This window comes from Ostrinia furnacalis, unplaced genomic scaffold (assembly GCF_004193835.3).
Source record: "Ostrinia furnacalis isolate ACB-3 unplaced genomic scaffold, ASM419383v2 OfSCF1242, whole genome shotgun sequence".
NCBI classification, from domain to species: Eukaryota; Metazoa; Arthropoda; class Insecta; order Lepidoptera; family Crambidae; genus Ostrinia; species Ostrinia furnacalis.
The window spans coordinates 1,450-72,136 of record NW_021131481.1 but is presented as its reverse complement, the minus strand read 5'-3'; the positions used below and the strand labels follow the sequence as shown (position 1 = coordinate 72,136).

The 70,687-nt window shown below is 38.9% G+C and overlaps 6 protein-coding genes across 13 annotated transcripts; 3 read left to right on the top strand and 3 right to left on the bottom strand.

Moving 5' to 3' along the window:
* The first annotated feature begins 1,861 nt into the window (after window positions 1–1,861).
* LOC114352015 (uncharacterized) lies at window positions 1,862–4,231 on the top strand. The gene is made up of 3 exons (XM_028303448.1): window positions 1,862–2,000; window positions 2,442–2,639; window positions 4,203–4,231. Exons 1-3 carry the CDS (start codon window positions 1,877–1,879, stop codon window positions 4,229–4,231), a joined length of 351 nt encoding a protein of 116 aa, XP_028159249.1. The 5' UTR covers window positions 1,862–1,876.
* A 12,501-nt stretch (window positions 4,232–16,732) lies between these two features.
* LOC114352041 (pyruvate kinase) lies at window positions 16,733–18,566 on the bottom strand. The gene has a single exon (XM_028303485.1). The coding sequence runs from the start codon at window positions 18,461–18,463 to the stop codon at window positions 16,769–16,771; it is 1,695 nt and encodes a 564-aa protein (XP_028159286.1). The 5' UTR covers window positions 18,464–18,566; the 3' UTR covers window positions 16,733–16,768.
* A 2,527-nt stretch (window positions 18,567–21,093) lies between these two features.
* Window positions 21,094–42,950, top strand: tefu (Serine/threonine-protein kinase tefu). The gene is made up of 35 exons (XM_028303452.1): window positions 21,094–21,370; window positions 21,789–21,885; window positions 22,226–22,390; window positions 22,469–22,698; window positions 22,846–22,944; window positions 23,367–23,597; window positions 23,679–23,812; window positions 26,063–26,296; window positions 26,529–27,646; window positions 27,723–28,141; window positions 28,220–28,678; window positions 28,833–29,162; window positions 29,264–29,826; window positions 29,951–30,122; window positions 30,252–30,492; window positions 30,576–30,814; window positions 30,903–31,171; window positions 31,526–31,727; window positions 32,257–32,545; window positions 32,786–33,256; window positions 35,274–35,487; window positions 35,606–35,771; window positions 35,862–35,971; window positions 36,045–36,152; window positions 36,237–36,466; window positions 36,867–37,076; window positions 37,472–37,630; window positions 38,641–38,747; window positions 39,053–39,169; window positions 39,563–39,679; window positions 40,553–40,740; window positions 41,233–41,339; window positions 41,422–41,536; window positions 42,066–42,208; window positions 42,618–42,950. Exons 1-35 carry the CDS (start codon window positions 21,170–21,172, stop codon window positions 42,800–42,802), a joined length of 8,439 nt encoding a protein of 2,812 aa, XP_028159253.1. The 5' UTR covers window positions 21,094–21,169; the 3' UTR covers window positions 42,803–42,950.
* Window positions 42,951–43,239: 289 nt separating this feature from the next.
* LOC114352009 (B9 domain-containing protein 2) lies at window positions 43,240–46,583 on the top strand. Of its 4 annotated transcripts, XM_028303425.1 has the most exons (6): window positions 43,788–44,015; window positions 44,092–44,673; window positions 44,757–44,978; window positions 45,051–45,186; window positions 45,266–45,447; window positions 45,522–46,583. In XM_028303425.1, exons 2-6 carry the CDS (start codon window positions 44,188–44,190, stop codon window positions 46,566–46,568), a joined length of 2,073 nt encoding a protein of 690 aa, XP_028159226.1. In that variant the 5' UTR covers window positions 43,788–44,015; window positions 44,092–44,187; the 3' UTR covers window positions 46,569–46,583. The 4 variants fall into 4 exon arrangements, with proteins under 4 accessions (XP_028159230.1, XP_028159226.1, XP_028159229.1 ...); XM_028303429.1 differs by lacking the exons at window positions 44,757–44,978; window positions 45,051–45,186; window positions 45,266–45,447; window positions 45,522–46,583 and adding exons at window positions 43,240–43,451; window positions 43,528–43,653 and having other exon boundaries at window positions 43,790–44,015; window positions 44,092–44,392; XM_028303428.1 differs by lacking the exons at window positions 45,051–45,186; window positions 45,522–46,583 and having other exon boundaries at window positions 45,266–45,348.
* Window positions 46,574–64,725, bottom strand: Cul3 (cullin 3). 5 transcript variants are annotated; one of them, XM_028303422.1, is made up of 16 exons: window positions 64,605–64,725; window positions 64,050–64,214; window positions 62,401–62,598; window positions 62,140–62,325; window positions 61,191–61,394; window positions 60,403–60,480; window positions 60,129–60,230; window positions 59,224–59,418; window positions 54,073–54,249; window positions 53,816–53,986; window positions 52,953–53,060; window positions 52,259–52,383; window positions 50,752–50,974; window positions 49,454–49,623; window positions 48,283–48,421; window positions 46,823–47,145 (listed from the first exon to the last, which is right to left on the bottom strand). In XM_028303422.1, the coding sequence occupies exons 2-16, from the start codon at window positions 64,104–64,106 to the stop codon at window positions 46,993–46,995; spliced, it is 2,286 nt and encodes a 761-aa protein (XP_028159223.1). In that variant the 5' UTR covers window positions 64,107–64,214; window positions 64,605–64,725; the 3' UTR covers window positions 46,823–46,992. The 5 variants fall into 5 exon arrangements, with proteins under 5 accessions (XP_028159225.1, XP_028159223.1, XP_028159224.1 ...); XM_028303423.1 differs by having other exon boundaries at window positions 60,129–60,233; window positions 60,406–60,480; XM_028303424.1 differs by lacking the exons at window positions 60,129–60,230; window positions 64,605–64,725 and adding an exon at window positions 46,574–46,681 and having other exon boundaries at window positions 46,993–47,145; window positions 60,301–60,480; window positions 64,050–64,206.
* Window positions 64,726–67,255: 2,530 nt separating this feature from the next.
* On the bottom strand, window positions 67,256–68,956 carry LOC114352032 (Death executioner Bcl-2). The gene is made up of 3 exons (XM_028303469.1): window positions 68,640–68,956; window positions 68,020–68,178; window positions 67,256–67,730 (listed from the first exon to the last, which is right to left on the bottom strand). The coding sequence occupies exons 1-3, from the start codon at window positions 68,889–68,891 to the stop codon at window positions 67,581–67,583; spliced, it is 561 nt and encodes a 186-aa protein (XP_028159270.1). The 5' UTR covers window positions 68,892–68,956; the 3' UTR covers window positions 67,256–67,580.
* Window positions 68,957–70,687: the final 1,731 nt, after the last annotated feature.

Sequence of the window (70,687 nt, the reverse complement as noted above, 5' to 3'; positions counted from 1 at the left end):
CCACTTTTTTTGTTACTAACAAATTCGTTAATATACAAGTTCGCGTGGAAACAATTCATGTAAGTGATTCCATAGTTTTGCTCGCGAGTGTAGTAGTTTTCAAATACTCATAGAAAAAAAATTACAATGAATTATTTTAAATTTCAAAGTAAATATTTTAGATAAGATATTCTTCTATTGTATTAAGCTATTTTTGTGTTGAATAAAGGAAGAATAATGGTGAAAAAATCACTTTGATTTTTGGGTATTTCACGTTTTTTTAATTTGTGATTTCTTATTGTAAAATGCTTAAATCTAAAAATTTTCTCAGATAACTATTTGCCCAAGGATCTACATATGCNTAGGATATAAATGTTTGTTAAATCGTTTTCACAGTATTTTTATAAAAATTTCAGCTTGTAAACTGACGCTAAAGTGGAAATTTACAAAACCTGGGTGGACTTATCTTGATATAATTCTTGAATACTAAACTAATCGCAATATTTTCTCAATTAACTATTTAGACGACGAAATTGCCTAACTATTTATGCCTATAATATATTTGTAGTATTACTGGTTAATGATTGTAACGAGTTGAAAAAGTACTGTTTTTGCGCCAAACGGCGTAAACGCTCTTAAAGGCCTAAGAGCCCTAGAAGGAACAACTAGATATATGGGAAATAGGCAAGGGAGAAGAAAAGCACTAACGTGATAAATCCAAATTAACTAACGTGATTAATATCTGAATCGGTAACTTGTAGAAAGAACATTCCGTTTGTTCAAGATATTGGAGAGTCAAATCATTACGTCTTAAAGTTCTTAACTTCTTAAGAGCGTTGTCACATTTTTCATGCAGAAATCGAGAATTTGGCAGATTTCGAAATGATTTTAGTCATATAATTTATTGTTATAGCTTCTTTTGACTTATATCATCGTAATTATCATACGTTTTTACGGAATGTCTATTGACAAAATCTCGTTCAAATTGGATTTTTGCCTACGANTAGTTTTTATGATGCGGGATGGAAAAATTAAAATGTATTCTGATTTTGTGACGTTTCCGCACATAAATATGGATAGGTTAAATAAATATAATGAAATGTATGAAAACGAGCGTGCCATTTTTTAAACGTTATCTATAATATCTGTGTCCATCAAAGAGCTCGTAACTAAACATCGTAAGCGCCATCCAAATTATTATACAGGGTGTTTGGCGCATCGTGTGCCAAAATGATTTGGCGGATAGAATGGGCCATTTCCTATATTTTCAGCCCCCATAACACGTTCCATGTCAGGCGGCTACTTTTATATTAAGTTTTTTAGTAATTTCACCAAAATACCCAAATCGTATCATTTAATTTCGATTTTAAAAAAAACTACTAAGCGTAGCCTCAAAGTAAATATTTTTTTTGACGTGCATTGATATAGGGTTGCATCGAATCTAAATNCAGATACAAATATTTGCTTGTGTTGATCGCTTCAACTCTCACTCACTCGAGCGCAACCGTTCGATCACCGTCCGTCCTCTAATGGTCTATTGTGGTGATCTCACTCTAAGAACAAGCATTTAGAAGTTTAGGCTGAGTACTCTATTTGCCTCTGGAACTCAGTCATGCAGCAAAAGAGACTAAATGACCAGATCATGACGATGATGATGAATATGTAATGCACAGATTACTCTTAAAAAAAGTTATGCCCATTACGACCACGCAAATTAGCAGAAAGGCGCTGAATGCCAACCGGTCAATATCGAAATCACTTGGGGAGGGCTATGTTCAGCAGTAGACGTCCTGTGGCTGAAATGATGATGAAGATGGTGCACATCCTTCTTGTTTAAATCACGATACGTAAAATTAGGCTACGAATACGCCAACGATATGTTGTAGTGTGACCCGCCATGTCCGCAGATGAGCCGCGCAAGACCGACACCAACTACTCCAAGAGTCGTGTCAAGGTGTCGCCCTACCGCCGCAGTTTGAGGGCAGACCACACGGCGACCTCCATGCTGGCCAACTACACAGGTCAGTGGTCTACACAGGGCAGCGCTCGCTACACAGGGAAGTGCTCACTACACAGGACAGCGCTCACTGCAAAAGGGAGTGCTTACTACAGAGGGCAGTTTTCACTATACAGGTCAGCGTTCACTGCACAGGGCAGCGCTCACTACACAGGGCAGCGCTCACTACACAGGGCAGCGGCCAACTACACAGGTCAGTGCTCGCTACACAGGGCAGTTTTCACTACACAGGGCAGCGCTCATTACACAGGGACTGTTAAAGTCTTCCTGCGTTGGTACTCAACACTTTACCATCGAAATATCGTCTGAAAATAAATGTTTTTTTAATTTAAACCAAAATTTTTTCTCTGTAAGGAAATTTATTATACAGATTTTAGAAAAGGATTTATGACAGGTTTAACTGCCCCATCAAAATTTCTATTTCAACGTTTGTATCTCTCTTCAGGAAACAACACAACAATGGAGATGGACATCACGGAATCTTCCTTCGTGTCCCACGAGGAAGGTTCCTTAGACGACAGCTCGTATCTGTCAGGGTTACGAAGCATCCGCGGCCGCCGCTCCTACAAGCCGCTTAAAGAGATGACGCTCCGCCACGTGACAGCCAACCGCAGCGCCAACAAGTCCGCGGCCAATGTGTCTGGTGAGTATCACTACAGACTAGTGGTAGTCATTACTCAAGAGATGGCGCTGGCATCTGCATTACTATGGCACACGCCACCGCGCCTACGAAACCTGCATCGCGTTCGCGGTATCAAAGTTTTTCGCCCTGAATAGTATATTATAGAAAACTGAGATGTATAGCCTGACCAGGAACATAAAAACCCTCGCCATGTTGCGGAAAACTAATGGTACTAATTTCTTTTAATGGCAACAGTAACTGAAAACTTCATTGACATGTCACCTTGCATGTCAGTCTATTGTTGTCAAAGTGTAAATTACTTTACTAATTAATTTAAATGTTTGCAATTGATTTAGTTAATTGCTAAAATATTTTTATAGTCGTGAAAGAAAAGTGGTTCACGATGTGTTAATGTATTTGTCGAAGAGAAATACTATGGGTTCGGACAATATTTTCATTAAATAATGTTTCCGACAAAGGTTGTCAAATTGACTGACATGTTTATCGTATAGTACAGTCCACTATGAAAANTAATTACGATGATATAAGTCAAAAGAAGCTATAACAATAAATTATATGACTAAAATCATTTCGAAATCTGCCAAATTCTCGATTTCTGCATGAAAAATGTGACAACGCTCTTAAGAGTCACATCATTTGTTAGCACTCAAGATTGACGAAAAGGATGGCGAAGAAATAATTCGCATGAAAGTACAAAAAAAAATCTTATCGTATTTTATGTCAATTTTTAGAACTTCATCGAAGTTATTAATGCTAAGAAGTTACATAGATATGATAAGTAATTCAATATCGCAGATAGATAATATCTGCACCAGTAGAAGAAATCCAGTGGGAACTATTTCAACATAATAACAAGATAGCGGGCAGATAGCGCCCGCCTTTCCGGCTATCATAATAAACAAAACCATAATATTGACAAAGGTACATGATAACACGACAAACTATGTAAATGAAATCTCACTATAACATCCATAACAATCTAATACAATACAAACTTGATGAAGGTAGGTTTAACTCCTTTTTGCATAATAAAACTACTTTCAAGGTATAGTATACCTTGAAAGTAGTATCACTCATCAACTGTTACCGTTGCAGCGTTGTTATTAAATTTTTAGCTTAAAGCTGAATCTTGGGTTCGATTCCCCGGCTTTTGTAAAAAAGTATGTAGCATAAAATATTGAACTTCTAGTGAACAGTACAGAACAGAACAGGTAAACAATTTGGAATTAAAAATAAGGGAAGAATTTAAAGCTGAATCTTGGATTTGATACCCTAGCTTAGTCATATAAACTGGTGAAAAGAAATAATTTGCTGTCCCCCGTTTATTTACAATAGATATACCTACATATTACGAAATATGACTCTGATGCCTAACACAAGCTTTTTGGCGAGGAGATTTAGATTAGGTAACACACTAATGGTTTACCACATAATTACTTATCTAGAAACATGTGATGCGAAATGCAAATTCTTTGCACGTGAGTTTGGCTCGCCCCAGACCAGTTTTTTTTTCTACTTCAATTCGTAAGTTCCACTTTTCATCTGCTTCTATTTTATTTTTAGATCATAGACTTAATACCGACTACTATTAAGACTGGGCGATGTATGGTCCTAAGATTTACTTACATTTATAATATACCAGATAAGGTGATCCGGTGGTGGACTTTACAATCAGTAACTTATATTTATACGCGATAATGAAAATTACTTTTAATGATACGTAGAGAGTATTTAAAAATATTTATGGTAAGTTGTTTGTTACCATTTAACTTTTAATTATTTGTGGTAGAGTTTAATCTTTCTTTGACTAAGCGATCTAACGCTCTGATAATTTTAAATGAAACTCAAATCGTGTTTACAAGGAATGATGAGTTGCTACCTCAAGGGAGCGTAAGTAATCTGATCAAATGAAACAACTAATGAGAACATAAATGGCGTAATATATTGGTAGGGGACCGAGTGGCCCGCACCAGATATGTGTATCATCATCTCAATCAAATTAATAACGAATGAGTATATCATATAATACGAGTTTGTAACTTATTGCTTGCAAAATAAGTTAAAACGAATCAATGCTATATTTTAAAGTATTACGATTTCATTTGGGACTAATGAGTCTACATAAACTGTTTATTTTTAAGATTGATGGTATTTTGACGCTTAACAAAAAACCTAATTAAATTATTCAAGAAAAACAATCAGATTTCAGTTTTGAGAACTCTAGATTGTAACTGCATACTCGAAGAAAACATTCTATTATCATTCCAGTCTAAAAAACAAAATAATCGTTCAAGCGTAGATCTCCATTGGGACCGATCCATAGCGACATGCAACCAAGTATTTATGTAACTGTCTGTCTACCTTTATGTGTAGATAATACTTCGTCAAATACTTTTTGTACTTGGCTAGGTACAAAGTACATTTGACAGTGATATGTTTACGATCACAATTAAGTTTCTCTTAGTGTGTTTTTGAACCAATAATACTTAAATAGATAAAGCTACATTGAATGCTATTGGTTATAGCTTGATTGATAAATAAATTGATTTTCAACAAAGTTGAAATAAGTATTTAACATAATTATTATCACCTTTGGCCATAGCACATAATTTTTATTTATAAAAATGTTCAATGCATTTTTATTTATAGCGCATATTTTATTATTTTCCTCATCAGTAGTACCTACCTAATTCCCGACACAGTTGACCGTTGAAAAAACTTTTTTCACATGAGTCTAGACTTAAAATCGTGAATGCGAACCGCTATTATTAATTTACCTCAGGAAATTTTAACACGCTAGGTAATTTATGCGGAAGACCATCTTAATTGAGCATCAACTATCTGTCGAGTTTTGTTGTCAGCCGACCACTTTGTTTAATTATATCAATTTTATATTTTTGAACAAGCGACACGCGATGGGTTCGCCCGAATATTATCCGTAGGCAACCCTTTCTCGGGAATCGAATAGTGGAACTTGTTAATGTTAAGAGTTAAAAATTAATATGCAATAGACGTATTTTTAAAACATTAGAATTCCCATTCGCATACGAATTTGTGGAAATACTAACTTTTGTGTGATTTCGCGTGCGGACTGGGATTCGAACACCACAGAATAATAATAAGTGTGTACTACGATTCGAACGAAGGCTTTAAAATTTAAGTTTTTTGGTCTAGAGATAAACGGGGCCGGTTATTTTAAAATGCATAATATTTGAATGGATAATAAAAAAAAAATATGACAATCAATCAAAGCACAGAAATAGTAGAGCAGTGTGATGAGGTTTTTCTCATCTATCACGTGTGTCTTAGGCAAAATGTGACAAGTTTAACAAGTGTAGTTTAAGTGCTAAGCAAGTTGCCCGCAAAGAATCCCCGCAAATGCGTTGCGTCACGTGGGCGGGCGGATCGATTGGGCGGGCAGCGGCGGGAGCGCTTGCGCGAACTCGATCCTCTCCTCCCTCGTATCGACCGCTAACTTTTAACTCCACGCTTTTGGGGCAGGTTAGGCCTATGTTCTAGGGTCAAGGTCACGTTTCCTCCCGCTAAAATATTCGTTATCCTGCCCGCAGTCACAGCTTATTAGATAAGGGCGCCTGTGTTAAGTAACGCCTGAATATAACGCGTTATACATAGTTAAGACATATTTTGTTAAAAAATAATCACTAAAATAACAATTTTATAGTAGGTATCATCATAATAAATGTTAATCAAAATCATTTTTAAATGTCAAATAAATAACTGATCCATGATGATATTGAACTATATTTTTGGAGCAGATAAATAAAATTGATAATACACTGTACATTTCCTATATTTTAATCATCAAGCGCTAAATCAAAAGCTAAATGAATTTGGATAAAATTAAGCCGATGAATTTGCCACCCACCTGTTATATAAATAAGTTTATTTAGATGTGTCAAACATGCTAATCTTCCATATATTTAGAATAGGATGATTCACAGTGTAGGTGGTGCCGCGATATAAATATGTCCCACAGTGTCGCACAAGGGTTTATTGTCGCCCTTGTCTATTTACACCCCCATCATATAAGAGTACCTAGTTAATTTTTAATTGATGGTGGAACACTATCAATTAATGTAAATTAAGGCGNTTAACAAGATTTGTTATAAATTACTCGAGAATACAAAACATGATAAACTGAGATGACACTTGGCTCAGAGAACTGACATAACATTATTTCAGTCGTCGTAACCCAAATTTACACTCCGTGAAAATACTATTTTCTCTGGAAATGCGCATAACTTTCTGTTACAAATGCATACCACGCGAGCGAAGTCGCGGAAAAGGCAAGTTATTAAGAAAATACGTACGACCTGAGAACCAGTTTGTGCGGGTTGCATTGTCATGTGGGCACATGGTTTAAAACTCCTCCTAGAGTTTACGCAACTTACGTACAAAGTTACCAATGCCAAGATCAGGAAAAACTCACGCAGCGCTGGCAAAGTTACGTTACCGTTCGCAATGTGTTAGCTTACAACACTTAACAGTATTGTTAGTAACAACCAGACGAGTTCAGTATAATGACCGGTCATTGCATATTTCTCAAGTCTAGGCTATAAAGGCAAGGCTAATACAAAGCCATTGCTTTCTCCATTTCATACATTACGTTAATACTATCGTGCGTATCCACGTTGTTGGAATACTTATTATGTAGGATATCTTTTTGTAACCGACTCTATTTTTTACTATCTAGGCGGTTCAAATATAACTAATGAGCTCGCGTATGAATTATTTAATAGCAAAAGTTTACAAGCAATAAATAGTGAATACGACAAACTTCTAAATTAAAACCATAGTAACTAAAACCTTAAAGAAAAATTAAGATTGCATCAGCTGCTGAAACTGCAGTATAAAGTATTAAATCATCGAGGTAATACAAGTCTCAAACACTAATAAAATAGTTTTCATATTCCATTTTAGGGCTGATCAATTGGCCAAATGTTTGTTTTGTTTTTGGTCCTACTTAATCTTATATTGACGTTCATGTGCGTAGTAACGTAACGTTTATTAAATTTTGAAGATGTATAGTCTTTTTTATATCTAATGCAGGATCTTTTTATCAAAAGTTTCAGAATAAAACTTTCGTATTACACCGAATGTAAGATTTGTTGCGGTTTACTCTAAGATTAAATTGTTAAATATTCAAAGAGAAATAAAACTTCTAGCGAGATTAAATTAAGAGTATAGAATTGTTCATTGTTTACATAGTCGAATTTCCCTGTGCTTCTAAAAAAGTGCGTGATGCGCGGGCAACGTGCGCGCCGGAGCCCGGCGGTGCTGCCGGCGGCGGTGGCGGGAGGCGGCGGCGGGCGGCGGGCGGCGGCGGCGGGCGGCTCCTCCGCGCGGATTGATCGCACCCGGACTCAGCCGGCACGCGGAGCTCCGACGTCGTCATGGAGACCGTCTGCCGCTGCTGCCGACCCGGCGTCGCCATGATTACCGCGCAGATTCAATAACTCGGCGATATTCAATCAAAGCCTTTTCACATACACATTATTATTATGTAATATGCTACTTGCTTTTTCATTTGTACGGCTTACTTCGAAACTAACCAATTTATCGACTCTTTCAAGTCGTAAATTAAAGTTATATTTATCGGCTAGTTTTATGAAGCCTTATTTTTTGTTATAATTCAATAGAATTCTCATCTAACTGAATTTATTACATTTCTTCTACCTGTCTAATACGCAATAATATTTTTTTTATCCACAACGAGGAAGCTCTTGGCCTGTATCTCACCTGATGGTAATTATAATCCTGCAGTCCACAACAGTCCTAAATAGTTTCGCATTTCTTTTAAAAGTGTTTCACCTTTCGTCCTACATGCAATGCAACGAGATTCAAGACGTAAAAATTGCTATTAGAATAGCAGGAAGAAGTTTAAAGGACATTTCAATTTAAGAATGATAGGTGACTATCCAAATCGTGGGAATAATTGATTCTCACACGGCTGCCGACACTTGAACTAACGCGCCTATTTTAGGCATGCTAGTGATGCATAACAAATGTAGACGAATAAAGTCTATGGAGTTATTAAAACGAAAACGTTTTTCTTACGTTATTTATAATAAAACGAATACATAATACAATTACCTATAGTGTTTTTCCAGCAAACATTGTGAAAATCATGGTGGCAATTCTATTGAATAATCAAAGTAAAATAAGATTTTATACTTACCGCCTAAGACACGAAAATTTTATAATGTTTATTATACTTTGGCAACTGTGTATTTATCTTTTTATTCACTATGGGCACGAACTAAAAGATACTTTTAGATAAACCAACAACCGAATCGCCACCATTGTTTCCGAGTTTGACAGTAGCCACTTCAAATGCAATAATTAAACAAATAAAGACCACCACTGATTGCCGATTTATCAAAGATGTTTTTAAACTTTGAATAATGGTGATAAATATGAAAGAATATGAGTACGGATAGAACATGCTAATCGAAAGGGATATTAAAATAGAAAATCCAACTAAGTTGTATGTATTCATCTAAAATAATTACATACCTTGCATTTTCAAAGGCCAAAACTGGCATAAATGATTCATTGAAGATAATGGCGCCTGTCAGCGCCGGACTCTGGGGATCCGTGGCTTTTCAGTAATCGGAACTGGGGTCAACCTGTAAAAATATTAAATGTTAGTGAACGTATGACTCTTCGTTTATAATCGTAAAACGTGTAACATAAGGAAATGAAAGTCAAGAAGAAAAATAAGCAGTTCTTCATTCGTCCACCACATACTCGTAACATAATATGTCATCGAATTTCGGTTTGGAAGTTTACAGGTTAGTAAGAAAACTGAACAGCTCAAATAGTACCATACAGTTTCCAAAACTTAGTGAGAGCATGAGGTGAAACATCATCATTTATCTTTGTATGCCTCACTTTTTTAATATTACTAGCTTTTCTAGCCTGTGCTACGCGAACAAAGCTAGTTTTAATTTAACTGAAGCCTGTTATTTATAAGACGAGATGGAAGGTAAAGAACTTTGGATGATAATGCCACTGAATTTTGGGTTCTGCTGAATATGTCCACACAGAAGATAATACCAAAGCGAAAGCTTACTCAAATGTTGTAAGGGGCGTAGCAAAGATTTAAAATGTTATATTCCATACACTACCCTGAATTTTCCTTCGTGTAACCGAGGCTTATTATTGGTCAGTTGAACGTAAAGTGAAGCAGAATTAGAAGGCAGCAGGAAAAGTACATGCAGTTTCAATAATCCAGTCAAGTGTTCCACAGGGGTCGGTTTTTAGTCCAATTTTGTAAAACATGATACGACTTTGTCTGGCGCTTCCTCCGCACAGGTAAGGTAAGAACATCATTTGCTATGCAGAAAGAAATGCAGATGATACCTACTCATATAACTACCCAGGGGAGGAACTATAAGTTACAACGAGGCGACTTGTTTGTGCCCGTCCTAGCCGCTGCAGGTGGCACAATGATCGCCAATAGAATGCTGCATCTGGCATCTGGGTGGCCCTCTTCGTTCATCTTCGTCCAGGCCACTGTCAACCACTGTACGACGGACCAGAAAGTTGTGATGGGAATTGGGGATGAAAAAAGTAATTGAGCATAGCATCAATTTCTTACACATTAAATTATGATTGGGTAATCACAGTATATCCGTCATGTTATCCGTCAGGTGATCCGTCTGCTCGTTTGCCTCCTGTCACATTAAAAAAAAAATTAGGTACTTAGAGGTGTGGAGCTCAGACCGAGTCTTTCCTCATGTATCTCTCTCTAGTCTCTATCTATGTATCATCAGCACATATTAACTTCTGTAAATTATTTTCATGCTACACTATTTATTTATCTTGATTATGTTGTGCTTGTGCCATATAAAATAATTATACATTCATTTCAATATTTCAAAGGAGAACCAATCAAACCACTTATATGGTAATGATCAAGTTAGCTATAACAACTATAACAAGCCTTTTTATTGCCAGTTGATAGGTTTAGTGATAAGTGAAATTATAGGTGGACATTTAATTTTAAATTACAGCAAAAGGAAATGACCACTGAGATTTATTATCATCATTTAGCTTCAAGTGAGCCATAATAATAAGCCTATGTCATTACCATGCAGAATTTAAAACCTATACAATAATAATAGTCCTTAATCAAGTGTTATGTTTACTACTAGACTACTTAAAAGTTCCATGGCATTCCTTCGTTTAAAAAAACTCACCAAAAGGTGATCAAAGATACTAATTATTTTTATATGTAAAAACTAGCTTTCTGCCCGCGGCTTCGCCCGCGTGGAATTTTGTCTGTCACAGAAAAACTTTATCGCGCGCGTTCCTGTTTCAAAAACCGGGATATAAACTATCCTATTTCCTTTCCCGGGACTCAAACTATCTCTATGCCAAATTTCATCAAAATCGGTTCAGTGGTTTAGGCGTGAAAGCAAGACAGACAGACAGAGTTACTTTCGCATTTATAATACTAGCTTTCCGCCCGCGGCTTCCTCCTCCTCCTATGTCCTTTCCCGGGACTTAAACTATGTCCCTGCCAAATTTCATCAAAATCGGTTCAGTGGTTTAGGCGTGAAAGAGAGAGAGACAGACAGACAGACAGACAGACAGACAGACAGACAGACAGACAGACAGACAGACAGACAGACCGACAGACAGACAGAGTTACTTTCGCATTTATAATATTACTATAGATTAGTGGAATGTAAAAGGGGGTTTTTATAATAAGACTAAAAGCTAAATTATGTCAGTAATAAAAATATCAGTGTAAAAATATAATTATAAATACATATAAGTACCTAATAGCAGGCCTGTACATCTCCGCGAGTTTACATCGAAAATAAAACACGCACGATGGCCCACCTATAGGATACTATTCGACAAGGCCTCACATACGAGCGAACATTGACTCACGCACGCGTATTCTTGTGTATGATGGAAGAAAATAAAGAAAATGGTATACTAAATACTGTGCGATATTTAACTGCCTAAATAATAATAAAAAAGGCCAGTAGAATTAAACACAAAAATGAATTAAATCGGAAATAATTCCTACTAAAGATTTTAGTGCTTTGATGGCTTCATTAGTTGACCATAAAGACTCTCCTAGGTTTTCGAATTCGACGGAGTTGTGCTTAAGTGGTGGGGGCCCCCGAAAGGGGCGCTTTTTGGTTTTCCGGTTTTACCGCGTAAAGGACTTACTCTATCGAAAAGTGGTCTTCCTGACGGTTGAAGGGCATTTATTAATCCTGCATTAAATAAGACCAAATTCATATGTTTTGAACAAACCGTTCTCGTGCAAATGTTCGGCAAAGTAGAAAATATGTGTATAATTAATGACCCTCTCCACGTCCAATGGCTCGTTACCCGCAGGCTTCTAAGTCTTGAAAAGGAGCGCCTCAACCAGTGTAACCCTATCAAGGCTTACGAGCTGGATGCGCCTATCCTTGTTTGTCCCAGCCGTTCCTTAACTGCGGTTGCTGCACCTCTTCCTGGCACTCACCTGAACGACTCTGTGTAACCTACTGTAGCTGCCCATCTTCCTTGTATCCTCCTGCACGACTACGTTACCTAGCCGTATGCCTGGTCTAAGGTTCGATACCAAAAATCAACAACAACAAGTTCATATTAAAACGCTGAAAAGTTTTTTGTTTGTTTGTTTGAACGCGCTAATCTCAAGAATTACTAGTTTGATTGAAATATTTTTTTTTGTGTTGAATAGCTCATAAATTGAGGAAGGCTATAGGATATATACAACCACTCTACGACTAATAGAGCCGAAGCAGTAAAGAAAAATGTTGCAAGCACGAAAAATAGTATTTAAACTATTTTCACGCGTACGAAGCTGATTTTATGGCGTCGAACCTTGGACCAGGCATATGGCTAAGCAATGCAATCGTACAGGAGGGTACAAGGAAGAGGGGCAGCCACATTAGGTAACACAGTCTTTCAGGAGAGTGCCAGGAAGAGGTGCAGCAACCGCAGTTAAGGAACGGCTGGGACGAACAAGGATGAGCGAATCCAACTCGTGAGCCTTGACAGGGATACGCCGGTTAAGGCGACCCTTTACAAGGCTTGGGAGCCTACGGGTGACGAGCTATTGGACGTGGAGAGGGTCAATAATTATACACATATTTTCTACTTTGCCGAACATTTGCACGAGAACGGTTTGTCCAAAACATATAAATTTGGTTTTATTTAATGCAGGATTAAATGCCCTTCAATCGTCAGGAAGACCACTTTTCGATAGGGTAAGTCCTTTACGCGGTATAACCGGAAAACTGAAAAAGTGCCCCTTTCGGGGGCCCCCACCACTTAAGCACAACTCCGTCGAAGTCGAAAACCTAGGAGAGTCTTAATGGGCAACCAATGAAGCCATTAAAGCAATAAAATCTTTTGTAGGAATTATTTCCGATTTAATTCATTTTTGTGTTTAATTCTACTGGCCTATTTTATTATTTAGTTATTTAATTTTTAGCGTTAAGAGTCGCATCTCAAACTAATTTGAAAATTATAAATAACTTGAAAAAATCGAACTGCCTAAGGCGGCCGTAACAGCGTATTACACTTGAAAATTTCGACGGGTTCATCCAGTGTCTAAGTAGCTCAGTTGGAAGAGCAGTCGCCCGGCAAGCGGAAGGTCGTGGGTTCAATTCCCGCCTTAGGCAGTTCGATTTTTTCAAGTTATTTATAATTTTCAAATTATTTTATTATTATTTAGGCAGTTAAATATCGCACAGTATTTAGTACACCATTTTCTTTATTTTCTTCCATCATACACAAGAATACGCGTGCGTGAGTCAATGTTCGCTCGTATGTGAGGCCTTGTCGAAGAGTATCCTGTAGGTGGGCCATCGTGCGTGTTTTGTTTTCGATGTAAACTCGCGGAGATGAACAGGCCTGCTATTAGGTACTTATATTTATAATTATATTTTTACACTGATATTTTTATTACTAAATAAACTTCTGTACATAGTACTTATTATTATTCTGTGCTAATAGCCAAACAGAAAATACAGCTAGATAGAGAATTTACTATAATGTTTATGTTTTTTATTTACGAGCTTTCCTTTTTTAGGGTTCCGTAGTCCTGACAAGGAACCCTTATTGTTTCGATATGTCTGTCTGACCCCCCTCTCTAAAAACTTAACTGTTGGCTTGAAAAATCTGAAAAAAATCTTATTAATATTCATTTAACTCATATATTATAAAATTTCTCAACTAATAAAAATTCCTTTGCAGAAAATATTAAAAGTGACTTTAGATGAAGCAATTGCTTGCTTCTAAAATATATTTCGTTAACGACGGATACTACGGAACCCTACACTGCGCGTGGCACGACACGCACTTGGCCAATTTTTTTCTGGTTTTGTTATTTTATTATACCACTGAATTGAATATTATAATTATTGCGAATAACAGCTACTTAGGACAGCTAAACTACAAGTGACAAAATTATCGCAGACATATGGGACCTATGGACAGTAAAAAATGTGTGTTACATTCTGAATGCTACATTTTCTATTCTGGTATTTTGGCAACTTATAGTTAATGTTATTATATACATTGAACAGTTAAAATGTATTTTTTTGAAATTGTCATACAATACAAAAAGATTTAAGCCAATAATTATTTGAAATGCTGAAAAAGTACTACAACAATAATTATTGATTGTCAATCAATCTATTATAATGAATGAAAAGTGAATGTATTTGTTTTTATTTTAAATTCATCAAAGATCAACAACAAAATCTGTTAGATTATTAATTGTTTAGATCTGTGTGGAAATAAGGCACTCAATTTTACTATCATAGGTACATTTAACAAAGTTGAAAATTATTTTATCAATATTGAAATGTATTCCATCTGGGGTGTTTGAGGTCAATAAATAATAACCCAAAGAATGGCATTATCATTTGTTTGGAAAAATCAACTGTCGCAGATGTAACTTGACTTGAACCCATCACCTTTTTTACTTTCTGGGCGATAGCTGATTGTTAAGTGATATGTACGAGGTGAGCCAGCGTTTGAGGCAGTTAATTTATTTAAGGCAAAGAAAAATAAGTATTGTAAATAGAAATCATAATTAAATTACTCACACAATAAAGCATTAAAAGATGATGATGTTATTCTATCTTATTTCAATTGGCAATTATGTGGCCATTTTTAAAATGTCAAAAATTTTCATCTAGATAAAATACAGTAGGTATTTACACTACTTAAATAGCCAAGACCCTAAGTGCAATGCATGCTCATGGTGCTAACAGCTAACTCTGATAACCCATACACAATCCCTTGAAACTATAGCAGCGCTTTCAATTCCGCATTGTTTGCCAGATTTCATAAAAAAATTGTATCATGATCTTGTAAATCTCTTCACAACAACCTTAATAATTATTTACCTACTCCAGTTTATGGTGTAGGTACGCAGAACATTATTTGAACATCAGCTACCTACATTATTTGCAAAGTAGATAGCAAGACACTGTCAATTAATTTATCAATAAATAAAACAATCTTAATTTATGACATTTTACTTTGCAAGTTTAATACAAAAACAAAATAGTTTTTATGATAACCAAGATAGTGAATAGTTATCAAAGGATAGACCATAGGACCTTAGTACTTTTACTACTTTGAGGATTTAAAAATAATAAGAAATATACGCATTTTTATCAAATAGGAAGGAAGCTCTTAGCATTTTATTGTGTGTCATTGCACTGAGCTATGAGTGGAATGGAGTTAAGTAATATTCAAACAAATACACAATATTCTAAAACTTCAAATGTGATAATACATAAAATATTCACAACAAAACGTATTCAATTATAAAACTTTGAACTTTTACTAGTCTGCAGTCTATGTATTGTAATAATCAGTTTGTTGATACCACAAAAAATAACCTCCAAACCGATGATATTGTAATCAAGGCTATTAGAGAAGAAACCTAGCGGTGCTCAATGTCCTAAACAAAAGAAACTGTACGAACACATCAACCAGGAATATTGTAGGACTCAATTTTGATTGTACAAGTTTTGATTTTACCTTTTACAATGACGTCATTACATTGACAGTCAATAAACCATGGTAAACAATAAATCACGATAGGCTCTTTTTATAACATAACACAGTTACGATATTGCTAACTTTTTATGTGTAATAGCTAAACATAAATATCATGAACTTACTCACAGTTCTATCTGGTGTGCAGTTAAAAACATCCAAGTGGTTCAGGCAGGTCTAACCGCGATCTCAATGGTTGACAGCAAAACTAAATAACATGGCGGCATCTTGTCCCAGCCGGTATAACATTGTTTATATTCCTTTTAGAACAATAACACTGCTGCATACTGATCACAACATCGAACTTTTTCTCCTCGTTAAACACTTGACAATATAAATCCAAATTCAGTAAGTTCAAATCACACATCAAAAGCAAAATGACGTAACATTCTGAACCTTCACGGTCGCACTGTAGGTACAAAAAGGTAGGCACAAGAAAATAAAATGTTGTTTATAAAAAAGCATTAAATGCTGTCCATAAGTCCGTTTGTTAATGGGTAAATTTATTTACTTAGTACACTTATTAACTTTATCAAACCACTTGGAAAAATCAACAAAACAAAATGAAACGCGCTATATTTTTCTCATGAACAAACGTGACACGCAGTCAAGCAAGCTAGCTCGATGTTCTGTTTTTTTACAGTAAATTAATGCTGCCTGGTGCAAAAACAGCTAACTGAGGCAAAAGGGCGTCATATAAAAAAATAATCACATAATAAAATAAAAAGATCAAGAAATTTATTTCGTATTTTTCGAAATGTTTTTTATAATAATTTAATTTAAAAAAAATAATGATCTTTATTCTGTGGCTGCCTCACAACCTTGATAGTCATTCAGAGTGGTTAGTGTATAACTATTGGATTGGATAAAAGCTATTAACTATTTTAAATAGAAGCGTAGTTTATTAAATTCTTATTTTTAAAACAAAATCACTTGGATTATTTAATAAAATATATTTTAACAATAAACCAGCCATCTACAGGTAGATTTCTGCATAACAATTTGAATGAAACATAAATAATAGCAAAAATAAAAAAATCGAAAATGTGCGTTTGTTATTCAACTAGCACAGTTTCTCTTGCACTAGCGTACAAAAGCCTAACCGAATCACAGTAACCGACCCCACGTCGTGAACCGCTCACAATGACGTAGGCATCACCAGCGCGAAGAATACGTTTTGCTTTACAATAATCAAGAGCAGCATGGATCCGTGATTCTACTTCCGATATCCAACTTCCTCTTGCAACTTCAAAATAATGCACTGCACGTACTCCCCGCCAAAAACGCAGTTGTCTTCCAGTATGACACGCTCTAGTCACAGCCACTATGGGACAAGGGGGCCTTGCATGGGATAGTATTTTAGCCGTACGACCTGAATTTGTTAAGCATAATATAACAGAAGCTCGAGATCGCATAGCAAGTTCTACTGCACTTACACACACGGCTTTTGTGGGTTCATCCAACGGACTTTGCATTAACTCCATATTCCCATAAATTCGTGGTTGCCATACAATTCTTTCTGCCTGTCTACATATAACAGCTGAAGCAGCCAGGCAATGTTCTGCCATACGTATTGCATCATATGAAGGAGCAAATTTTTTCAAGGGTGAGTCATAGTGTAATTCCAGGGATAGAACATCTGCACCATCTATTACCAAATTAGCTATATCAGTTACACATAATGTAGGTATTTGTTCATTGATTACTGCTTTACATATGCAAGGTTTTCCAGCTTCGTTGCATTTGGCTAATAATATTTTTTGTGCTATGAATATTTTTTCTACCGGCAGATCTGTGCTAAGAACACCACGATCTAAGTATATGCCATCTGCTTCTTTTAATATATCATCAATGTTATCCAATCCTAAAACAGTATCTATGCAAGCAAATACGAGAATATGTTTCCCCTTTTCAGATAGTATATCGCGTACTTGACGTACATCATACGAATTTTGAGAATTGGGAATTAAAACAGCATCAACATCAGATGCAACTGCCCAAGCTATTTGCTCATCCATATGTTCAAAAGGTTGTTGAGATGAATCACTACATGAAAGTGACTGAATGCTGTCACCTTGCCCGTGTGAATTATCTACTTCTCGAGGTACATGCGAGATTCGAACAGTCATTTTAGATCCAATCGTACCACCTGCAGCTACAGAACATTCCACAGAATCATCACCAACTTCAGAAACTACTAATTTAATTTTGCCAGGAGTTAGGCTATCTATGTATACTATGTCCCCAGGTTGCAATTCAGTTAAATGATCATACCCTATGTAAAGACAATCAGCAGTTCCACTTTCACGCCAGCTTGTATCGGTAGTTAGTCTAATAGTCTCATATTGTATTATTTCAACAGTTGCTCTAGGACCGGATTTTAAGTCACCTGTAACAATATCTGGGCCCCGGACATCGACAATAAGGGCTAGTGGGTAAACATATTCAAGTTCAGCACTGTAATTATAGACCGCTTGTCGTATGCTTTGAATCAATTGTGCACAAGCATCAGGTTCCATATCTCGCATATTTAGCCGAGCAACGGTCATGCCACATGCTATTAATCTTTGAATGGTGGTTGGTTCACGATTATTAATGCCAATATCACACATGAGACCTGTTTGCAGTTCTTCGCAAGGATTTTGATGAATGTTTAAATTACTGTAATGTTTTAGTAGAGTAGGTTGTGGGGCACATTTTTCTTTAAAAATAGGTGCTGCTTCTAGTGGAATATGCCATGGTAAAGCCATTTTAATAACGCAACGGTCTTACGGCTTGTAATCAAAGATTAGGGAATAAATTTACAGATAAAGATAAAAAATAGTGAGTTTAGCAAAAATGAACCTTCCAATGTCAAAACACATAAATATTTTTAGTGACAACTTGACGCATTTTGTATATCGTTTGGCGTTTGTTTTTGTAGTTTAAATCCTTTTTGGGATTCTTTTCAACTATGTAATAAGTTACTGGGGGAATCCCGGATAGATTGAATGTTCTTCAACATAAAGTTGCAGATATCCGGTATAAAACAACAGGTTAAAAATGTTTGTAATGAGCCAGTACAAAAAACAGAAATTCATTGAAGATTTATTACTGTGTTCCTTTGCCGACCCACAATACGTAAAAAAATCTTTCTGTCAACTATCATGACAGTTGACTGCTTGTTGACAGTAAGCTCGCTATTATAGTTCCAAAATACTGGACTGTCCTATCGATGACATTGACAGTGGGGCGCCACCGTCAATACCGGATCGCTGGTTCCGATTTTTGTCATGTTGGAAACCATATAGTTGAACGATGGTAGCGCCCCCCTGTCATTGAGTTTGGTGGGACAGTTCAGCGTGGGTCATCTATAATTAAAAAATAGGCCATCGGATTTTTGGCATGACATTACATATACGGAAAGTCGGTTTTTTTTGGATGCCTATTGGCTCCGTGCGCGATTACAGCGCCAACTAGCGTCCACAACTTTGTGGGCTCTGTCACATTGACATTTAGGTCGTATATTTGTGAAAAAATATCGAAATGAAAAAATAACAAATATTTTCAACTAATAAATTGTTGTGATGTATACCACGATTTGGGTGGAAAAAAGGTTTTGAAATCATTTTGGTCATTCAAATCAAATGAGGTAAGTCCAAAAAGTGTGTTTAATTTTGATTGTGTCAGGGTTTGTTTACTTCATTTATAGTTGTAGTTTTACAGTAAAACAAAAAGAAAAAGCTACTTTAACGGTTTCATTATATAACAGTAAATATATTTAAATGTTTCTGTATCGCTAGTAATAAATTAAATATCGTTTTCAGATCGAAATGAGTATCGTTTTGAAGACCGGGTTTGTGAGAGTTACAATATCAAATTCCAACCACAAACCGTATTTAAAGGAAAGTTGTTGGTATTGGCTGGACAAGTCCGAGATGTAGAAGAATTAAGAACAAAACAAGGGCAGAGTTCAATAATTCACGCTCTCATCATAAGGCAAACATCTGTGCACAACAACTACTGTGACTCATTTTTGTACTACCACGTTGTATAGTTTAGTTATTTCCAAATTGTAAACGGCTATTAAAACAGCCCTATCGAAATACAGTCCACTCTTTTATTTAAGTTCCCAGTAGGACCCTTTTCATGCGATTAATTAATGATATTAAAATGTATTATGTAGAATCGCTTTGCCATTGACAGATACATCTGATGACAGAGCTAACATTATTTCTACTTTTGACCACCATGAGCGCTGCGATAGATTATGTCCCCCCCACCTAGTACTTCGCACCCAGCGAATTGGCCAAAATCTTACATTGACATTAGAATTCAAAAAATACGTTGGCAACAAGAGCATTGAATCGAGTTGTCAAAAATATGACCGGTAAAAGCATAGAGAAAAGTAATACATAGGAAATAGAGAACCCTCTCTGTCAAATTTTTGAGCCTATTATTTGACAGCCTGGTGTTAAATTCGCTGTACTTAACCTACGTACGTAACGCTCACATACACACATAGTACACGCACACATACATACATAAAGTCCACGCACACATACACACAGTTCACGCACACATAGGCCCTCATAACCTTCAAAGAATTATTGTTTTTATGATGTACAATGTAGAATTTTTTCAAATCCATTATTTTGAAAATATTTATCTTTATGGTGTACGTATTTTCAAAACAATGTATTTGGAAAAATTCTACATTGCACATGGAAATGCAAATAAGTAAACAAAAACTTTTGAATTTAATAATTTTACTTTATTTATGAACACACATAATATTATACACCAAAAGCGTCTTTTCGCAAAGTTTTCAACACTAAACACAGAACACAGCACATTGAGAAAACTCAGATCACTTGTGAACATAACAGAAAGTTTCTTCGCGATTCACGAAGGAACGAACAAAACTCCGATGAACCAGAACAGCAGCAGGTACGAAGGAATGAACTTGAATTTGACTCGACTCTTCAATACTTTAATAGGGCCACAGAACTCATAAACGATGGCTAAGAAAACAATAATGCATTCAATTCAACCTAACAAAAACAACACCGGCCATTTTGGAGGAAAAACAAAGTTGCCATATGTTAAATAGTAATTTCTACTACTCTATTATGTAAATTATAACAAAAATGTCAATGTTCAGTTTTAAATTAAAACAAATTAATTTCATTTAAAAAAAGTTTTCACATTGTAATTAACAATATTCTCAAATATATTTTAATTAAGAAAAAAATGAAAATATGAAGGAAACAGGAGCAGCGACATCTAGAGCGTTTTAGGGTAGTTAAAAAGTATTTGAATTTATTCACCGATGTCGCTGTTTGGAAGCAAGTTTCACTTCGATGACCGTTGTATGGAAGTTTCTTCACCCTGGGTAAAAGTTTTAAGAAATGGGAAAGTATTCTTTCTTTTGGTAAATAAATAAATGTTATATATTAATTAAGAATTGCTTTATAATGGACCTGGAAAGTTCTGTCAGGGAACACAGTGCCTCCCTAACATCTGTTCGCGCTACTGACCGAAAGAAGAGTGCTGAAGCGATCAAGGATTTACTAACTAGAAATGCTTTGGCTTCCGTACTAACGAAAAATGCTCTAAAAAAGAGAGGATTTACGTGGAATGAGCTATTTGATGATATTAACGATTACATACTTAAGGTGAGTTAGTAGATAAGTTTAATTTTTGAGTGAGTTGGCTTCTACAAAAATATTATCATAAAGTAAGTTACAACAGGGGTATTATCTAGTTTGAGTTGCGTAGTGTGCAATCCTTTTACACTAATAAAATACAAGTAAACCTAAACTATCAATAGAAAACGTATTTAACTCGCGCACTTTGTCAACATTAGGTTTCCCCTATAACTGGGAAGTGTAGATTCAAATGGCCACATTTTCCACTTGCTTCTGGTAAATCAGAGGGTCTTGTTGTTGCAATGGGAACTAAATGGCCTTAGGAAGATGATGATGACTCTTCATAGCATAGTAAAAATATAAGAATAGGAAGAAAATATTTCTTTGTATCTAATTAATTAGTTTTTTTTATTTCATGATTTTTATCATGATGTTTTGTTTTCAGGAAACAGAAAAATATGAAACTTCAAAAACATTTTACAATGTCACAGCTCCCCTTGCCACCAGTTTACTTCACATGTGTGTAGCGGGGTCCAATAAAGGTATAGATTCTATAGCATATCAGACTATACATTATTGTTGCAAAACCACCCCTAATACAAGTACATAAAGAGGCCAGGTTACCTTGATGTGCATAGAAATATTCTGGTGTTCTTAGACTCAGATCAAATTCTTATCTTTGGATTATTTCATTCTTCTTGAGATTATTTAGGAAAACATATACTAACTTGTGGGAAAAAGAAAAAAAATATCTTAAGAAATGTTGAACAACTCATGTAATTCTAAAAGCAGCATCTGAAGATTTCCTTACTGAATTTTTGAAAATAAATGGTTTTATTTGCCCTTTCTTAGTGTTTTAACTAGCTTTAAAAAATCTTTCAGGTCGGGCTTATATCAAATGTGATAGAATCATTGATGCCTGCTTGAATATACTGAAGGATGGGCGGCTTACTAAAGCAATTGGTGATGCCTACTTAAATCTTCTTTACAAACATGTTCTGACCTATGACCATTATTTAGGCTATATCACCCCAACCAACTGGGAAGGTAATAATAATTCATTTATCGAGAATACATAATTTAATGATTAATTTCAAACTGTATTATGTAACTTTTTTGTTTCAGAGTTATTAAATGTCTGCATGTTAGTATGTTTGTCAAATAATTCCAAACTAGACAACTTTACAAAGTTAAGACTTCTATTATTGATAATAAAAAATGGGAAAAAGTATTGCCAATTCGTAATGTCACTCAGAGATTCCCTTTCAAAGTTAAAAAAATGCTTTCTACAAGTTCAAAATGACAAAAAAGTTCAGGAAGTAGTTGTAGAAATTGTAATATCACTTCTGGAAATGGTAAGAAAATAATGAATAGCTACTTCTCCTTGATTATTATATAATGTTAATTGTCTTTGATTGAGCTTAGTAGTACATATTCCCCCTTTCCATTTGTTTATTATTTTTACTGATATGATAATTTTTTTTCTATATGCATTTTTACAGTTATCTGCAGAATGTCGCCTTACTATGTGTGAATTCACAGAGAATATTTTAACAATGATACTGAAGTTTTATGATAATAGCTTGGAGCAGAAAAAAAAGGTAAAGTAAAAAAGAATTCATATTTAATTTTATCTGAATTTTACTGTACACATTTGAGTGTGTAGAATCTGTAGTGTGAGCAATATTTTATTACGTAAAAATCGGCTGAATGCCGACGGAATAAGGTGCATAATACGTGCCGTGTGCAGTTTTAAGTCTGCTATCAGACGTGTCCCCGGGTTGCATAATTAGGGGAACTCCCCCCAGTCACGGTTTACCGGCGCGGATAGAAACCATAGGCGCGGCAGGGTCGTCAGGTCTTGGAAGGCCGCTCTCGGTACTTCTCTGATCAGTAGAGCTGACTGAGCAGTGGTGATCAAACAAATATGCACTTTATTAGGCCTTCAGTATTTGAACTTATTTTGCCTGATGTTATTGTTTGCTCACATGCATATGATTTGTAAATCCCTATTATTTTCCAGAGTTCATTATTTAAATTATTGGAGATGACCATCAGCATCCATCATCCTGGAGGAAAACTGCCCAATGAAGATGGTAGCTTATCAAACGACAAGGACATATGGGATAAACATTTAAACAGCATTTTAGAAATTGTGTCATTAGAAATTAATTACTTACAAAAAATGCGCAAACCCGACGATTATTGTATGCCTCCGACTTTTTTCTCATTAGCAGCTGCTGTATATTTTCAGGTCTGTATCTGCTTCCAGCTACCGACTAGAATGGAAGAATTTGAACATTTAGTATGTTAATCATATGAATTTTAATTTCAGATATTTAATTCCGAATCGAATTCGGAGGTTTTACCTGAAGAAGGAACTAGTTCAAAGCGACAGAAAGTTGGCTTTAATAAATACAAAACTTTTGCTGATTTATTACATCAACTCCAGACAAGTCATTTGCCCTGGTAATTATTTATAGTATTTTTTTAGTTGAACTACATTACTACATTTGCTACGTACTTATTTTTATTGGTTGTGGAGTCTGCTTTGTTCATAACATAACTCTCAGTTGTATTATACAGGGTGTTGATTTCAATACCCGCCATATTTAGGGAGTAGATTAAGTAGCTTATTCTGATCACGAATCAGCAAAAAAACTGACTTCCAAATTTTTTATTACTATTTTTTAAATATCTACGATTTCCATAATCGACCACTACAGTGCAGAATAGTCCCCCAACGCAAACGGCGCGCGGCGCTCACCCGGTGACCCGGGCAAACGCTGCGCCCCCCGTCCCGCGCCCCACTACCCGCGCTCGCCCATGAGTCAGTCAACTATCAGCCACAATCAGCTGTGAGTTCAAAGACGACTACTGGACAGAGCTTAATCCAAATCTACCCTAAAAATGTAATGAGTAAATTAGTTACTTACACCTTATCATGTTACGAGTTTATTTGTTGTTCTAAAAACTAATTAACTAAGTACTCTTTAATTAATAAAAAAACCTTTGATCCATATTTCTTGAAAAGATCACCAACTACCTCAAGGTATTCATAAAAATCTGACTTAGCTAACAGGGGAGCACTACTTGATAGGGCTGCGTCTACTAAATCGGGATACAACATCCTCGCCCAGGCGGCTAAATTTCCTGAGTATGAACCGCCGAAGACAACGACTTTGCTATTTTTATAACGATCTTCGCGCTTTATATATTCTATGAAGTTTTTCAAATCGGCAAGAGCTTGCGTCGAACTTAAGTAAGCCAAGTTCTCTACACTCACATCTCCGTTAGGAACACTTTTATCGTAGAATCTATGTTCTGGCATCATCACGGTAGCGTTAACTTCTCTTGCAAAATTCATGATTACATAATTGTACAAAACCGAAAAAGACCCAAAAGGATGGTTGCCTAGATACAGTACAAGAGGCCCACCAGGTTTAAAATGTTCATAATTGAAATAGTGGTAATACATCTCCCATGTTCTATTTTCCGCAGGATCGAAGTGGTCCAATGGCTGCGTCATCGTAGCTTTAGCAATAACTATTACTTCACCTTTTGGCGGTGAAACATCTCGCAGATGATGATCGCCTTCGAAGTGGAAGAATCCATAACAAGTTTTAAGATTGAGGAGGGTTATAACGTAAAACCACAACCCTTTCAAAAATATCATTGTTACTGATATTGAAGAACACAACTGTATGTTGGTAACCGAACACAGGGTTTATTTATATACCAAGTCGAGGCTTTCAAGTCACGTGGAACAGCACACGTCACTAAGGGGAAAAAGGGGCACTTTTCAAAATGGCCTTTTTTTCTTTAAAACATTGGTGAATATTGACCAAGTGTACATTCAGTTGTGCTTAAGCCAATAAAGCCAGGTAGGTACTTACCGTTTTTATACCTAAGCATAAAATATGTAAGAGATCGCTTCATAGCGATAAGACCGCCTAATTGTACCTTATAGGCCAGTAGAATTAGATTTTAAATCGGAAATAATTCCTACAAAAGATTTTATTGCTTTAATGGCTTCATTAGTTGCCTATTAAGACTCTCCTAGGTTTTCGACTCCGACGGAGTTGTGCTTAAGTGGTGGGGCCCCCGAAAGGGGCACTTTTTAGGTTTTCCGGTTATACCGCCTAAAGGACTTACCCTATCGAAAAGTGGTCCTCCTGTTGGTTGAAGGGCATTTAATTCTGCATTAAATAAGACCAAATTCATATGTTTTGGACAAACCGTTCTCGTGCAAATGTTCGGAAAAGTAGAAAATATGTGTATAATTAATGACCCTCTCCACTTTGACAGCTATGTAACGTCCGTTGACTGTTCAGATGAGCGCGCGCTTCCATCGCAATTGCACGTTTTTTTTACACACACACACACACATAGGAAACAGCAAACTAATTTAAAACGAACTTTAACTTTAGTTAGTCAAACAAAAATACCTATTTACACTACCTATTTTACGTGGCTTCCTTCAGTAGACTATCAGACATGATAAGCGAGCGATCCGCGTAGCTCGATGGGTGCCGCAGTTGAAACGTATTGCAGTATTACGAGCCACAGTACAGTTGATGTCGCACGGAAAATATTCGCTAAAAATTCTACTTTAGTTTGTAATTTTTTTTTTGGTGGATAATGCGTTTATATAAGTCATAATAGATCACCTAAATAAATATGGCGAGGATTGAAATCAACACCCTGTATATTTTTCAGGTTGGGTATAGTACGCATGTACACGAAGTACTATATGAAAACAGTAAATACAGCTGACTCATTGATTTTGCTTAAATGCATTGAAATCTTGTTATCAAGTAATCATCAAAATTTAGATTGGGACGGTATCAACGACATCATAGATGTGACATTGTCGAACTGCAAGTGTTTGACAACAAGTGAATCGGAAGAATTTGAAGATATATTCCTGTCGATATGGAATTCCTGCGTCCGGTAAGTGACCATAGAATTAGATGTCCTGCCTAAATTACCAGTAGGTAATCCATTTCCTACGTAAATACTTCGCAGTACGTAAGTAAGTACCTGAATGCAGGCGGCGCATTACCGGTCGTTGCGGAGATCCTTGGGGGAGACCTTTGTCCAGCAGTTCGTTTCGTGCCTACTACTACAAGTTTATAATAAGTATGCTGTATTTACTAATGAAAGTATACATTGTCCATTGCAGAAACTCGACATCAGCAAGTAAAACACACAAACATCTACACACAGCAATACATTTGTTATTAATGAACAAAACATTGAAGTATGAATATGTACAGCCCCTCAAGAAGCTGTATTTGGAAAAAAGCATGCCTGTAAATAACAACAGCGTTCGAACTTTGAACATTTTGTTGCACCGATTTTTCAATAAATGCAGTCAGTTGAAAGAAAGACTAGCGCTTTTCGACTGGTTTATACGAGGAAATGCTTCGTCAGCCGATAATTTAACTTCAGAAGAATTTTTCCAAAGACTTATTACTAATGAAAATATCAAATACGAGTATCCTAAAGAAGTACAAAGTTGCGACAGTTTATTTGAGTTACTCTTCAAGAACGTCGACCAATCTATTTTGTTCAGCGAATTTGAATTTGAGTTACTAAGCGATACCTCAGCAGACAATATGAAAAATACGGTGAAACCTGAAAACCACGAGATAAACTCGGATACGAATACTGTCATACAGGATCATCTAGAAAATAAAATATATGAGGAAACAGAACAATTCAATAGCACGAGCATAGATCAAGACCAGTATTTGCAAGGCATAAATACTGTCCTAGCCTATCTGAATGTCTTGTTCAAATCAAAGTTTTTGACAAAAAATCAAATAACAGAATTGAGGCTTTATCACCTCACAGAAACGTCTTTACGTATTCTGCTAACATCGCTTACGGATAGTCTGAAAAGTAATCAATCGATTCCAGATAAAATCAAAGTGTTGCAGCATATAAAACAGTTATTTTTGTATGATTATGATCCAGTGATATGTGATGCGATTCGTAACTTGATTAATGAAGATTTTTTTCATTGTATAAACAATCTCATGAACAAGGTCGATGTGTCGGAAGAGGATGATATTGTATACGAGGGAGATGAATCGGAAATGAATGCCACAACGCTGAAATATAATTGTATCTACACCCTGGCGGCGTACTGCCGCGTGCGGGCCAATTTTAGAGATGAGCTCTTAGACCTTATATTAGACAGAAAGTTGTACAATTTTACTTCTATCTGGGATGTCAATTGTGCTTTCAAAGCGATTGATATCATAAATTACTCCGATATGATTGACCCACCACTAGGTACGTATAAAACATTATACCGATAAGCATGTAGTGGTTACAATCTCACGTTACTGACAATATTTTGTAATTTCAGAACCGGTCTTTGTTTTCATGCAGTACTTGTGTAAGGACTTATTCAGAAATCCAGAAGCTACTCTCGGGTTGCTCAAGATGTTTTTAAAAATGTTGAAACGGCTATGGTCACATGACAGAGATATGAAGGAGAATTGCTACATTCTGGTCAGGGGATACCTGGAGCGATGTGAGAGAATGTTTTATCCGCCGAATGTCGCGGCTTTTATTTATAAATGTGCTGCAGAAATTATATCACTGAACGCGAGCGAAATGTGTGATATTGATGAACATTTTGTGAAAGCACTGATAAAGAAAAGCAAAGGGAACATTCATGGACTACGACTGTATTGCTGTTATTTGCTGAAAACGCTCAGTAATCATTCAGTAATTGATGCAGAGAACTATTTATCTGGATTGTCTGACATTTTTGTCATAAATGTATGTATTTAGCAATGTATTTGGCAATCATCCAGTTGTGAATTAATTATTGGTCTTAATTTATGAATACATTTTTAGGTATCAGAAAGGAAGCAGTCCATCCTCAAAGATGAGTCTATCAATCGAACTTCTACAGTGCTCCACAGTTATTCAGCACTGGCGCTTGCGCGGAAATCGATGTTACAAACCGTTGCGATGACAGCTCTGCAAGCTTCGAAAGATAAATCCTTAGATACGCAAATGGTTAAAAAAGTTTTGAATACCATTGCTACTGCTGTAGCCAATAAAACTATAGACGTGTACTTAAATACGCACATTTTGTCTGTGCTTAATTTCTGGTTTATTAAAAAGTATGATGTAGAAGAGTTGCCTTTGCAATTGTTCGGCGTCGACAGTCAAGCAGCGTTACTGGAAAAACACATGAACTGGCTCGTAGCTACAGACATATTGTGGCGTCACGAAGGGAATATCAAGGCGAGCAACATTTTGAAACAGGCAAAGGAAAAACTAAAGATGTCAGAGAGTCAGATTATTGAGGTAAGTAATTTAGAATTGTACATTTAAGGTAAATTCACATTGCTACGTGATGTGCGCGGGGCGTATGACATCAATTTGTTGTAATTATGTGAATATACCTTACGACACATTACTGGCAACCGCCAGTAGTCAATAGGCCTAACTTTAATTACAGGTATGTTTCTGCAACATAACAGTGCTATGTCTGCCGTACATCGTCGCAGAGAAATACAAGCTGCGTTATACCAACGCAGAGAGCCCCGGCCAGTTCAAGCAGTCCACGACTAACGCCACCAGACTGTTTCAAATGACCAGGCAGATATTAGAAAACGAGAAGTGGAGTAATTTATTTGTGGAGAACATCGGCGAGCTCTTATTGCTCACCGCCACGCATTTGAACGACCATGCAGATGCGAGTGAACGCTTCGGGGTGAAAGTGCCCAAACAAAGTGACACGTTTTTGTACCCGAAGGAGGTGTTTTCGGCGATACTACAGTACTTTGGAGTAAGATATTTGCAATACTTTTCGTTGACCTATTGAATAAATAGACGATAATGTAGGTGCGCCTTTATCATTGCTCTAACAAAGTAATGATTTTATTACAGGAACTAACTGATGGTGACATCATGCAATATCTGTGCGAAGACCAACCGGTAGCAATATTCAAGATTTTACTCAGGCTCTGGGATAATGTTCTACAGGAAGAAGTATTGGAAATCAAGGCTTTATCCTTGCACGCGTTTGTAGTATTTACTGAAAACATACCTTTAGTATCACAATCTGAGGCTTTTATCTGTAACTACGTTTGTAATTGTTTTGCTTATGCAATCAAAAAGTCAAAAAGTAAAGACGAAATCCGAGTTCTCACCTTGGGATTGAAGATGATACTAGAAAGATTATTGCCAGCTAAAATTGATTTGCTTCGAAAAGCGTTGGCGTGTGTGATGTCAATATTGATTATCAAGAAAGAGGAAGGCTATGAAAATGAATGCGCCTCACTGCTGGACTATTTGGTGGTAGACATGAGGGATTATATGAAGGAGGGTGAGGATGTGGTCGACTATTTCAAATCTATGTCGCAGCGCATAGACCAGAATGAAAATTGCTTCTCAGTAACCGAGTTTTCTGAGAGACTGAAAACTTTCAAATCTGCTCTGATGTGTCCCAGGTAAGTCACACAAAAGTTACAAAAGACTGACAAAAGTTACCAGATGGCACAGAAAACAAAGTCGTCCAATGTCCAAGCCATGGCCAAGGTTTTTGGAATAAATCTTTTTATCATTATGTTTTAGTTACGAAACGTTGTGTAACCTGCAGCGGTTTCTGAAAACTAACAAGCACTATGTGAACAACCTATACAAAAACTTTAATACGAAAGGTTTCTCTGAAGATTGCGGAACAAGTATGATTCATCAAATAATATACCATTTGAACAACATTCTGAAATCGGTTGCTGATAGTAAGGTGAGCAAAATATTGTGATGTATGTACGGACGAAGGCACATCAAGCTAAAACCTGACATCATGTAGTTATAATAAGAGCGAATTTGTAAGTGTAATTGATGAATTCTGATGTTTTGCTGCTCTTTTCAGACCATAATTGAAGCATGCAATTGTCTTGCCGTAATCGGGACCTATGATTTGAAGACATTAGTCACCGTGCCCCCTCCCAACACTAAGAAGATCGTACAGGCAGAGCCGAAACAGCACTTTGCTCAAGCTGTGGTGGCGGCACTAGCTGAATTCTTATTTGATGAGAACCCAGCAGTCACTAATAAGATTACAAAGACTTTACACTGTTTGTTTAAGTTTAGAGAAGGCGTACATTCCATCGGTAAACGTTTGCGATTTTTTTAAATTATTGTTCATTCACATGAATTTATTTGAAATAATAAATTGTGTGCTTTTTATTTGTAGAATCGGACGAAGTCGACCAGACCATAATCAAGCCGTTCACTTCCGATCAAGATGTCACGACCGCAGTTTTCAAAATTGACGAAACCAAATTCCAAATTGTTGGAGGCAAAGATTTTATGGTGCCGAGTGGATCAGAAATCCATGGTCAATGGTTAACAAAGCTGACAATATACATTTTAAACATATTTGCTTCAGATTCTAACTTTGTTAATCCGCTAAAAGAAGTTTGCTTGCTGAAGGTAAGAGAAAGAAATACATTCTTAACTGCATACATACATTTTACTAACCATGATTATTTTACTAAGTTTTTTTTTCTGTTTGCCACAGCCTGAAGTGTGTCAGAAAATTTTGCCATCATTATTTGGTCTCCTGCTTAGCTGCTCAGCAGAAAAGCACATCCAAATCGTTGGAGAACAGATCAACAGATTCTTCAACCATATTTGGGATATAAGTTTCGACGAGCGACTGGAAAACAGCGGCGACAGCAGCAGTTCGTCGAGACACTCGGACTTGAATCAAGATCATAAACTGATTATACAATACATGCTGGATGTGGTCAACATGGTTCGTCTGCAGAAAAGTAAATACAGATCCCGGTAAGAATGTACTATCCAGATCTTGAAACATTTTTTTTTTCTGGGGACATGTCAACACCTGATAACTTTTTTCCTGGAAACTCACTTGCTTTTCTCGATATTTTTACTTATTAAGACGCAAATACAGTACTCGTCTACCTATCCATATTATTAAACCGGGTTTCGATAAGAATACTAATGATAGAATGACAAATACAATTCCTCATAATATGTTTCGATGCAAAAAACATAACTAGATAACATGACTAGATAAATATCCGGGATATTTATCTAGTCAAGCTTCTGTATGTACTCACCAACGGGACAAACCTGGATCTGATTCTCACTTTTCATTATGACCTATTTATTCCACAGCCCCAGTCGCTTGGAGGCACTGAACTACTTGAAGCTGGACTACGACAAAGTGGCGTGGGCAGCCACCATGGCCGACCAGAACCTCGCGGCCATATACTACGGCGAGCTGTGGGCCGCGGCCGGCGCTGACTTGCCGCCTTCCTCTCCCGAGGCCACAAGTGCGCTTCAAGGCGGGAAGGACTTGCAACGGATATTTAGGAAGGTGGGTCTATACTCAATAAGTGACATGGCAGCCATGATCGTATAGTAAGTGTATAGATCGTTTCCTCCACGAAGTCGCGCCCCACCAATTTTTAGTCGATGGAAGCGCGGTGAGTTTAATCCGAGCAAACCGAGCGTCATTATTGTAGTGTGTGTGTGCACTCATGGATAATTTAGCATGTACCGATAGTCTGATAACAGTCAAACATTAGCGGAAGAATGGTGGGGCGTGGGTCTTCCTGGATGAAACGATCTAGGTATAGTCTGGTGAGCTATGAGCCCATGAACGCGCTTACAGGGAAAGGATTTGGTCAGATATTCAGGTTTAAAAATAACGATTGGATGAAGATGACTGACTATGATGATGATGATGATGTAAATTGACATTGAAGATGGCTATCACCCACATCTTAATCTCAATGTTTCTGTATTATGCGTAGTGCGGACGCAGCAGAAGTTATTTTGCATCAGTCTGAGAACTGAAGATACAATGATGATCGAAGAGTCCTCAAATTGTTATATATTTTTAGAGTTTCGTATCACTCGGGGAGCTGGACGCAATAGACGGGTGCGGGACCGCCCATCTGACCATAGAGGACGAGAAGAGAAAGCACCTAATAAACACGGGGCAGTATTTGGACGCGCTGCTTCTGCACGACATCGCGCTATCGGCCGCGCAAGGGGATGCAGCGTTACAGTATGGAGCTGTACGCTCGCTACACAAGTCTGGGATGCACCACTTAGCGCTGCGCTACAGCCAAGCGCTGCCCGAGACGGACCAGCTCAATGACGTCAAATACGAGTGCCTGTCGTTCCTTGGTAAGTGGTAATAATAGTGTTGTTGATTGTATGTATAAGTTGTGTTTGTTACTACGGCAATAGCTCTTTCTTCATTATCGTACAATTATTTAGGTTACTATGTCACGTCATATATTGGTGAGTGTTGCGCACGCGCCGGTCTGTGTCTGGTATACATTTATTACACTTACGCAGAATGCCCTGCGCACGATTCGTGGAAATATTTGTTTTTGTAACACAAATAAAAAAACATTGTTTTAGGTGATTGGAGTGAATTCGTAGACACTCGAGAATTAGAAGAAAAATCAAGAGAACCGAATTGCAACACCCAATCCATCCTTAAAGCTTTTCGTTATGCGTGTCTCAAAGATTGCCTGAATATTCAGATGAAGCCGGGATGCGAAAATAAATTAGAACAGCCGCTCAACCGAGCCAAACTTGCAATATCGCGATTGTGCCAAAAACTCAACATGGAGAACTGTCAAAACTTCTACAAAGTGTTATCCAAGTTGCATTTATTCAACGACATCGAAGACTACTTCGATGTTCGATGCAATAAATTGCCTGTGTACGACCTTATACACAAGTGGCGGGTAGACAATCTACCGGTGTTCCATGACTTCAAATATCTTGAAGACCTGATATCACAGAGGAACTTGATATTGGAACATTCGGCAAAGACTTTTGACGATTCTTTGAAAGAAATTGTGTCATTGCAAATGCAATACGCTGGTATGTCTTTTTTACCATGTATATGTTACGGCTAAAGATAGGTGTGAACATAAACTTAAGATTAGCCGGCTAAACTTAAGTTTATCTTCGACGAGGTGTTAACCTTCAACTGGTGACGTGAATATGGGTCACAGTATTGGTGAGGTGACGTCATTTTGACGTAATACTAAAAAGCCGAAATTCAGGAGACCTACAGCATAAGCAATGTAATAAATTACATTATTTATAAGAATATGAGTTTGTTTTCGTAAATAAAACACACTGGTCGCAATAAATATTAAAAAATTTAATTAAATAACGCTTAGAAACATGGCAGTCATTTTTGGTCTGTTTTTGTAGACATGAGATCAATCATAATAGAATTTAAAAAAAAAACAAAGGAATTTAACAAAAATTACTTTTTTCTTAAAAAACAATAAGTAAAAAATAAGAATCAATCATTATTAGTATTTTTTCCCATAGAAAAAATAAATAAGATTAATTATGGTAACAAACAACACAATTTTTTTCTAGCAATCAAAACATGCGTGTTTCTTGCACTTTTTGCAGAGCTATGATGTTCTTTTCATCTTCTTAGCTGGACATATAGTGCTGGATCTTGATTTTCTGTGTCGCATAGTTCACTCGCAGTATTGTGATCCGATTCTAAGCAGTGAGTGTCGTGTAAAAATCGATCTTCCGTATCGCTGATGTCACTCACATTTTCTTCTAATAACCCCGATACAACACGTTTGAAATCCTCGTCATTTGGATTCATTTTCAACCACAAAATGAAACAAATCATGAAATAAATCACTGACACTAATGGTGACGTGACGTCAAATTGACGTTTGGTACCCTCTATCTCACTAATTAAGCGCGTGCAACATCCGATTTCAGTCACGGCAGACGCCAAACTAAGAAATAATCAGCTACTGAGGGGTGCGGGGGCGGGGAACAAGCCGTTTGAATAATATGTAACATTTTCTCCTGTGCGACGTCAATTTGACGTCACGTCACCAATTGAAGGTTAATCTTAGTTTCTTCTATCTTTAGCCGGCTAAACTTAAGTGTAACCGCAGGCCCTTGGCTAAAAATGTAGAAGGAAATGGAAAAGGAAACAATGTAATAATGTTTACTATTTTGACACGAAAACTTTATTAACACGTTCCGACGCTGTACTCCAGTCCACTATGACACTAACAATCTTCACAAATGTTTCATACACCTATTCGCTGGGTGCGAAGTACTAGGTGGGGGGGACATAATCTATCGCAGCGCTCATGGTGGTCAAAAGTAGAAATAATGTTAGCTCTGTCATCAGATGTATCTGTCAATGGCAAAGCGATTCTACATAATAAATTTTAATATCATTAATTAATCGCATGAAAAGGGTCCTACTGGGAACTTAAATAAAAGAGTGGACTGTATTTCGATAGGGCTGTTTTAATAGCCGTTTACAATTTGGACATAACTAAACTACACAACGTGGTAGTACAAAAATGAGTCACAGTAGTTGTTGTGCACAGATGTTTGCCTTATGATGAGAGCGTGAATTATTGAACTCTGCCCTTGTTTTGTTCTTAATTCTTCTACATCTCGGACTTGTCCAGCCAATACCAACAACTTTCCTTTAAATACGGTTTGTGGTTGGAATTTGATATTGTAACTCTCACAAACCCGGTCTTCAAAACGATAGGTATTTAAAATTACAAAATAAAACTGCGCGCGCGTTGTCTCCCCACCGCCCCCTCAAGCCCTCCGCCGGCCTGGCGCGCCCATCGAATACATTTTTAGCCGTTTCGTTTTGGCTAATGTGCACATTAGCCGGCTAAAGATGGAATATCACGACGCAAACTAACATGCTATCGAACTTTAGCTGCTTCTCGAAGATAAACTTAAGTTTAGCCGGCTAATCTTAAGTTTATGTTCACAACTATCTTTAGCCGTAACATATACAAAACATGATTTAATTAAATCCATACATTTGAGAATATGATACCAAACGACTCATTGTAACCATTTACTCCTATTCCAGAATTGAGTTTAAGTAACCGAAGAATTCAAATGGCACAACGCCTTCTAGCAGTTGTCAAGAACTTGCAAAAGTCTGACGAAGTTGTATTGTTGGAGAGCCAGATCTCATGGGCGAAAGGTCATCAAGACATTGCCCTTTCGCTACTACGCAACATAGTCTCCAAACCAATCGATTTCCAGTCTCCAGATTTAAGGCAAACGGCTATATCATTGAGGTATGAAAAATTGTTCACCTTTTATCTTTTTTTATTCCTTTAATCTTGCATTTTGTGCAGATAAGAATGTATCCATAAAAACATTTACTTTATTGGGTTAAATTCTATTGTATTTCAGACAATACGGCTTGTGGATGGCAGAGTCCAAATCTGATAATCCCCGTGATATAATAAACAAATATTTAAAGAAAAGTTTAGACGTGCTAAAGAAAAGCGATGATGAAAAAACTAAATTTAAAATCTATTACGACATCGCTAAGTTTGCCGATGCGGAATATAAGCAGGTATAACTTTTTAAAATAATTAAGCAATTAAAATTTTCAAGACAAATGGGAGATTATTGATGTAATATTATTATTTGCTATCGATTTCAGGTTCTTGCATACATGAATTCGCCGATATTTGAAAATAAAGTCAAAGTTTATGAGAATATGAAAGATACTGCGACGACTTTAAAATCGACGCAACAGGCTGATCTGACCAGGTAGGTTATCACTTCTACTAATACCAGTGTTTCATTGTCAAAAATAAGACGCTTATACCTCTTAATTTTTCAGAGACGAAAGAAAAGCCTTGCTAACAAACGATAGGTTCCAACAGTTAGAAGAAGCGGAAATTCTGACAACAAGAAGTGAGAAGGAAAGTTTCTTACAGTTAGCCATGAGGTAAACTTACATTTCCTATAATATTGTTCTTTATACTAGCCGATGTTTGGGCTCAAATCAAATTTATTTTAATATGTATTCCAGATATTATTTATTGTCTTTGAAAGAATGCGAAGAGAATAACTTGTCTGTGTTCCGAGTGATATCTCTCTGGTTAGACAATCCTCAGCTGGTTCTGGACTCGGAAGGCGGGTCGTTTGAGGAGTTGCTCCACGCGGTACCCTCGCGGAAGTTCATAGCCGTGCTGCCGCAACTGGCCCCGAGGCTTACTGAAGAGAAAACAACCTTCGCTAGCAACCTGAGAAAGATTATAGGTAAGCGGTTTCCTCGACTTTATTAATAGGGACAGTTTATTGAAATGTTGCTAATATACTTTATGTTTCAGCTAATAGAATGGAGTGTCCATGTACATATTATCGCCATAGAGCATTACACTTATAGCCCTAAAGTGTTTTAAACATAAATAAAAGACTTGATTGACCATTATTATAGCAAACTAGCGGCCGCCCGCGACTTCGTACGCGTGGATCCTGTTTTACCCCCTTTTCCCGAATTTTCTTTGCTATAAACCTCACGGAGCCCGAGACCTTTCCAACGAATGCAAAACCGTGGAAATCGGTTCGTGCGTTCTGGAGTTATAGCGTCAGGGAGGAAAACCCGACTTATTTTTATATAGTAGAAGATTAATAAGTACCAACATTATTTCAAACACAGGTAGATGTGCCAAAGAGCATCCCCACCACACTCTCCCCATCCTGTTCAGTCTGAAGAACTCGGACAAGGACAAGATGATCATCGGCGGCGGGGAGTCGGCGCGCGCGCAGGAACCGCGCGTGGCCGCCGCGGCCTCGCTACTGCGCCGCCTGGCGGCCGCCGACGCGCAACTCGGCGTCATCGTAGCGCAAATGGAGAAGCTTTGCGATGGTATGATATCTCTGTCATTCATTACTGATATAGCATACTTTTTAAATAAGCCGCGTGCCTTTTTGAATTTCCCTTCCCTTACATTTTAAGTGTAAAAATGTTACATGGCAATTCAAGGGTTTCAATATTAAATGTTACAGTGTATTCAAGACATCAATAAAAATATTCTTATTCTTATTCTGTTCTTATTCTTAATTTTTGACCATCTTTTTATATTTTGGTAGAAACAAGAATACTTAATTTTTAGCTTTGTGAGATAGTAATATGCACATGTTTGAGACTCATAAAAATGACTACATGTTAAACGCAGTTTGAACCGACCAACCAACACTTGCAGTACATTTTTGTTAAAAAGTCGCGCCTTTGCTAACAATATTTTAATTATCACCTTGCAGCCACTATTAGCTTCGCGAACTACAAGCCCAAGCTTAAAGAGCAAAGGCAGAAAATTCCGCCGGGGGAAAAATTGCAAAACTTATTCCACTTGGACGCGATCCCGATCCCCACCGTGACTGTGCCGATTAGAAGCGATTGCAACTACAATGACCTATGCAGTAAGTGAATTACATCTTACTTACTTACAACCCGATCCAGCTAACTGCGCACCTCGCTGCAATGAAAGAAAGAAAGAAACATTTATTGCCATGGACATCACAGAAGACAAAAGATGTAAATAATAGAAAAAAAGTAAATAAGACATAGGTGACATAAAATAAAACATACAATGAAAGTGAAAGTAAAACTGAGCAGTGCCACCCTGTCGCACAGCGATGTCCATCGCAATGGGACCCCACTCAGCATATGCCATGGCCCCCGGTGAGGGAGGCCACGACGCTGGTTTTCAGTGTGCCCCATGCCGAGTGGGAGTCACGGACACTAACCTATACTGCATAAAATATACATACATAAATAATAATAATAGTGCGCGTATAAATTTTAAGTGTAAGTACAGTATAATATTATTATAAAGAAAAGATGTAATAAGATATTATAAATAAAACGATAATATTTGAAAAACAAAACTGTGTGGGTGTACATAATAAATAAATTGTAATGTAATAAAGTGTTTGTGTATACAGTGATTGTGTGTGTCTCGACGACCACAAAACCGTCACGTGCGATCGAACCATTTTGCGTGGTTGTGTCTATTCATAGCATCAGGTGTCAGATTGGCCCATAATCCTGAGCGCGTTAGTAGCATCGCCTACCCACAATACAGAAAAAAACAAACAAAATAAAGTACATCATTAGTGTCAGATCAAGTAAATTAAATAAAATTCATTTACGCATATTTAAAAATAATTATGTCAGATAGATGTTAATGCGACTCTTCCTCCTACTTACCCGCTCACCTCCTCGCGTTCGCCCCGTCCGGCGCGTCCGTACCAGAGAGTCGAGGTGACGTCACGGCTGCTAAATGCGCAGTTAACTCCACCGAGTTGTACAGCTATTTATATTTTTCATCTATTAAACAATTCAGTTATACAGTTTAATAGATAGGTCTGAATCTATTCTAAAAATCCACTCATATTTACATAAGATAATAATGTGATTTTAATTGCAGCGGTGGTAGCGTTCGATAACTATTTCGAACTGGTAGGAGGTATCAACTGCCCGAAAAAGCTAAATTGTAAAGGCTCCGATGGCTCCAAGAAAATTTTATTGATAAAGGTATGTATTTGATTTATATCCATAGCGTTAACTTCATTCATCAATGAGGGCTATCGTTTTTATACTTAACAGTTGGCACCCCTGGCGATTGACAGGACCTTACTCTACAGTGGCGCCATCTTGATGAATGCAAATGCGATAGTCCTCCTACCACTTTAGCGCTCACAAGTTGGCGCCACTGTCTTCGCTACTAGCAAGTGACAGGACCTTACTCTACAGTGGCGCTAACTGGTGAGCGCTAAAACGATAGCCCTCATTGGAAACATATCGAATTTATTGAGCTTATAAATAATTCATATTTACAGGGCGAAGACGATTTAAGGCAAGATGCTGTGATGCAGCAAGTCTTCAATATCGTGAACACTTTACTGGAGAAGAATTCCATAACTAGTCGGAACAAGTTGAACATTCGTACTTACAAGGTAAAAGATTCAAATGATAATGTGTTATGTTAGATTTTAAGCTGATAGAGTGTATAATTTTACGGTGACGTATACCAACCAATTTATTTTCATTGGGTGCGTTTGGCAGAAAAAAGCGCTTGTAAGCAAAATGGTGATCGCTGAGCGGTAAGCGCTATGCTATCATTGCTAAAAAATGAAAGAAACACGTCACTATTGAAGTTAGCAAACGTGTCCTCGCCGACAACTGTATTGTTTCTCACCGCCAACAAGCACTTTCAAGCGTTTTTTCCGCCAAATGCACCCATTATTTTTACATGTGTTTTTTTGGTATTGGTTAACAGAGGCTTGGATATGCAGATAATATGTGGTGCATACGACATCTTTCGGTATTAAATCAGTAAATGAATACAGGTGGTGCCAATGTCCCGTCAGTCGGGCGTACTAGAATGGTGTGTGGGGACCACACCCATCGGCGCTTACTTGGTGGGGCCGGCCAACAGCGGGGCGCATGCGCGATACCGACCTCAGGTAATGCTTTATCAGCAAGTCATTAAGTTTCCACTGCTGAACATAGGCCTCCCCCAATGACTTCTACATCTCACGGTTGGTAGCGGCCTGCATCCAGCGCCTTCCTGCTTCCTTTATCAGGTCGTCCGTCCTTGTGGGTGGACGTCTCACGCTGCGTTTTCCGTTACGCGGCTTCCATTCCAGAACCTTGCCGCCCCGACGGCCGTCAGTTCTGTGTACTATGTGCCCTGCCCACTGCCACTTCAGCTTGCTAATCCGTCGGGCTATGTCAGCGACTTTAGTTCGTTTACGGATCTCCTCATTTCTGATTCGATCTCGTAAAGAAACACCGAACATAGCCCTCTCCATAGCACGCTGTGCAACTTTGAGCTTCTGTTTAAGGCCTATAGTGAGAGGCCACGTTTTTGAGCCATAAGTCATCACAGGTAATAGCCGCTTATCGCGGCGCGCATCATAGGCCTACAGATATTCGCATATTTTTCCCTTAGTCGCCTTCTACGACAGTCACGAGAAGCGAGAGTTGGTCCTATTCTACTCTTACTCTAATCTAACAACGTATTGTTTTTCCTCTTCTTCTTTTACTTAATGAATTTTAGAAGCAATCTAATTATTTTATTTTGGATTAACTATATTCAATAATTAATCCAAAATATTGAATACGCTGCAGAGTAAGGGCCCGTTTATATGGGATGCTGAGAGGCCGCGCGGCGGCCGGGCGATAGCTTTATGTGGTACGCCAAAATGCCGCGTAGCAGCCGCGCGGCGGCCGCGTGAAAGTTTTTGCGTCGTCTAACTGCAGCCTAAGTTTGGTTCCTTCCACTTAGCCATTGTGTACAGTCGACTAACCTTTTAATAATAAACGTTTACTTCTAGGATATATCATGCGCTGTAGCACGCGCGATGCTAAACAAATGCCACGAACAAAGAAAGAGTCCACGAGAAAAATTAGCGGTCTTTTTAAATGTACTGAAACAATTCAGGCCGGTGTTCCACTACTTCTTTACTGAACACTACCTTGACCCCGTGACGTGGTACGAACGCCGATTGGCCTACACGAAAAGGTACGTAACCTCTGACACATACATATCGTTCGTTCGTTCGTTTCAGCCAAATGACGTCCACTGCTGGACAAAGGACTCCTCCAAGATTTTCCACAATGCACGGTCCTGCGCTGCCCGCATCCAGGCTCTTCCCGCGACCTTTACCAGATCGTCGGTCCACCTAGTAGGAGGCCTGCCCACGCTACGTCTTCCAGCCCGTGGTCGCCACTCAAGAACTTTTCTGCCCCAACGGCCATCGTCTCTACGAGCTATGTGCCCCGCCCACTGCCACTTGATTTTAGCAATTCTGCGAGCTATGTCGGTCACTTTGGTTTTCCTGCGGATCTCCTCATTTCTGATTCGATCACGCAGCTTAGGGAAACTCCAAGCATGGTCCGCTCCATCGCCCTTTGGGTGACCTTGAGCCTTCTTATGAGGCCTATAGTAAGCGACCATATTTTATATTGTTTTTGTATAAAAAGATCATTTTTTTAAAGTTTTCTGTCATTTTAGTGTCGCGACATCTTCAATGGTGGGATACATTTTGGGTTTAGGAGACAGACATGTTCAAAATATCTTAATAGACACAAATACAGCTGAAGTGGTTCATATAGACTTTGGTAAGTTTTTTTTGCGTCTAAAAAGTGAAATAAGACCAAATATGAGCCTTATGTGAGTGGTTACTAATTTGTTCGCTTCTAGGTATTGCATTCGACCAAGGGAAAGCCTTGCCTACGCCTGAAACGATCCCATTCCGTTTGACTCAAGACATAATAGCTGGATTCGGATCCAGCGGCGTGGAAGGAATATTTAGGAGGTAAGGTGGATTGAAATAGTACATCGAGATGTGAACGATTAATTTCAAAAGCCTTCAAATTTGATATAACAGCACCTAAATGCACCAAACTCGGGGTAGTGAGTCTCTTTAAACCGTCTTTTCTATTTAGATAAGAGATAAGTAGATTAGTCAGAATCTGTTCATCTATATCAGCAACTTCTTAATAAATAGTCCTGCTAACCCCTTGTGCTAATCCAAATATGTTTGTGTTACAACGAATCAGCGATTCTCGGATCTCGATTAGGCCAGTCCGACACCGACACCGTTTGCCTATTGTCGTCCATATATCCGTTGATTATAACAAAAGGCCTTGTTCAGATACGAGCGGTTTGTGGGTGGCTGGGTGGTTCTCATTGGCGAGGCACTGAGGCGGTAACCGTGCCGTTACGCTTACGGTTCGATGCAAACTATCCGGAAACTGCTCGGCAACCGCGCGTATTCCGCAGTGTCTGAACTAGGCCTAATAAACTGATAAAGTTTAACCTTTACCTCTCAACCTTTCGTTCAGGTCTTGCGAGAAGACGATGCAGCTGCTCCGCGACAACCAGGAGACGCTGCTGACGCTACTTGAAGTACTGCTGTGGGACCCGCTGTACTCCTGGACCGTTGTGCCTAATGCGCACGCTACCGGCTCCAGAGACACTAGCGTTTGTAAGTAAAGTCGATAAATTATTTAACGGGCACACACTGAATCACCGTTACTAATATCACAAATAACAACCACTACTTTTATTTTATTTCTGAATTTCGTAAAACACAATATAAAACGCATTAATTTACTCCCTAAATACGTTATGCCACTGAAGAACTTGTAGAAATATAACAGTCACTTCTGTTAAAATAATGCAGGTAGAAAAAAAACGTGCACTTACTTCTGAAACATTTTAGTCTATGATATTTTTTCTAAGATTCGTTCTCCTTTAATAAAATATTTCAATAATACCTACATATTTGACTTTTTCAAAATGAATTTAGATTCCATTATAGGTATGTCTTTCTTTACAACTGTATACAGAAGTCGCGCAGAATATGGTTAACTTAAATCAACCTCTATTTGCAGGTGGCAGTTCAAACAGCGGCTTAGCTGAGCGGGCGCTGTTAGCTGTGAGCAGCAAACTCAGCGGGACCGAGGGCGGCGTCGCTGGCGGTGTAGCAGTGGCAGGACAAGTGGCGCGCCTTATTCAGACAGCCACCGACCCCGCCAACCTCTGCCGCCTCTTCCCAGGGTGGCAACCCTATTTGTGATATGCTAAAAGCTATAGATTAAGTGCCATTTCCAATTATTGTGAATGTATCGTGATTCAATTACTTGTTTTTTGTTATTTATGAATGGACAGTTAAACTGTTAGTTTTGTAATGATGTTAATAAATGCCATTATTTCAATAAAAGCGATTATTTATTTTAGTTTTCGACTAATGATACTGATAGATCGTTTAAACACCTATTGGGAACCTTGCACTGACCGTGCGTATAACCAAGGCTTGGTAATTTATTATTAGCTTTGTTCATGCTGTTTTTTTTAGGTAACCTATGCCATTGATTGTTGTAAACAACCACAAATAAGAGTAACAATAGAAAGGGCGAGTTCCCGCGAGCTTGAGCTCAAATAACGTTGTCCTAATGCCGTTAACTTCGTTATCGATTTTTCGTCAGACTTGCGGCGTTGCCATGGTTACAAATCTGTCAACATGACAGATGATTTCAACAAACCGAACTCAAATCCTATTTTTTGTGAATGAAATAGGAATATTATTAGTTAGATAAAATTAGAATAGTTAAAACAGAAAGTTACGCATTATCTCATGGCAGAATTGCATATTCTGGGGCAATTGCAGAGTGTATCGAATTTCCAAGATTCGTCATCTCTATTTTGTCGATATTCCTTCCAAGCAGGTGAGTGTTGTTGAACCTAAATGCTCATTTTTATGTAATCAAAAAATACCTATTTTATTATTGTTTTGTCTTGTAGGACCTAACTGGACTGTAATATCTGGATACCCAGAAGGACAGACAGTCTCAGGCAAACTAGATCATGCAAAGTCTGTCATTTGGTCTCACCCACTAGATATTCACTACATCACAAAAGGAATTCAAGGTTAGTGTTTCTTTTATTTCACTTTATTATATGGACACTAGAATAATTGACGTTAAATATATTTATACTTACATTGGTTCAGCATTAACAATGCTGAATGACAGCTGAATGAAGACATATTTTGTTTTTAATTCAGGTTGGCCAAAGTTAGTTCTGCAAGTTAGTTGTCTTGACTCCATCGGAAGAGCCTGGGTCGTTGGTTATGCTTGCTGCAGCTTACCCGTAGTGCCTGGACATCATGTATTAGACGTGCCCTGCTGGTTACCTATAGCTACTACAATTCGAGATCGTGTTCGAGAATACTTCCTTGGAGGATCCCATCAACTTCTTCAAACTGATATTGTTAATTTAGGAACAGATAGGTAATTGTTTAACTAATCTTTTAATAGATAATTAATTGTACATTTAATGAATTTCTAATTATTTTCTCATTCACAGGTTCAAACTGAAAACTCAGTCCAAAGGTGTAGTTAATTTGAAAATAGATTTAGTGTTAAGAAATTTCACACAATTTGGAGTAGAATATAAGTAACAATGAAAGTGTTTGCATATCTTGCATTTACTTTGCTTTCCATAGTTATACAATTTTGTGTAATGGATTTAACCCATGATAAAATTGGATTCGATGATGAACAAACTGATTTCAACATTACTAGTCAGAAAAAGAAATTTCAAGAATTGATGAATGATTTTACCCAAAAGCCCCATGCTTTATATTACCGAACACACTTAAATGATCAGCGAAAGGAATTAAACTTTATGCCTTCTACTAAAACTTATTCAAATACTTCTATGCAAAGAATAGAAATATCCACTATAATTTCCAGTACTATACTAGACGAATTGTATGACGAAAATGTATCTACCACAGAAGACACATTTACAACTGAATCATTGTACACAAGTACTGAAATAGATAATGTCACTGAAATAAGCTTTTTTGAGAATAAGAATCAATCAGTAGTGAAACCAACGATTCCTAAGAAATCTATAAACAAAGATTGTGGGTGTAACTTATTGGTGAGAGTTATAATTTTTTATCATAATCAATTGTAATAATAACAATGTATGTTCATAAAATAACAAGTATTATTCTATTCCAGTACAATGTGTGTGATATTAACTGCTGCTGTGATAATGATTGTTCTGAGGCTGAAAAAAATATATTTGTAAACTGTAAAAATACTCTTAAGAGAAATGACCTGAATCTCCATTCATGTTACCCTTATGAATTTTTCTCATACCAAGAGAGCAGTCTAGTAGAGAATTTATTCTGTATTGTTAAAACTAACTTACCTGAAAAACGTAACAAGGACTTAAAAAAGGTATTTTCTTGTTTAACATAATAATTAAACATTAATGTTAGGAAAATTTCAAATATTTACATTTTATTCCAGTTTGACAGTGATGCAGTTGCTCACTCATATAAGTGGCACAGTGGGGTATATTCAAAACATACAGAGTTCCAAAAAAAGCCATATGTGTATGGTGAACCTGTGTGGGTATTAAAAGATGGGTCTATTTGGTATATTGGTAATGAATACTTCTAAATTGAGTGACTGTTAATTAATTTTCCTAAATAATGTTACTAATATTATGGCATTCTTTACAGATACACCATCTACAACTATAAATAATTACTGCACTGGTAGAAAGCCTATATTATTTTTGAAAAATGAAAAAATTAAGTGCATTGTCAATTTGAAAGATTTAGAAATGTTTAAAATTCTTAAAACACCACAAGAAGCACCCTGTATAAGTGTGACTGAAAAATCCATGAACACCACTGCTTTGGTAAGCTGCGCAAAATGCGCTTGACAACAATTTCAAAATTAAATAAATACATATAATTGTTTTATATTTTCCAGAACTGTTCGACTTTACATTGCACCAATTGGACAATCACTGTTTGTAAAGGTATTGAGTGTGTTGATTATAATAAGAGCTTACACGACCCTACTTGCACAGAAACCTCCTGCACAAATCTTGCGCTGAAGTTGGAATATGTATTCTATTACCATGATTCTAAGATCATAAATGCAACTATAAAATTATTCACTCAAAATATATCATTGGATGTCCCATACATGACACAACAAATAAATGTAAGATTTATAATATCAAATGTATCAATGGAGAAAATAATTGAGATAAGTGGGAACCCTGGTTATATTCATGGTCACCCTGTTATATCATCGTCTGCAGAAGCTAACAGATCATTGAACTTTTTCAATATCACATCTCCAGACAGAAAATATCTGGTGCAGTCCAGTAATAAAGATGGAGTTTGTATGTTGTCCAATACAGAGAATAATTATATTATGTTTGGATTAAACAAAAGAATAAAGTGTCGGTATATTTATAACAAAGGTATTGGATCGCAAAATGGTACGAACCTTTGCAATGACATTGAGAGTCATATGGAACAGGAGTTTGGATTAAATAACAAATTATTTGTTTCACCCCTTGGGAACCCTTTAGACATCAAAGACAGTGATTGGGTCCCCATCCAGAATAATCTCGATAAGAAAGAAATAACATATGGACAGTTTGTGACAAAGAATTCTAAGCTTCGTTGTTACAATGTGATCACTAGAATCTCATATATTTTTACTTACGCCGATGTGAGTTTGGTAACAACTAAAAGGGAAAATAAAATAATATCTGTCAACATTAACGTTACAACCCAAAACGTAACGTTTACTTTCGATGATATATCGACAGTGATAACAATCGATATCAATTTCATCGATGGAACCAAACCTCGAGTCTACGAGTACGCAGCTGGTCCTCACCTTGATATTCATTTGCCTAAAGACTTCTTTTTCCCTTTTCCATCAAATGGATTCCATGTGACAAAACAATGTTCGAACCTCATATTGATGTGTTATATTGTGTTGTTTCAAATAAAATAAACTTGCTGGTAATAACTAATAATTTTTATTTTGAAATAATTTAAATACTTTTGTTACTCTATCACTTCTAACTTGGCATCCACCCTTCAAGGACTTATCTTGAGTTTGATGGCCTGAAAATAAAACCCATCGTCAGGTATCGCACAGGCCGCCAAGTCAACGAGGCACATTTCACGTAGGATATTAAAAAAAAAGAAATTTATAGAAAAGAAGTTTTTAATATAAGCTGATGAAAATGTAACACTGTCTTACTCGGTACATTACACAGTTTCAAACTAAATCTACCGCTATTTACAATATTTTTACATCGAAGTTAAAATCAATCTGTACTTTGTGTAATGTTTTCGTAAAACATAATAATAATATTCGACCGGTCGAGACGAGACAAGCGGGGGGGATACAGGGGAGGGGTGTCGCTACGAACCTATGCGACGTAGGTGTAGACTTTGCGGTCGTCGGGCGTGCGCGCCAGGTACTCGCGCTCGATGAGGCCCTCGATGCGCTTCTTGATGACGACGGGCGACGGCAGGAAGCGCGCGCGCAGCTGCTCCGTCACCTCCGTCACCAGCAGCGTGTGCTGCCGACACAACGCCGTTAAGCTAAGCGTCCGCTTGTCGGTATCGTACGCAACGGACGCATCGTACGAAACACATCGTATCGGATGTGCGATGCGTACGATGCGGACAGGTGGACGCACTTATACGAGTTTCCATATAAATAATACTACGATCCGTTGCGTGCGATACGTCCGATGCGTACGATACCGACTTGTGGACGCTAGCCTTTATAGAGAGCTCACATAAACCTCAGGGCCTAACGATTTAGCTTGACATCTACCACGATAGTTTTCAATATGACAAGCAGTGATTTGTAATGATGATCTATGAGATAAGACAAATCTACATTATTATCATAACTGATTGAGATAGATCCTGAGACAGACAATGACGAAACCGATTCTATATCTGTATGGATTGAGAAAGATTTTAAATGTAAGAAAGATTATAAAATTAAGGCTATAATAAAATTTCGGCAATAATATCCGGACGTGGTGGTCTTTCGGATAAAATTGAGCAACTGTAATTGTAGCGCTTCACATAGTCAGTGACTAATACCCCACACAAGTGAAGCAGCAAATCGAACGCACAGCGTAGAATAGGAGTTCTGTGATTGGTCCGTGTCACCCTGTGCGTCCACGCGCACTAGGAGACCTCACAGTAATGTTTGAATACGGGCGTAAGGTACGAGAGCGGCACGGGCGGGTGTTTTTTGTTACGTCAAATGTCAGCGAGACTTCAGATATAGTTCCAAAATACTGCCCCCTTAGACAAAACGCACTTTTTGATCGAATCGAAAATCGAATCCGTCAAAACTCCATACAAAAAAGGGGCTTTTCGACCACTTTTCGACTGGTTTGCGATTATAATTTGCACTTTGTCTAGACCCACTGGACTGTCCTGTCGATGACATTGACAGTGGGGCGCCACCGTCAATATAGGATCGCTGGTTCAGATTTTTGCCATGTTGGAAACCATATAGTTGAACGATGGTAGCGCCCCCCTGTCATTGAGTTTGGTGGGACAGTTCAGCGTGGGTCATCTATATGTATGCCTCTGTCACGTCATAATATGTCAAAATATTGCCGTGCCGCTTCTATACCTCAGGCGTTCTCACAGTTAAGCGCTAGAGCTATAATGATTAGGACGACGCTCACCTGCATCTTCTTGCGCGCCTTCATGATGCGCACGATGGCGGCCTCGATCTCGTGCTTGCGGTCCTCGTCCACCTTGTTGCGCGTCTCGCGCCGTTCCGGCTCCGACTCGCCCTTGGCTGCCACCGTCTGGATCTTTACTCTAAATTCGTGGAGAAATGGACAAGTTTTATTACATACTTAAACACATTAATTAACACATACTTAGACATAGGACGGGTTAACTTGTGCCTAACCTTTGTGCTCATTTTTATTGGTCAAAACAAAGCAACCCCCCCCCCACCACGGTCGAAATAATTCAAATCAGAATTCGATTTAAATAAAATTAATGGTTATAAATGGATTGCTAATTATTTTAAAAACATCTCTAGCTTCTCTTCTTTCCAATGATATATCACATGTAGTAATTCGAAAACCTCGCATTGTTTTTTTTTTTTATGCATAACAAGGCAGGTATTTTACCACAATCGCACCTGATGTTAAGTGGGATGCAGTCTTGGCTAAAATGCTTTTCCGGAAAGGGACAATAAATCACAACAACGTTAATTTTAGAGTCAACTTTATGAATTTAAATAATGCACCAAATTGTAAGCCATTTGCTATAAAAAGCATTAATGATATAGTTCTAGCGCGTAACTCAGTCAGTGCCTGAGGTACGGGAGCGGCACGAAAGAGGTGACATTGACATAATTATGACGTGACGTCTCAAAAACGCCTTCCCGTGCCGCTTCCATGTCTCAGACACTAAGTTAACCGCTGGACCTCTAAATAGAGGTCTTTGTTGTCGGTTTATCCCTAATGCTTCAACCACACCAACGCGATCATAGGCCAATGACAGGTCGCGCGGACTGTCATGGGTCGCGCGACCTGTCATTGGCCTATGGTAGCGCCAGCGATGGCGATCTGCATGCGTTGGTGTGGTTGAAGCTTAAGGCTCAGAACAAACGGCGAAACGCAACTGCAACTGCTAGTTACTTTTGAGTTGCATCTAAGTTTCTGCCATAGCGTCCGTTGAGAGACCACACATGACGCGACCAGTTTGAAACTTTCAGTTTCAGTTTCATTCATCAGAATCATCACAAAGTTGCAGTTTCGTTTCACCGTCTGTTCTGGACCTAAGTGAAATTAAAGATTGTATAGTAAACGTCAAACCTCGTTCCACTGCGCCACAAACCTGTGCAACTTGGACGTGAAGGCGTCGTTGACGTAGAACTGGTGCGAGGGCTCGATCTCCTTGTTCTTGGGGTGCTTGATGAGCACGCGCTGCGTGGCCTTGCCCATGGCTAGCGACTGCAAAGCGCGGATCAGGTCCTTCTCCGGGATATCAGTCTCGTTGAGTATTTCCTGGAACGTAAGGCTTGGTGGAGCAAATGACGAAGGTGAAGCCGTAAGCCGTTTGTGTACAGCCTAGATGTTATGAGGTTGGGATAAAAGACAATACAAGTTGAATTCATCAAGTGTGTATAGTTGGCAAAATCATACTACTTTACTCTAGCTAGAAGACTAAGAATATTTAAAGGAGAATATAGTTATGTCTGGGTAACGGGCCAAGTTCTGAAAGAGTAACGACATTAAATCAACAAGTCTCAAAATAAAAACATCAACTTAGGCTCTACAGCAATTAGCTGACGGAAGGTAAAGAGGGGACGCCAGGGGACTCTGACAAACAAGTGTGTACTGTGTAGCACAGGTTTATAAGGTTTTTGAATGAGATAGATTAAAAATTGAATCTGCAGCTGTGATAAAAAGAACATGCTGTGATAGAAGAATAATAAATAAATAAATAATAATAAATATCCTAAGACATTTTACACTGCGCTTCTAGTCCCAAACTACTTACAAATGTATTACTTGGACGCAAAAAGTGTTATGCTCGTTTTCACCATAAATCCCTAATTTTTAGTGACCCCTACTTACTACTTTACCTGGCCCATTCCCATTTTATTTGGGGTCGGCCCTCCGCGTCAAGTTTAAGTGACCCCAATGGAAACAAAATTCCTGTTATGTGTTACCATAGCTGTAACTTAAAAATTAGGGATTGATGGTGAAAACGGGTATTAAGTATTTTTAAACTTAAAAAGGTATTTATAGTTCCTAATCTGTTTATTGGTTATTATTCTGCTATCTTGGCATGGCTTTTGTAGGTATTTGTATTGTTTTAACGTTTTTCATATATCGTATGTTACTGTTAATACTAATAATACTGGATTGTATTTTCTTCTTCTTGTCGTGTCGACAACAAACCTACACAGTGTCAGCCCAAAACTCCGCCACAAGAGTGGCGTTGTCAGTAGCACTCATCAAATCCTCCTGAGTGCAGTTGCTTGGGCACTCAGGGCATTGTATTTTGATATGCTATTTGTGAAAACTATGTAAGGCATTTTTGAAATTAACCGCTTCATCTATTAATATTAAATATATGCTGTTTGTTTTCTATAAAATAAATAAGTAATAAAAGCTTAAAGCACCCACCTCATAAGTCAACCGCTCCCTCTTGTTGAACAACAGCAGCACGCACATCTGGAAGGTGGACACCTGTATGATGTGTTTCCGCGGCGCGTGCGCGGCCGCCGCGGGGGGCGAGGGCGCGCGCGGGGGCGAGCCGCCGGCCGCGCGGAACGTCGCGTGCAGGTCCGCGCTGCCTAGCTGAGGCTGGAGGGACAGCTGCCGGCCTGAGTGCTTGGCTAGGTAGAAACTGCAGGAAAGAAAGAAACAAACCTTTAGGTCTATAATTATTTCACCGGGACACCATGGCGGCACATCCAGTCATCATCATCATCATCATTTCAGCCATAGGACGTCCACTGCTGAACATAGGCCTCCCCTAATGCTTTCCACGTTGAGCGATTGGTAGCAGCCTGCATCCAGCGCTTCCCTGCTACCTTTACGATGTCGTCAGTCCACCTTGTAGGTGGACGTCACACGCTGCGTTTTCCGGTACGCGGCCTCCATTCCAGAACCTTGCTGCCCCATCGGCCGTCAGTTCTGCGTACTATATGCCCTGCCCATTGCCACGTCAGCTTGCTAATCCGTCGGGCTATGTCAGCAACTTTAGTTCGTTTACGGATTTCCTCATTTCTGATTCGATCTCGCAAAGAAACACTAAGCATAACCCTCTCCATAGCACGCTGTGCGACTTTGAGCTTCTGTATAAGGCCTATAGTGAGAGGCCACGTTTCCGAGCCATAAGCATCCAGCACCAACAACATTTTGTTGGTAGCGGCGACAGGTTGCGCCGCCATGGTGTCCCAGTGAAATATAGCCTTTAGGGCAGTGGTTCCCTAAGTTGTCTGGGCTACGACTCATCTAATACAAGTTCCCAAACTCGGGACCCACCTATAGGAAATTTCGCCCACTGCCCAGCGGTTGGATCGGTAGGGTGGTGTGTCGTTCTACAGGCAGGGCCCACTCAATATTAACTCGCGACCTACCATTGGGTCGCGACCCATAGTTTGGGAAACCTCGCTTAAGGGCATAAATAGCGTCACACGTTAAGTGGAAGGAAAGGGTCCTTAAACTCGTATTTTAATTTAAGTGTTATGTAAAACACGAACTGTTAACGAAAAACTCTAGTAATAAAAACATATTGTCAATTTTACTAAAAACTCACAAATGTGACCAGCTATGACCAGCCCCGTCCTTGTCATAGCAGGATGTCCCCGTCCTTGTCATGTCATAGTCAGACACGGAATTGAGTCCACCCGATACATCTATTCTCCGCTCGATCCATTTCCACCGAAGCGAAGCAGAGGGGAGATGGAAATAATAAAATCTGATTGGTTATTCAAAACACTTCTCAGCTTCGCTCCGCCTCGCTTCATTTACCTCTCTTGGGTAAATGAAGCTATTCTATTGGTTCTTTACAAACACATTCCTCGCTACGCATCCTCGCACATCTCTGGTGGAAACGCAGCCTAAAGCTGACGTGCTGTCGACTGTACACAAAAGCCATAGGAGTTAACATTTCCAATTAGCTTACCTTCTGAAGACTTCGAAGGCGGTTCTTGGCGCAGTGGGGATGTTGCACTTGGGCGTGGCGCTCTGCGTGGGCCAGAAGCCCGTCGTCAGCACGCGCACCGACAGGTCCACGCCGTGCAGGTTGCTCTGTACAAGCACACACGTTAACACGTTACAATACTACGTCACAATGAGGGCTGTCGCGTATGAATTCGACGCTAGGGGCGCTTGTGTAGATTGTGGTCACCAAAATCTAATTCACTAAGCCGAAATCTCAAGGCGCGGGTTTATTTCTATTTAAAATTAATGTTGTGAAATATATGGCAATACTTTAAATTAATTATGGCAATTAGAAGGTACGGATCAATGAATGCGAGTGCGGAGCTAAGAAAGAATGCAAAATTAAACGGTTTGAAAGAACAGCTAATTCAGAGGTTTTTTAATTACGCATTACGCCCGATAACGTTGTATGTGCGCGATGTTATATGATGGCGTGTAACGTTATTAAACGTTCAAAATTATGAGCTATGTGTTGCCCTGTGGATACGCTGCCTTATAGACGACTCCGTAGAAACAGAACCTTTGGTTAACACAAAAAAATGTTGCAATATCATTTCTTCTGAGTGATAAAAAATCCTTTCAGTGATATCCAAAAGTAGTGTTACTAAAAATACATGACATACAAGATGTAGGTAGCAAAAACAAAGCACATTCACCCCAGAAGATAGCACGTGTTCCTTGAATTCCTCCATGATTGTGTTCGACACCGTCATGTCTTTGAACATGCCTTCCAGCTTCGACGTGAACTGACAACCGCATTCAGTCTGAAAACAACGATATTGTTGCAAATAATGTAGCCACAAACTTATACAATGGTACATGTCACAAAGGGAAACACGAATGTTAATCTGGCTTTTGGTCTCGATATTTACATGACACTAACAGAAACGAAAAGATCTTATAATAACTACAATATAATACTAAATTATCGTTGTGTTATCCTAACTACAGCTGAATTACAGATCCCTGCTTAAAGTCTTTTCTGCAAAATTCTTTATCTGTTTTATTTAAAGAAAATATAAAGTCAAGAATAAGGTTTTCTTATGAAAATTCCAGACTTTAAGCAAGATCAATTTTACTAACAAAACTACAGATATTTGCGTAAGAAACTATGGACACTTACGAAAAAATGTCCATATTATGTCATGGTAAAGAATTTTGCAGAATGTGTGGAGGGGATAGGAGGCTTGGGAGAGGACAGCACTAATCACTGACAGAGTTTTCGATCTGCGAGACGTCACCGATAATGCAGTGAAAGTCTCGCGGTTCCACGTCCCTTAACATACCATCTTTCTGGGAAGATTAAACCAAAAACAATTAGCATTCTATGCACACCTTATCAGCATTCGTTCTAATCACTTATTACATTTTTTAATCAAAAATTATTACTTAATTTCATTTGGACAAAGAAATAAGAAGACCATTACTGATTCTAATCAAAGTTTTCAATTAAAAAGGGATTCGGGTTTCCTAAGCACAAAGATTATAAAAAAAGGTTTTACAAATAAACGAAACTTACCTTCAGTTTGGAGATCATATTCTTTTCGCTGTCGTCAGACACGGACTTGTTGAGAAGGAGACGCTTAGCTAAGTGCTGCTTATAATAACGCTCGAACACATCTTTTTCTTGGAGGAAACGGAACAAAACCATAGTCTTATCTAGTACTGCTTCTATTTCTTGTTCGCTCATCTGAAAGACGAAGAATATGTTAAAACGGCGATCGGAATTCACCGTGGTCATTCGAAACAATTACTATTATATAGAAATATACTTACGCCTTTTTCTCCTTTTTTAAGTTTTCCATCAATGAACAAGGACAAAAATTCTGGCGATTTGTTGTTCAGATTTAGGAAGTATTCGAAGTCGGAGGCGATCATGTGCTTGAATATCTTATCATTGTTGAACGAGTTTTGTAGGAAGTGGTCGAACCTGTCTTTCAGATCCAGGAGATTCTGAAAAAGAAAGTAATTAAAATATTTACGGCAAGGGTTTGTTTGGTGATAAACAGAAAATTAAAAGGACAATAATACGGCGATACGTGGAAAGAGTATACCATACCAGCAGTAGGTACAATGTTATATTGTGGGACAGAACATTTGCAAGTTGTGGCACATTATCAGTGTTGACGTAACTGGGTTGGCTTCTCGCTTCAAGATCTTGTCGCGACAAGATCAGTGTAATAAATTGCAGAAACAGATTTATGTTGTATTGAATTAAGCATCATGTCACGTTCATGTTCATCATTCCACAGTATCCTGTGGGAGTGTGATCTTTGGAAGTCAGTCATTAGCAGAGCAGTCTGCCCATCTTTTAACATTCATTTGACTTCATCAGTCGAACAGTGCAGGCAGAGGATATAGAAATAGGCAAGAGAGTATGTGTGTTGGGAGAGGATCGCGGTCACGGTGCTGTACAGTTAAGCGTCATATGGTTCGTGACTTCCAAAGGGATAACTCAACCTTATTCCAACTGTAACAAAGACGCGAACTTTGGGTGTCATCAACTATAATTTGACGCTTAAGGTACATGCACGAATGCGATCGCGTTGGTGTTGTGATGCGTGTCGGTGACGAGCGCGCGGCCCTGCTCGCGCAGGTGCGCGGACACGGCGCCGGCCACGGTGCGCAGCCCCTCGGGCACGCGCGACACAGCGGCACATACTTCGTGACACCCAGTGGCCAAATAGTGGATAACACGTCTATGTTACAGTTGGAATAAGGTTGACTGAACCTTCGTTCGTTTCAGCCGAATGACGTGCACTGCTGGATAAAGGCCTCCCTCAGGGATTTCCATAAGGACCGGTTTCTTCCCGCAACCTTAACCAGATCGTCGGTCCACCTAGTGGGAGGCCTGCCCACGCTACGTCTTCCAGCCCATGGTCGCCACTCGAGAACTTTTCTGTCCCAATCATTTCTACGAGCTATATTCCCCGCCCACTGCCCATGCGCGTATATAGTAGGGGGCGCCGGGGTCGCACGCCGAGAACAGTCTGGTGCAAGGATGTTAGGCTGCTACTGATTTGAAGATGCCACAGCTGGAGTCACCCTTATTCAAACTGTAACAAAGGCGAAGCTGCTCCGTACCTGCACGAAGGCGATCGCGTTGGTGTTATGGTGCGTGTCGGTGACGAGCGCGCGGCCCTGCTCGCGCAGGTGCGCGGACACGGCGTCGGCCACGGTGCGCAGCCCCTCGGGCACGCGCGACACAGCGGCACATAGTTCGTGACACCCAGTGGCCAAATAGTTGATAGCACGTCTATGTTACAGTTGGAATAAGGTTGACTGTACCTTCGTTTCAGCCGAATGACGTCCACAGCTGGATAAAGGCCTCCTCCAGGGATTTCCATACCGACCGGTTTCTTCCTGCAACCTTTACCAGATCGACGGTCCACCTAGTGGTGGGAGGCGTGCCCACGCTACGTGTTCCGAACTCCACTCGAGAACTTTTCTGTCCCAACGGCCATCATCTCGAGCTCGAGCTATGTGCCCCGCCCACCGCCCACTTGATTTTAGCGATTCTGATTTCTTGTCGTGTCGACAACAAACCTACACAGTGTCCGCCCAAAACACCGCCACAAGAGTGGCGTTGTGAGTAGCCTTCAATAAATCTTCCTGCGTGCAGTTGTTTGGGCATGCAGGGCACGACATCATGTGCTTAGTCTGAGGAACAAAACCACACTTCTTTTCTGTACCTGCACGAATGCGATCGCGTTGGTGTTGTGATGCGTGTCGGTGACGAGCGCGCGGCCCTGCTCGCGCAGGTGCGCGGACACGGCGTCGGCCACGGTGCGCAGCCCCTCGGGCACGCGCGACACAGCGGCACATACTTCGTGACACCCAGTGGCCAATAGTTGATAGTTACAGTTGGAATAAGGTTGACTGTACCTTCGTTCGTTTCAGCCGAATGATGTCCACAGCTGGACAAAGGCATCCCCCAAGGATTTCCATAACGACGGATCCTGCGCTGCCCGCATGCAAGTTTTTCCACAATGGCCGGTTGGTGGCGGCCTGCATCCAGCGCCTTCCTGCTACCTTTATGAGGTGGACGTCCTACGCAGCGCTTTTAAGTACGTGGCCTCCACTCCAGAACCTTGCTGCCCCGTAACGTCTTTGTTACAGTTGGAATAAGGTCGACTGTTACCTGCACGAAGGCGATCGCGTTGGTGTTGTGGTGCGTGTCGGTGACGAGCGCGCGGCCCTGCTCGCGCAGGTGCGCGGACACGGCGTCGGCCACGGTGCGCAGCCCCTCGGGCACGCGCGACACAGCGGCACATACTTCGTGACACCCAGTGGCCAAATAGTTGATAACACGTCTATGTTACAGTTGGAATAAGGTTGACTGTACCTTCGTTCGTTTCAGCCAAATGACGTGCACTGCTGGATAAAGGCCTCCTCCAGGGATTTCCACAACGACCGGTTTCTTACCGCAACCTTCACTAGATCGTCGGTTCACCTAGTGGTGGGAGGCGTGCCCATGCTACGTGTTCCGAACTCCACTAGAGAACTTTTCTGTCCCAACGGCCATCATCTCGAGCTCGAGCTATGTGCCTCGACCACCGCCCACTTGATTTTAGCGATTCTTGATTTCTTGTCGTGTCGACAACAACTTACAGTGTCAGCCCAAAACCCGCCACCAGAGTGGCGTTGTGAGTAGCTTTCATTAAATCTTCCTGCGTGCAGTTGTTTGGGCATGCAGGGCACGACATCATGTGCTTAGTATGAGGAACAAAACCACACTTCTTCTCTGTACCTGCACGAAGGCGATCGCGTTGGTGTTACGATGCGTGTTGGTGACGAGCGCGCGGCCCTGCTCGCGCAGGTGCGCGGACACGGCGTCGGCCACGGTGCGCAGCCCCTCGGGCACGCGCGACACAGCGGCACATACTTCGTGACACCCAGTGGCCAAATAGTTGATAGCACGTCTATGTTACAGTTGGAATAAGGTTGACTGAACCTTCGTTCGATTCAGCAAAGTGACGACGTCCACTGCTGGATAAAGGCCTCCCTCAGGGATTTCCATAAGGACCGGTTTCTTCACGCAACCTTAACCAGATCGTCGGTCCACCTAGTGGGAGGCCTGCCCACGCTACGTCTTCCAGCCCATGGTCGCCACTCGAGAACTTTTCTGTCCCAATCATTTCTACGAGCTATATGCCCCGCCCACTGCCCATGCGCGTATATAGTAGGGAGCGCCGGGGTCGCACGCCAAGAATAGTCGTAAGGTGTAATAGTATACAGCCTTGGCCAAAAGTATTGAGCACCCATGATATTTATTAATTTTGAAGGAATTATACATGTGTCTGAATCAAAACAGTTTTTAACAGTTTTATATTGTTTATTAACAACAAAAAAATAATACTTTGTTGGACCACCCTTTGCCTTAATTACTGCAGAAGTTATTTTTGGTAAAGATTGTACTAATTTATTACAATCGTCACATGTTAAAGCGTTCCACTCTTCCCGCAAGCGACGTTTTAGGTCTTCTTTTGTTTTTATTCAATGGCGCCGGACCTTGTCCTTCAATAGACCCCACAAATGCTCGAAGGGGTTCAGGTCTGGTGACTGGGCAGACCATTCAAGCAGCTCGATGTTATTGTCACTAAACCAAGCCATCGTTAGTGACAAGGTGCGTTATCCTGCTGGAATTTGACGCTATCCATGTTGGTGTCACCAAAAAGTGTTGTAAACGAGGGCAGAAGTGCGGATTCAAGAACGTTTATGTACTTTGTAGAGTCCATGCGTCCTTTACACACAAACATTTTCCCAACTCCTGCGGCGCTCATGCACCCCCAGACCATCACACTGCCGCCGCCATGTTTGACGGTAGGTACCTTACACTCCGGGGTAAATTCTTCGTCTACTCGACGACGGACAAATGTCACACCAGGTGTGCCAACAATCGTAAAGTAACGAAATTTTGTTAAGTGTTTTTCGGTCCAATATTTATTTTTACAAATATAGTTTTATAATATTATTGTCGCGTATTGTTAATACATGATATTGGCTAACTTACCTCAAAGTTTGATTCATCTGACCACACAATATTTTTCTAATCTTCCTCGGTAAAAGTTTGGTATTTTAAAGCCTACTCGTAACGAGCTGTTTTGGTCTTTACAGAAAGCCATGGCTTCTTTCTGGCTGTATAGCCCTTAAGCCCAGCTTCTTGGAGTCTTCTGCGAGTTGTTCTTGCAGAAATCGGCGTATTAATTTCAGCTGATAACTCAGCAGCGAGGTCGGAAGAAGATTTTTTATGATTTTTCAAAGACTAACAATACTACAGTGTCATAGCTAAACATCTCGAAACGTGTTTTATTGCACGTTGTGCCGTGAGTTTATGTTTCAAAACCTGTCAAAGAAAGGTTTTTATCAAATATCTTTGAGTATCTTTTATAGTTATCACGTATAAGCAGTATTTAGGGGGTGCTCAATACTTTTGGCCAAGGCTGTAGGTGCAAGGATGTTGGGCTGCTACTGATTTGAAGATGTCACAGTTGGAATCACCCTTATTCCAGCTGTAATAAAGGCGAAGCTGCTTTGTACCTGCACGAAGGCGATCGCGTTGGTGTTATGATGCGTGTCGGTGACGAGCGCGCAGCCCTGCTCGCGCGGGTGCGCGAACACGGCGTCGGCCACCGTGCGCAGCCCCTCGTGTACCTTCGGACGCACGGTCCCTTCGTTCGTTTCAGCCGAATGACGTCCACTGCTGGATAAAGGCCTCGCCCAAGGATTTCCATAACGACGTGTCCTGCGCTGCCCGCATCCAAGTTTTTCCACAATGGCCGGTTGATGGCGGCCTGCATCCAGCGCCTTCCTGCTACCTTTATGAGGTGGACGTCCTACGCAGCGCTTTCCAGTACGTGGCCTCCACTCCAGAACCTTGCTGCCCCATAACGTCTTTGTTACAGTTGGAATAAGGTCGACTGTTACCTGCACGAATGCGATCGCGTTGGTGTTATGGTGCGTGTCGGTGACGAGCGCGCGGCCCTGCTCGCGCAGGTGCGCGGACACGGCGTCGGCCACGGTGCGCAGCCCCTCGGGCACGCGCGACAGCAGCTTGTACACGCACGCCAGCTCCGCCGTGCGCGTGTGCAGCAGCATGTGCACCACGCCAGAGTTCTCCATCTGGGAATACACAAAAAGGTAAAGTTACGCACATGACAGTTGCCGTTTGGTTTGAAAATAGAACTTTAACATAGCGTAAGGGCCTTGCCACACTGGCGGATTGCAAGCATTTTCTGGGCGGAACAGCGGCGCGGCACGGTCTGCGGCGGACACGCTGCGGCATTTTGCAAGTATTTTGGCGATAGCGCGTGCGCGCCGCGCCGCTGCTCCGCTTGCAATCCGCCAGTGTGGCAAGGCCCTTAAATCACTGAATTAATCTTCGAGTAAGAGTGAGGGCTTGTTCCCATGGAGACATCTCGTTTTTTGCAGAAACTGCATTTGTGCAGGATCCCGTTTAGTAACGATATACGTGTTTTAATATTAACACGTTCACCTGAACATCCCGTCTATAGAGTCCCGCAAAAAGCCGATCCGTTCGAGTTTGTAATTTAAATTTCAAACACTATGTGTGTTCACACGACAGTCCAGTTTCGCGGGACCTTGCATTACTGGATCCCGCAAAATTGGATTGCCGTGGGAACGAGGCCTAAGTGAAAAGCAAATGAGGTTTAAAACGCCCAGAAGTTAAAAAACCGGAGCTGAAAAAAATGAAGAAAACTGTCTTTGAAAGGCTGTCGAGGTAGTGGCGCGCGCGCTCCGCCTCCTCGCCGATGGCGCCTCCCGCGATGTATACAGAGGCTCCACAGCTAGAGGTATACAGGAGGAGGTACCTCGACGATGGTCTTCATGTGCCGCTCGATGAGCTCGTGCTCGAGCACGGAGACCACGCGCGGCTCGGTGGTCTCGTCGAGGTAGTGGCGCGCGCGCTCCGCCTCCTCGCCGATGGCGCCTCCCGCGATGTATACAGAGGCTCCACAGCTAGAGGTATACAGGAGGAGGTACCTCGACGATGGTCTTCATGTGCCGCTCGATGAGCTCGTGCTCGAGCACGGAGACCACGCGCGGCTCGGTGGTCTCGTCGAGGTAGTGGCGCGCGCGCTCCGCCTCCTCGCCGATGCGCGCCTCTACGCGCGCGATATACACAGCTGCGCTATTCTCGGCCAGAAACTTTTGAGATTCCATCTAAGGAGAGAAGAGATAATTATGTTAATGTTATGTGGGGTCATTTCGATGAGATCGCGGTGTATCATTTGCACCGACAATATGGTCCTTAAAAACTCTTATAGCTAATAAATAAATTCAAAAAGACGTATATTTTCTTTCACATTAAGGGCTGATTTTTCAATCATCGGATAACTTTTAACTGAAGAATAAGTTTGACATAATGACAGTTTTAGTATGGGAAATATGTCAAAATGACAAGGTTATTCTTCAGTTAAAAGTTATCTGACGATTGAAAAATCAGCCCTAAATCAAATAAATAAAACAATAGTAACAACGTAATTACCCCGGGACAAAATTAGCCTTCTAGCTCCAATTTGAACTGAACCTGTAATCCTCAATCCCTAAGTGATGTTGACACGTTGATGAAAGGTGCAACTGTTATGAGACATTTTATAACTAGAACTAGCCCTCCCCGAGTTTGCATCGAAAACAAAACACGCGCGGCGGCCACGCCGGCCTGTTTACGAATTTACGAGCGAGCAGTGACCGATCACTGAATAGGTTTATCTTGAATCGATTTCTCGAGTCATAATGTAAACGAAACGGTGCTCGACTCTAGAGGCAAGCTAAATTGCACCATTGTTGTCGATATTGAGTAAACATTTTTCAAAATACTTTTGCAAAGAAATTCTTCTGTACAAAGTAAATTATTCTGTGCTAGAACTCACTCTATAAAACTCAGCGGACTGGTGCAGGAAGGGCTTCTCGAAGTCCTCCTCGTAGACGGCGCGGGAGTTGATGCCGAGCACCATGAGCATCTGGCACGCGTTCCGGATGGCCAGCCGGTCCACCACCTCGCCGCGTCGCTCGCGCGCCACCAGCTCCAGTAGAGTTTGACGCAGATGGTCGCGGATGCAACCGTATCTGACCACCTAGACACAACGGACGTTTATATGGATTGGAGACCTTGGATTTTTGATGATACAGAAGTAATATGCATTTTAAACGTTAGTAAATTATGTATAAATAAACACTTTAGAGTTAAATTATAGAATTACTGAAAAACTAGTATTGAAATCAGACTGGAAACAAAAAAGTTACAAGTGTTCAAACTTTTTATGGAAAAAGCCGAGTGTCACGTCAAATGTCACCTGCCCATAGTAACTTGTATGGGACTGCATGTCATTCTAACATGACCAATGACGTCATGAGATCTCTAACGTCTATATCATAAGTATCTTTTGAAATTTTTGTTAAAGAAATGCACTGACTGATTTGATAATGCCAAGGCTACTGAAATGGAGTGAAATAAAAAACCTTGCATATTCCCTATTACTCAGACACGAAATCTTATGTAAGCAGATATAAAAATTACTTGATAAGACAAGTTACTTTGTTTTCCTTACATTTACATTAGGAGTCTGGTAAAGAATTAACCTACTTTGTAAAAAATATGGTAGGTATGCGTTAAGTGTGTTGTCTCAATTTGCACATAATTATCAAAACAATCATATTTTTCAGCATGACTCCTTTTAATTCTATTTTTACGAAGTTAATGAGATTTAATATATTTAGCATTGTGTGATGTGTGTTAGCAAGTTATGTAGTTTATATTTTAGAAAAAGTATCATCATTCTTGTTATTATAGTGTTTTATAATACTAAAACTAATAATTACCTGATCTCTAAATATGATAAGACCAAGGTTGTAAACATTATCAACTTCATTTTGTTGCACATATACCCTGTCCATATACATCAGTATATCACGGATCATGACCATGCTTGTTTGATGATCAGTCCATGCATTGTTTAGAGTTTGCAGGAAGCCATTATGGAGGGAATGGAGAACATCTTCTCTCACCTAAGTAACAAAAGAATAATGTTAGAACATTATTTATTATTATGGTCAAGTATACAATTAAATGTAAAAAAATACCTTTGTCTCAAGGTGATGAGTTACTACTTCCTTAAGACCAGTGTATAGTCTTTCCCCATGCTTGTGCAGGACCATGGTGTATGCATTTCGATAGAGCTCTTCGAACGACAAGCCAGAATTGTTTTTCTTTTGAATCTCCTGTATTGCATTTTTCAGTAAACTCCATATACTCTCGACATACTTTTCGTCCATAGTCATCTGCAAATATTTATTTGTCAGGGATACATACCTACACATTGAACACTCAATTCCCAACAATTAAAGTAATGGTTAAAGTAGTTGCATTTCTAAGCAAAACATTATTCCAGACAGATATAACAGTAAACACCAGGATATAAACAAACCCATGTATCTGGATACATTTGATAATATGGTTCCGAATAGTTCCATACTTGAAATTTTCTAGTCATATTGTTATGATCAATTTGTAATACAGTTACACAAACATTGTATAAAATCAAAACAAAACATCAAATAGCAAGAAACTAATATATTTAGCTAATTCTTTGATTTTTCTCTCTTGTCAAAATATTATTATGACATTATAAATACAAAAATTTTGTTCCAAACTGAAATAAAACAGTTTCTATTTTTGAATAGAATGACATTATCAAGCTTGCCACAGTACAAAATAAATATCATAGATACAAAAAGGTATTGATATGTTCAACTTGTCTCTTGCCATATTTTCGTAAAGGTTAATACTGTGGGCAACAGCAGTATAGTTCAATTTTTTCAGGCAATACTTGAATTTTATTAATTGTATTATTATTTTCTTCATTAGTTTTGGCCAAACTATGTTCACTGCTAGACAAAGGCCTCCCCAAAAATTCATTTAATCATTGAGTAAAACTAGAAATAACCTATTTCTGCACATTTTTTCTGGATAAGTGTAACATTGTGTATGTTACATACATACAATATGACTGAGAACTATTATGGAATGCATAACAATTTTCCTACAATGTTGATAACCAACTCACAATGTTGCTCTGATTAAGTTTGTTTTTAGTAATGTTTGTCTAGTGAGTAAATGTGTCTTTATTAAAATACAGAGTAGCTATTATAAGGGTTTATACCAACAAGTAAAAATAAGTAGACAATTGCTCATTATAATAAAATATTAGAAGACATTCAGGATTCTAGGTTACATGAATAACAAACAAAAAGATTTTATTTGATGCACCTAATCGAATTTGTTAGGTAGTTAAACAATGATCAGTTTCAAAATCTGAATAGCTTATGATAGTGGTACATAGTGACAAAACGCAAAGCCTGATAATACCAAATTAGCAATAAAAAACAACAACTCATTTTATAAGTAATTGCAACTTGTGATGTGAGGATTAGTCGTAAAATTATTCATTGAAATAATTTCATCTGATTATGAAATCATAGTAAAAACAATTCGAAAAGAGTAATTTATAATACACAGACTCTAAATAATGAGTCATCTTTATAAAACTGATAGAGGGTAAAAATAAATGAAATGCTGCAATGAATCAAACTAGCTTGGTAGAAAACAAACATGGTGTGTACAAAATTGACAGGCAGTTTTATGTGTGAACAAGTTAGATGCGACAAACGGGCGCTAAGGTAATCCATGTCGCATTTTACTTGTTTTGATATGCTAATAACTATAGACTTACTGGGAAAGCTCTGATTCTCATCTTGCCTGATTTTTCTTTAGGCAATGCACTCTTCATTATTGCGGCTACGATCTGCTATTCCAAAAAAAATAGTAATGGGCTAATAATTTGATCTTCACTGTTCATTTGCGGTCACAAGAATACTTCATTGTTACTCATTTATATCTGAAATTAGAATTTATTTTATACACTGCGACTAAAGCAAACGTCATTCATTGTGATAAACAGAAGTAAATATCTGTGTACCTACCGATTTATGAACTTTAGCCTTCGTTTGCAGGTAGTCGTAAGTATATTGTCAATAATGCCTACGATTCTACAATAATGTTTTGAAGCTATTGCCAAATAAAATATAAATTCTACGACAATGATGATGGGCAGTCAATTAAAAATCAGAATAGACTAAAGAAAGAAGTGTCAATGACAGATGCACTAGATTTGACTTCTCTTTCGCACTAATGTAAAATTGCATGGAACACTAGCGCCGTTCAATGATATTTTGATATTAATTGTGTATCACAATAAAATAGGTATGTTATTATGTTTTTTACTTACTTGATAACAATATTTCCGTTGTCGCGTTATTTGGTACACTCTGGAAGATGAAATAATTGAACGACATGTACATAACTATTCGACTCTTTTCTCTTTCGTTTTTTGAACCATACCACAGATGCCATCAAGTGACAGATTAGTTTTTTTCTGACATGGAAAACAGTACTTATACAGCTTTTGGTTAAAATACTTTTTATTGCACATAATTTAACCGCTAACCGAGATTGTTGTAGTGAGTCAGTTCAAGTTTAATGTTCTACAAAGATTAGCTAAAATACGGTAATATCTATTTTTATGGAATGTTTCGTGGGTACCTACGTAATTCTGACTTAGTACTGACGTAAACGAAAAGATGGCGCGAGAAGGCCTCATTCTAAAAATGTAAAAACTAGGTAACATTGAGCAAAAAAACAAGAAATTCCTTTTATTATTAATCTCGAATCTTAAAGGCTGAAATGTGGTCGGCTGAGTGGCCAGTGGATTTTTATTTTTAGTAGCCAGCATTTTACAATTTATATGTATTTATTTTGCAGGATTTGACAAGGATTTGATAATATAGATGACCCACGCTGAACTGTCCCACCAAACTCAATGACAGGGGGGCGCTACCATCGTTCAACTATATGGTTTCCAACATGGCAAAAATCTGAACCAGCGATCCGGTATTGACGATGGCGCCCCGCTGTCAATGTCATCGACAGGACAGTCCAGTATTTTGGAACTATACTAATAACACTTTACTACTTAGGTACTCATCTACTTAGGCTATAGCGTTATTAGGCTGAGTTACACCACCTTATTTTAACCGTAACTTTGCCAATAACCGGTGTTTTTTGTATGGAGTTTGACAGATTTCTGACGTTCGTTAAAGTTACAGTAAGATGGTGCAACCCAGCCTTAGTGAGTAATTTAATCGAAAAAAAAAAAAAAACAATGAGAAAAGCGCGCGTTTTTCATCCTGTTTACTATATGGGGAGTTTTTAAGAAAAATAAAATATGACCATAACAAGAGTTTCAGTTTTATTTCATTTATTTAACATTTTTAAAGCTTTACACGCAGTAGGTATGTACACACGCCCACACTGTTAACTATCCATTTCCGTTTTTGCTCTCGCTCTAATCAAATGGCGATTCTTTGCGATAGAACGAGATGACATGACTTTCAATGGGCAGTTAACACTGTTGGCGATAGTACCTATCATAAATTATGGCTATACTTACTTATAGTTTCATTTATTATGAATTAATAAAATACATACACATATTATTAGTTTTAGCTCTTAAAATTCTTATCATAGGCAACAAAAAATCTATTTTGATTGGTCAACTTTATTATCTTTGGATTACCTCACTTCTATTAATTATTCTTGAAATTATCGAATTAAATCAGACAAAATTAAGACTACGAAATGAATGCAATGAATTTGCCTAAAGCGCGGTCGTAATATAGTCTCAGGCACAGTCTCAGGTGTGGTCTCAGGTTTGATTTCTAATAAGTAGCGAAACAGTAACAGATACTTAATACAGTGGATATTTCAAAAGCAATAAACAATTTTTATCAGACCCAGAGCCTAGATATTGTACGAATAAAATTAATATTTCATGAACTTGGCTGTTTGTGACAGTTCAACGTTAGGAAGGTTAGGAATTTCAATTATTGTATAATTTCTTCATGAAAAAAGCTGTATATCAATGATACAATAGTAGGTCTGAAGATACATACCTATTGAATTTTAAGTTTTCATTAAATATTAATGAAAATAAATTATGAATTTACGAACGATTAAGGATCGAATAATGTTAGTTAACATCTAATTAAGTACCTACGGATGTTGTATATTGTAGTAAATAAATCAAATTCAACATTTAATCTAAAATAATAGGTATTATACAGGGTGTTAGGTTAGGTTAGGTTAGGGATTATGGGTATATGAGCCGACACTATTAGCCCATGTTAACATGGTCATATAAATGGTATGGTGAAGTTAGAAAATTGATATCTTCATTTTAATTATTTTAATTTTCATACAAATCGGATTTTATAAAATTTATTTTGTATGAAAATTAAAAAAAACTAAAATGATGATATCAAATTTCAGACTTCACCATACCATTTATATGCACATGTTAACATGGGCTAGTGTCGGCTCATACACACCCTGTATAATGAAAACAATATTGTTAGCTACCTAAGTCTAGCAGTCTATTGAACGTTATGCAACAACATATTTTATATTAAACATTTTGTTGATAAATAAATAAATAACTCTTTATTCATCTTACAAAATTAACTTTAATGTATGCTTTCATTAGGGGATATTATAATGTACTTGATTTTTAACCACTCCTTATAATAATTATATGGATCAAATCCTAAATTTCACTTTTATTAATACGGCATAAATGTGTTAACGTAAAAAAATAATAAATTGTATTTAATAGGTACGCATTTGAATACTTATAACCAAATATTTTTCAGTAAAACATTTTGTAAACTTTCCTATTAATATTAGACAGAAAGAGGCTGAAAATACTGAGTGAGGTTTTTTTACGCTGTTTTTTCAGGACTCATATAATTTATTGAGGCAGAGTTATTTTTCAAAAGTTAGGTATGACGTGTACCTACATAGAGCTATTTAAAAGGCATAATATAAAATAAATGTTTTTATTGATATCTTAACATACCTACTTAATACTTTCATAGTTAATTAACCAGCTACATTCTCGATATTTAAGTAGATCAATCGAACTGTCTGGATGAACCGGGAAATGCTAATGTCACTTTAAAATGCGGAAAAAAAATCGCATTGGAAACTGAAATGAAGCTGTTTAGTGAACCTCGTTACACGGCAATAAGGACGTTGAGCATCCTTTGAAATTACGGTCCGGTCGATTTAGATTTGAGAATTTAACTGATTGTTGTTTATGGTTCGATTGGGATAAACCCCAAAGCCCCTGTGTTTAATACTAGTAGCGTCATAGTCGGTAGTTCGGGTGACCGCGCAGCACCCATCGCAGGAATAGCAGCAATAAGCAGGCCACCACGAAGAAAATCACCATCACTCGGAGCGCCTTCTCAGAGCGGTGGTCGCGCTCGCTGGCTTTGAGGCGCTCGATGAGACCCTCCTGTAAAACAAAACAGTTATAAATTATACATGATGAAGTTTAGGATAGAGGAAGAAGTGCCATTTACCCACTCCTTAGTTTGTAATTCGAGATTTCAATTGCCGCAATAACGTTTTGGCAACTCAAAATACATAGCTGTTAATTTTTTAAGGTAAGCCTAAGGCGGGAGTCGAACCCACGACCTTTCGCTTGCCGGGCGACTGCTCTTCCATCTGAGAAGCGACTCTAATCGCTAAGAAATTAGAATTGCCGGTCATACATTAAACGAATGGAATGGGAATGAACTTACCCAGCCTCCACGAGCCGCGACCCAGGAGCCAGGCTCCTCGTGCAGGAGGTCCGCGATGGCCGCCGCCGGCGCTGCCACCAGCTCCAACGGCGGCTCCCCATTCGCCGCCTCGGCCGCCTCGCGAGCCAGCGCTCCACAAATGCAAAACACCGCAGCAATCTACCCAGAATTAATTCAAATGAGCAATTTCTACTTACTACACTCTACATAAAACCTTATTTAGAAGGGTTTAGATTACTTAATTAGTACACCGGCTAAATTCCGGGTTTACTAGACTTGGTTTAGATTTTAATTAAGTTTAGGTAGTCCCCGTAATGTCTAGGACACGGAGTTCACCGGGCCACGTTTATTGCTGAGATGACTCAGGCAGTCTGTCGCTCCAATCCTTTAGTTAGTGAACTTGATGAGGTGTAACTTAATGAATATAATGTTAGTTGTTGTACCCATTTAAATTGTGCAAAGTTGATGATTAATATACACATCTGAAAGGGCGGTTATGCACTGCATGCGATTCCGTAAGAGCTTTCCTCTTAGGTAGACGTTAATAATGCAACGGTTGCTTCGGATCGATTCTCAGATGTAGTGTGCTTAAAATAAATGTTATAAAAACAAACATTTACCTTGGACCAAGTGAGGTTATCCCTAGTGATGCGCCGTGCAAGCGCCAGCGCAAGTTCTGCTAGTGCTGTGTCCGAGCGCAGCATTGTAGAAGGCGCCCGTGTGGCCTGACGGGCTACGTGTCTGAACGCGTCAGGCCTCTTGCGTTCTAAGGCCGCGCACAGTGCCCTCATAGCTGTCAAAACGCCGGTGTCCAGGTTGGTCTGGGCTTCTTCACCGCATTCCGTCTCCACCATGCGTTGCAAGCGTTTCATGACGATTTGCTAAAAAAAGAAAGCTTAAGCTTAGTGAGGTGAATAAACTTGGCCTTAAAGGCGTGGCTGGCCTGAAATTGATATTCTGTAGCAGACTCTACTCAAGGCACTCAAGTTGATGATCAAGATTCCATTTATTCGTACTTAATTTATAGAAGCTAATATTATGAAGTAATATATCTAAGTATTTTCTACTTAAGAGATATTTTACGATATCTCATATTACCTACTTTAGTTATTTTACTTCAGGAAGGAAATTGACTTCAATTTCCTCATTCAGGAAAGAAATTTTGGGATGAATAAATTACAAAATAGATTAGGGTCATTCCACCGGCCAAGAAAATCACGTGTCCGGGGCCAAAAAGTACCCGAATATCATAATATTTTAGTAACAAATATTTTTATCTAATAGTATAACTTTGGTTCTTGTTGTTAAACCACACAGATAGTTAATAATAGTTAATTAAGTAATTTAAAAAAAATCGTAAGTCGTCAAAAATTGATTACCACGACGTGTCCGCGCTCCCGATTTCAGAACAAATTTGCTCGTATAAATTAATCCGTTATTATTACCGCTTTCAATGCTTATGTAATCGATTACTGATTAAATAAACATTGATAAATTAAATACGATATAACTATATGACTAAAAGGTTTTGTAAAATAACTATTTGAAGTTGTGTCCGGGCGTTAACCGTGATTACCCCGACACGTCACTAATGTGCGCCTACGTCCCTAGCTACGCAATTTAGAAACGAGCTCTATCCTCCCCCGTGAACCTTTAGTGGTGGCCTGCGTGCCGAGGTGATCGGTAATGCAACTCGTCGCAGGATTTCGGAGTTATCGAGATAAGAATATGATTACCCCGACCTTGGTTCAGTGCACGATTGATTTACTCTATCCTGTTTTTTTAGGTTTCTTTACATGGAAAGTTCTTGAGAATGTACAGGAATAATGGTCCATGTAACCGCATTTTTGTGTATTAAAACATATGGGATTCAACTTACAGATTGGGCAGGGCTCAGGATAAACCTTAATTTTTTGACTACCCCGACCTTGATTACCCCGACTTTTGTCACCGAGTAATCAATAATACTGTAATTTTACTAATGAATGATTAACTAAATAACGTTAAATAAGCAAAATTACCCTTTACTAAAATGAAATCCTATCTCCTATTAATACATAATATTCCCTCAAAATTGGCAAGACCCCTGGACTCGACCTTATCACCGCTGAAATGCTGTAAGCCGATGTAAACTCCGCCGTTAACGTCCTGACACCTGTCTTCGAAAACATCTGGATGGAAGAGGAACTCCCAGACGACTGGCATAAGGGGCTTCTAATTATTGTGCCGAAAAAAGGGTAAAGCAAGGGTATCAGTACCGAAAGACCCAAGAGATGCGATCTGGAGTGAGGAATTGCACACCGTTGGTGCAGATGATGTCCAACGAGTCCACAATTACACTTACCTCGGGAGCATCGTTTCAGAGCCTGGAGGTACCGAAGAGGACATCACTTCGCGCATTGCCAAGGCCAGAGCTACCTTCGCACAACTTCGAGCCGTATGGCAGTCACGGAAATTGACCCAAGCAAGATCAAAATATTCGGGTCCAACGTCAAACCAGTTCTGCTCTATGGGCGTGAAACGTGGAAGGTCACTAAGGTTATCTCGCACCAGCTGCAGATCTTCTTCAGCCGCTGTCTTCGCCGAATTCTCCAAAATCTTCAAACAACGAACTTTTGGAACGCTGCCACGAAATACCGATCTTTCAGCAGAATAAACGCTGCAAGTG

Coding starts and splice junctions, on each gene's coding strand:
- LOC114352015 (XM_028303448.1), top strand. CDS start 1,877: ATGTCCGCAGATGAGCCGCGCAAGACCGACACCAACTACTCCAAGAGT. Junction 2,001..2,441: donor CATGCTGGCCAACTACACAG/GTCAGTGGTCTA, acceptor ATCTCTCTTCAG/GAAACAACACAACAATGGAG. Junction 2,640..4,202: donor GTCCGCGGCCAATGTGTCTG/GTGAGTATCACT, acceptor TTTTATTTTTAG/ATCATAGACTTAATACCGAC.
- tefu (XM_028303452.1), top strand. CDS start 21,170: ATGGACCTGGAAAGTTCTGTCAGGGAACACAGTGCCTCCCTAACATCT. Junction 31,172..31,525: donor AAAAGTAAATACAGATCCCG/GTAAGAATGTAC, acceptor TTTATTCCACAG/CCCCAGTCGCTTGGAGGCAC. Junction 39,170..39,562: donor TGAACATTCGTACTTACAAG/GTAAAAGATTCA, acceptor AAATGAATACAG/GTGGTGCCAATGTCCCGTCA.
- LOC114352009 (XM_028303425.1), top strand. CDS start 44,188: ATGAAAGTGTTTGCATATCTTGCATTTACTTTGCTTTCCATAGTTATA. Junction 44,674..44,756: donor ATTGTGGGTGTAACTTATTG/GTGAGAGTTATA, acceptor ATTCTATTCCAG/TACAATGTGTGTGATATTAA. Junction 45,448..45,521: donor CCATGAACACCACTGCTTTG/GTAAGCTGCGCA, acceptor TATATTTTCCAG/AACTGTTCGACTTTACATTG.
- Cul3 (XM_028303420.1), bottom strand. CDS start 64,106: ATGAAGAGTGCATTGCCTAAAGAAAAATCAGGCAAGATGAGAATCAGA. Junction 53,987..54,072: donor TTAAAAAAGGAGAAAAAGGC/GTAAGTATATTT, acceptor TTCGTCTTTCAG/ATGAGCGAACAAGAAATAGA. Junction 47,146..48,282: donor AGGCGCGCAAGAAGATGCAG/GTGAGCGTCGTC, acceptor TTGTGTCGGCAG/CACACGCTGCTGGTGACGGA.
- LOC114352032 (XM_028303469.1), bottom strand. CDS start 68,891: ATGAAACGCTTGCAACGCATGGTGGAGACGGAATGCGGTGAAGAAGCC. Junction 68,179..68,639: donor ATAACCTCACTTGGTCCAAG/GTAAATGTTTGT, acceptor AATTCTGGGTAG/ATTGCTGCGGTGTTTTGCAT. Junction 67,731..68,019: donor TCGCGGCTCGTGGAGGCTGG/GTAAGTTCATTC, acceptor TTTGTTTTACAG/GAGGGTCTCATCGAGCGCCT.
- LOC114352041 (XM_028303485.1), bottom strand. CDS start 18,463: ATGGCTTTACCATGGCATATTCCACTAGAAGCAGCACCTATTTTTAAA.